Consider the following 60,479-nt stretch of genomic DNA (forward strand, 5'->3'; position numbering starts at 1 on the left):
TCATATGTCATTTATTTTTTGGTGGACCAAGATACATTGGTATAAGTACTAATATGGGACAGATGGGGGGGTTTACTACATTTCCCTGTAGTACTAGTAGAATGTTTCTTGCCCAGGATGAATTCTGAGGCCTATGTAAATATTTAATGCTTCTGCTTTAGAAACTCAGTGTAATGGAAATGCGGAAAATGGTAACTCTTTTTTCCCATTCTAACAACAGGGGACAATCCCCTCAAATGAAAGAAATATAAATGATATCAGCTTTACTGAAACAGAAATTGAAAATCCCGGGTATATATATTATGCACGTCCAGGCCCCAGGGACTGACAACAAGAACTTCTGCTAAATACCAAGCTTATCTGCCTGGAACAACTGGGTGATCGACACAGAGCAGTAAAGCACTGCACAACTATTACTCCACAACTATTTTTTTAAATGCCAAATCCATATTTTTTTTTCCAAAGGAAAGCTTAAAGAACCCACATCTCTAAACTCCAAGCCCTAAAGCAAGTAGTAAAACACGAATAATGGCACTGCAGAAAAAGAAGGAAAAAAGGCAGAACAGACTACAATGATTTCCACCTTTTCACCGCTGCATTTTCAGCTGCGACTTCTTACAGGAGACCAAACGCAGACAGAAACAGACTCTGCAAGTCGATACTGCTCCAGGACAGGATCTGATCCTCGTCCACGCTCAGAGTTTTGACGTGATTTTACTAGTCTTCCAGTCGGGTAAAGCCATTTATAGAGCTCATCATCGTTTTCGTATTTTATTGTAGGAGCAAAACGAGCCCGGCGCTTCGCAGCCCGCCTCGAACCAGCGGGGGACACGCGCGAATCCTGTCACGGGGCTGGGCGGTGCCCTGACTGGAAAACTACCGGTCCCAGGAGGCACTGCTCCCCGGTCGGGGGGGGCGCGAACCCTTCCTCGCGCAGTGCACGCTGGGATCTGGAGTTTCGGTCGCCCTCGGCTGCCGCGGCGGCGCGCAGGGATCCTCTGCCAGCCGGCGCCCAGGAGCGCGGGCAGGGCCGCCCTCCCGTCACGTGGCCCGGGGCGGGCGGCGCTTGCGCAGCGCGGAAGTGCATCGCTGGGCGGAGGTTACTAGGTAACGGTGTGTATCCGTCCGCTGGGGTCCGCCTCCCGCACCCTTTGCGGAGTGGCGGCCAAGATGGCGGCGGTGGCCGTTGAGGCAGGGCTGTGAGTCTCTCCGCCAGCGCTGTTCTACGGCGTTGAGCAAAGCGAGGGCGCTGCTTTTCTCCGTTGTCGGAAGGCGAAACGCTTGGCCGGGCAGCCCGGATCCCGCGGGTAGTGAACGGCGGCGGAGGAGAAACCAGGCCTGGGTGACCTCCCCTCCGCCGCGGGGTGAGCCGCTCTCTTCTCCTCGCGCGGCGGGCAGCACCCTCCTCCCACCCTCCCCCGCCCTTCTCTCGCTGGCAGCGGAGCGCGGGGAGAGAGAGGCGGGGGCCGCCGCTGGTGGGGCAGGGCCGCCTGGCGCGGCCTTTATGTCCCTGTGGGCCCGCGTGGGTGGGCACCAGGCCGCCGAGGAGAGGGGATTAGGTTCGCTGGCCGGTGCGGTGGGGAGGAAGGGTCCGGGGCGGCGCGGGAGCTGAGGCCGGCAGGCTCAGCGAGGCCTTGCGGTGCAGTCGGTTGGGCGGGTCGCTCCCCGCCGCCCCGGGAAGGGTGCGTTACCCGCTCTCCAAGGAGACGCCCGCGGGGCAGTGGCAACGGCCGCGCTTTTGCCTGAGACGCTTAGAGCAGAGCCCGCCTACCACCCCACCCCCACCCCCCCCCCGCCTCGGTGCCCCGGGTTTTGGCGCCGTGAAGGAGCGGGCTTTCCGCGCGCCTTCTCACCGCCCCCGGCCCGCGAGAACTGCGCCTGCTTCACGCAGCGGCTCGGAGGTCAGAGCCGCCGGGAGATCACTCCATCTACCGACCCCCTTGGCGGCGACGAGGCGCGCCGGGCCTGGGCTCGGCACCCTGCCGTGGGAGTGGACCAGGTGGGGACGGCAGCCTGCGGGGCGCCGGGAAGGGCTGAGGTGCGCGGCTCGGCCCCGACTCACAGGCTGGTAGTGCTGGGCATCCCTCTCATGGTCCGGGTGTTTGAGTTTGCAAGTTCTAGTGCGTTGCTCGTGTGAGGGCTGTCCGGTGCAACAAGAGAGGACTTGCTCCGTTGTCTGCTCCTGATTGATGATACTGTATGGTTTGTAATATTCTGTCGGCATTTAATGAGTTAATGCCAAATTAATGCTCAGTGAGGAGCGCATGTCTTAAAAAGCTGAACTTGAAGAAATGTTTCATCCCATTTTCAGTCTTTATGGCTTTGTGATGGCTTTTTACAACTTTTTGTTTTCCACTTAATTTCTCATTTTCAGAAGTTTCTGTGCACAGGATTAAGTGCTCTTCACAGCTCTTGCAGTTCACATGAGTGCTATAGGAAGAGAATGTCAAAACAACTGTAGAAAAAAAAGCTGTCTAAAATATGCGTGTCTCTGGTTTGTTAGCATGTTTTGTAGTGATACTTCTGAGCAATTTGCATATTGCTGTTACGTGTACAAAATATGCTTTGACTACAATCTTACATGTTTTGACTATTATCTTACATGTTATCTTAAGTTATTATTTCTGTAGAAAATATACTTGAAAGTCTTTTTTTTTTCTTCCCAAGTCGCTAATAAATGTTATAAGGCAGTATGCACATGCTGAAATAGAGCTTTTATGCAGATTCTATAATGTGCAAGAAGCTGAGATTGGTAATGGGTTGCTGGATGCAGAAATAGAATAATAGGAGGATACCAAAGCTTTTATAAGATTTCTTCTGGAAATAGCTGGAAATCAAAAAGTAAGAAAAAATACAAATTAACGAAGTGTCCGTGGGGAGGTGAAAAACACAGCTTCATATGGGAGAGTTTCATCTCTAAGAAAAAAGCTGGCTGAACCTCTTTGTGTTTTTTAACTGAGTTGAAGAGATAAAATATCAGCATAGCTTTGTGATCTTAAGCTCACTTGAATAGAACTCATTTGGAAATATCAAAGACTATAATACGAATGTTTAGAAACTTGCTGTCTGGGAAGGGCACAGTTCTGTTAGAACACTTTAAAATCTGCTTGCTGGTAGTAATCAGGGTTTTATTTTTGAACTGTATTTATTAGGGTGCATTAGTGCCTAGTGTCCTTGTTTGAGAATATTATTCAGAATATTCTATCTGTGGCAGTGAATTTACTTCAGAAGTAATCAGACACTCTTACAGCAAAGATCGTTGAAGATAGCTTTTATGAAAGTTTAAAATGAAATAAGTGTGAATAGTTATTTGTATTACATAAAGATGAATACTGTCAATTCATGTTTTTACAGTGGAAGGTAGGGAAAAACTCCTTTTGCTACAGTTTTGGTAGGGTTATATATATTATATATATTATATATATTATATATTATATAACGTGGCGATGAGGAAACGGCTTACTGAATTGGGCTGTAAACCCAGATGGCCTCTAATCTTGTTCAGATGAACTCATTAAGCTTACTGGCATAGGTCAGGGTAGAGTGCCAGTTGAAATGTTGGGTCTTGCACATCTACAAAGCTGAACAGTTTATCTGTAATTGAAGAAAGTTCTTAAAAAACATAGCTGATTTCTAAAATAAGCTAAACTGATAACTATGCATTTGTTTTGAATGCTTGTCAACCTGCAGTTGGCAGGAGGGCTTCCCTGTGAATTTTTCATAGGATGCTTGTGCTTCTACTTGAAAACAAAGAAAATGTGAAAGGGCATTTTGTTCTTATTTTCTAATTAAATCTGACAGTTCACCAGGGTGAAAACTGCACAGAAGGTGTGGTTTTACAGTTGATCTGTCTGGGTTTTGCTCCTCCTTATGACATGGCTTTTATTTGCCTTCCTTGAGCCTGCACGTAGTTCTTATATAGTCATAAGGTTAGCCAGATCGGGGAGCTTATACAGTTGAGAGCTTACCTGTTTTTCTTTTAATTTCTGTTTTGTTTGTTGGCTAGCTAGTTTATAGATGGTACCCTCTGATTGCATGGCCTAGTGGACACTTGCGTTGGAATGAAGAAAGGAGTATGAATGAATGTGCAAGGACAGTAGGGCACAGATCTGACAGTTCCCAGAGTAGCAGACACTTAATTATACCTGTGTTATGATTCTGATTGTGAGATGCAGAAGCTGAATTACTCCTAACTGTTAGCATGACTTTGGTTGGTACACTGCCAAGTGGAGATGTGGTTATGGTATAATGAGCATACCTGGTAGATCCCGTTTCCATAATGGTATTGTAATAGGCTGTGTTTGCATAAAAATACTGCTTTGTGCAAGTGCACCTACTGAGAGGGCCGTACTGTGTGATTTTGATTGAATACTATACCTAAGCAAGATAGGTGTACTAGTACAGCTTTTAAACTTAGTTCAGGATTAATCTTTTTTTTTTTTTTTTTTCTGGAACTGATTATAAAAACCCCCCACTTCTTAATCTTGAGGTTTAGGTGATTTCTTCACCTGCACTGTGTGAAATCTTGGTGTGAAAATTAATAGTAGATGGGTTGCAGTAAAATGTTTATAAATAAATGGTCCTTTTTGGATTTTTTTTTTCCAGTTAAAGCTAAAGCTAGGATCATGTCCTAACATAGTAGTTAAAACTAGTTGGAAAAAGTAATTCTCTGCAAGACTGTTTTTCTTCTCCATCTGTAATGGAACTTCATAGCTGTTATAAAGAACAAGTTTGTAGGTTTGTGCAGTGGAACTGTGCCAGCAGCACTTAAGCTACATAGTTTTTATTGCAGCCTGAGAGTATATACAGTTATGTATTCTTCACTTTTTTGAACAGGCTAATCTAATTTTATTGCTATGAAGGAATACTTTGTTTCTGATCTTTCAGTTCTAACAACTTTTTTATTACTAATGTCAAAACTAGAAGTGAAATGAAAACTTTTAACATACATTGCTTTATACTGCACAGAATGACACTATTAGAGATCAGCAAACCTCTAGGAAACCCAAATTATTTATTTTGGTTTTGCTAGAAACTATAATGTAAGTGGCACGGCATTCACTGCTTAAACCTGTGGTCAAGAAAGTAAAAATCCTTTTATTGGTATCTGTTTTCTGTGTATTGTATCAAGTGTCCCCTTCAATGCTCTGTTGTCAACATCTTAGTATTGAAATAAATGCAGAAGTTTGACATACTAGGTCTCTATAGTATCGAATAGATATCACCCTGGACCTGAAAGTGCAGGCTTTATGAATCACAAAGCGGTCTTCCCAAGCATTGTATAGTGTGTTTTAAAGTGAGGAAAATTGAGTGACTCAAAAAAAAAAAAATTAAAAAATCTTTACTTTCTAAGAGCAGGGATTAAACAAAGAGAGGTGAAAAAAAACCCAAACCCACAACTACTTCTTGTTTAATTTTTAATGCCAGTATCTGTTCTTCTCACTGTTACATTTTTAGTAACACAGTTTAATAAACAGGTTTTAGTTTCCTAAAACAGCCTTGTGTTTGTATTTTATAATGTATGTAGTTGTCATCTCAGATGATGAATCTTAAAAATAAGCTACATAAATTGATTTTAATGCAGCACATTTCTTTAACTATTTCTTTTAGGTTCTTTTTACTGACTGCTTGTCATGGCAACAGGAGGTGGTCCCTTTGAAGAAGGCATGAATGATCAGGACTTGCCTAGCTGGAGCAATGAGAGCCTTGATGACCGGCTGAACAACACGGTATAATTAATCTTATCTTTCAGTTGCCATTTTATGCTGTACATTAAAATTACCAGGTAGATTCTGTTAGTGGCAGGTAACAATGCAAAACTCTGTCTTGTCAGTACAGCTTTACAGGTAAGTAGCCACAAAACAAATATAATTGGGGTAGATGTAAGCAAGCAATGTGTGTAATTCAGAGGTTGTGAAGTCTGTAGATGTATTTATGGGAAGTGTTTTGGGTAAATAAAGTAGCTAGACACAAAAGCATTGTAGCTGTCATGGAAGTGAAAACTCTTAATTTTAGAAGTTCTAAACTGCTGAAGAGTCTTCAGCAAAGAAGAAAAATACAATTTTAGATTCATTTGAAATTAATTTAATGCATTGTAGGATGAAATAGGTTTAAAATTTTCTGACAAGCTATTTATAATTTATGCAGTGGAGAAAATTATATTTTGTAATGTGACATTTGCTCTGGAAAAGTTAGTGCATATTTTGATACTGCTTTTTATTTTTACTTCTAAAATGGAAGTAAACTCTCTTTCACTGAATTAAAACATTTACTTTATGTGGATAACAAATACAGCCTTTTTCTTCCCTCTCCTTCTCCTTCAGGACTGGGGAAGTCAACAGAAGAAAGCAAACAGATCTTCAGAAAAAAACAAGAAAAAGCTTGGTGGGGAAGCTGAAACAAGGCTTACTAATGATATATCTCCAGAATCCTCACCTGGAATGGAACGACGGAAGACCAGAACTCCTCATAGTTTTCCTCATGCTCGATACATGACCCAGATGTCTGTTCCAGAGCAGGCTGAACTGGAAAGGCTTAAACAAAGAATAAACTTCAGTGATCTGGATCAGGTTTGTGTGAATACTAGCCCCCACTATAAATGTGACTACAAAATTTATTCAGCTATCTCTTAATAATTTGAGAGACAAATAAAGAAAGCTTTCATAAGTAATTAAGGTAAAAAAAACCCTTACAGACACCATGGGAGCCAAATTGAAATTCTGGTTTTGAACTTGAGAAAATTATGGGAAGTTCAGGACCACGACTTTCCTATGCTTGAGAGTGTGATAGCTGTCTTCACTTTCTTACTCTCAATCATTAACAAATTCCTGTGTCCTCAGATCAGTATTTCTTACTCATCAGACTTGTCTGCCACTCAAAAATATCGGTTAGCTTATTTTCAATGTCTGTTCTTGAAGTGCCAGTTTGTGATTCTGAATGTTGTTGTCCTTGTGGAGTGAGCAGAAGAGTAGCATTAAAAACTGCTTCTCAGTAGAGTGTAGAGAAATGTATGGTATGAATTCTTGAGCCATAACTGCTTCTTCGGGAATATGGCATATTCATCGTTCCCTTGTCCAAAACAATTAAAAGTTTGAGGGATTAATTCTTTGGTAACAAGGCATAAATTTGTGCTAACAGTTTCAGAATAGAGGCTTGTTAATCTTTGCCAAAATTTGTTGTTAACTTGTTTGTGTTGTGAAGATTCTTTCAAATGCAATTCATTGCTTTGACTTAGTATACAAAATCTGGGCATAACTTCCTTGCCAAATGCATGTTATGGCAACACATTGCTGTTCGGAAAGTTCTCAAGAAAGGCAGAAGTTATTAGGTATCACATTCTGTAAGTTAATATGTTGCTCTTACTATTGTTATTTTCTCAAATGTACCTAGAGAAGTAGGATGCCTTTCGCTATAGTAAAGGTGGAGGCCACAGCAAGGATAAGGAACTAAGCTCTCAGGAACTGCAAAATCCTTTTGCTTCTCAGCTGTTCTGGGAGGGTGGGCTTGCTTTCTCAAAACTATATGGCAAAAATCACTGGCACTGTCTTTAGCTAGCTTTTGGCTAGTCAGTGGCTAATAAAGTAACTTTAAAATCAGTCTAATAATACTGCAGAACCAGTAATCCAAGCAGTGAAACTAATCGGTGTTGAGAATATACTGGAGGAAAAAAATAAAGCAATTGTTCTTTTTTGTTTGTTTATAGAGAAGCATTGGAAGTGATTCTCAAGGCAGGGCAACGGCTGCTAATAACAAACGTCAACTTAATGAAAACAAAAAACCATTCAACTTCCTGTCACTGCAGATAAACACTAACAAAAGCAGAGATCCTGCCTCAGGTTCCCAGAAAAAGGAAAGTGGGGTATCAGTGCAATGTAAAGAGTTGCTCGGAGCTGCTCTGAGCAAGGATTTCTTGCAAAATTGTCAAGTCTCTGCTCAAGAAGATGGAAGGGGAGAACCAGCTATGGATAGTAGCCAGGTATTTACATAGCCTATAAAGTCTACAGATTATTGACTCTTAGAAGGGTTTTAATTACCTTGTTATATTTCGGTGCCTGTTTCTAAATTTCCAAAAAGCATAACTGTTAAGTCTTTATTGGAAATGCTTACCTTCACACTGTTCTAAAACTCAACTTGAGGAAAATGAGAAACCAAGCTTAATGATGTATTATTCTTTAGAAATCTGCTTATTGGTAACAGAAGCAATATTAATTTTCATTTTAGAGGTTGGTCTACACAATTCCAGAAAATATTCTCACAGTTGAATATTTTCATATGTTGATGAGATCAATTCTGTTTTAGCCTATGTTGACGAAAAGCCCTGTGCTTCAGCCTTGCAACTTCATGCATGCGTAAATCTATCCTTACAAATGTTGTTGACTTTTAACCACTTGCAGAGGTGTGCTTATAGGATTGAAAGTACTAGTACGTCACCCCTTTAATTACTACTTTGCTGTTGCTATCACCGTGTCTTGTACATTAAATACGTTAAAGCTGTAGCTAAATGCATTCAGTAATTTCAGTGTCTTTACAGATTGTGAGCAGACTAGTTCAAATTCGCGACTATATTGCTAAGGCCAGCTCCATGCGGGATGATCTTGTAGAGAAAAATGAAAGATCGGCCAATGTTGAGCGTTTATCACATCTTATAGATCACCTTAAAGAGCAGGAGAAATCCTATCTGAAATTTTTGCAAAAGATGCTTGTAAGTTTGAGAACATAATATGTTTGTTTCTGCACTGTAAGCTTTTTTAGGAGTTGACCATTGATGTTTTGATGGTGCTACTGGGGGTGTTGGTTTTGATATGTAGTACCTTCCATAATTAATTCTTACTGCCCCCTTATATAGCTTTTGATTTATGCCAATGAAATATTTCAGGCTAGAGAAAATGAGGAGGATGATGTTCGGACTATAGATTCAGCTGTGGGATCTGGTTCTGTAGGTGAGAGCACATCGCTAAACATTGATGTGCAGTCTGAGGCTTCAGATACCACGGTAAGCTGCCTTTTAGTAATTAAGGTGCTAGAATTGAAGACTTTGTTTTGGTTTTGTCGTGATTGTTGTGATAGTGTCATAATCTGCAGTTCAATTAAAAAATAGTAAATCCCCAAACACTCTGTTCAGGAGGTGTTCATGCATGTGTGGGTAATTTTTTTTTTAACATGGGGAAAAAATTAATGATTCTGTCACAACAACAATGTATCTTGATTAGTTTTTAAAAATATTTAGTCTTTCTTCAAAGTAGAACGAAGGGTTAAATGTTTACTTTGGCAGAGCATGCACTGGATTGATGCAGGAAGGAATAGTTTTCTATATAATTTTTCATCTATAAGTTTGTTTCTGTTAGTGGGGAAAACTTGCTGGTGTTGGATGAGGAGAGTGTTAGAAATGAGTCTTTAGTGGACCATTGCCCAAGCATCTTTCTAGAAATACAAGTATTGACCTAACACAGAAGTTTCTGTCCTTTCTGGAGAGATGAGCACCTTTTAGAAAATGTGTTCAGAATTTAGTTCTGAGATACACCGACAATCTTTCTTTCTATTTATAAAAGCTTTTATATTAACGTGGTAAACAATTCTTGTAGTAGATATAAGTTGTAAAACACAAAAGCATTTTAATAACATCTTCCAATACTACTATACTGAGGAAAAGTACTAGAGAGCTGGTACTCTTTTAGCCAGTGAGTACTCCAAATGTTCTACAGATGAGAATTTACGTGCTTGGAAGCAAAACAGCAATTAAAACTTTAAGAATTTTTTGTAATTATTTTTAGCTTTATAAGAACGCCTTCTATACATGCAAAGAAATAAAATGATAGACATGGAAGATGTACTTTTAACTTAAAAAAAAAATAAATTGAAAAATGCAGAAAAAGACCAGTACAGTTTTCAAGAAGTATGCCTGTAAACTTGCATTTTTCTTCACCTTTGCAAAATGAGTTTTAGTTTTGTGTTTGGCTCTTCATTTTGCATCTAATTTCTCTTTACATGCAGCTTGAATATGTTACATGGAGAATGAATACTCCTAGTCTTACAAGGTTGATAGCTATATGGAACCTTATTGTTACGAAAATTCTAAGAATGACTAAAAAGTCTTTGCTCTTTAGTAGATTTTGTTTGATACTAATTTTCATTAGTTGACAGGATACAAGTGGGTAGGTTTGTAACTTAAAAATGCATGCTAAGTTGAAGCACGTGTTCAAAATCTAACATACTAAACTATTTAATAAAGGAGGTATCTTTTAGTTTGAGCATTCGGCCCCGCATTGAGGACAAACTAGGGCATTCAGCTTCACAGGAACAGGTTACAGACATTGATGTTACAGCAAGCCTTAAAGGGAAAAGTGACAGAGCTGCTCTGAATGACAGGGAAATCTGGCCTTGTAGGATTAATAGCCAAGAACATGGATTGCCTTCAAAGGTACACTTCAAAATATTATTTTAGCCTAAAATAGGGTTTATACATGCTGATCTTTTTTTTTCCCCTGTCTTTTTTTCCTCTTGTTAACTGCTTCAAATGTATTTGTTACTTAGAGTGAAAGTTCCCATTTGGCCTGCTTATCTGTATCCAGCTGTCTTTTCATTGAATGACTCTTCTTTGCCTAGAGTGTTTTTTTCTTCAGAGATGTTTGACAGCTTTCTCTTCTGAAGTGTCAACATTGACAGAGAAAATATTACGTGTAGCCCTGCATAGCAGGTGTTCTGATTTTATCTAGGTGATCCTTCCAGTTTTGCTCTTCTCTTTCTGGGAAAACCTATTGTAAATGTGACTTTTCAGACACTTGTCATGTTTACACCAATAGTCTGCCGATGCAAATTTAAGCTAGTACCATATACAGAAAATAAATTAGAGAATAGTAGCCTTAACTTGTTCCACAAATGTTTTTGTGTAGCTCTTTATATAAATATTTGGTTGAAAGGGGGAAGACTAAGGGGCTTGGAGTATAAAACTTCTTTTGTTATCTGTTCCCAGCTTTTCTATGGCTTTGTCTCTTACTCTGTTTAAAAAAAAAAAAGTCTAAGTTAGATTTTTTTTTCCCCCGTAAAATAAAAGGCTTAAATGTTTTGTCAAGCTTATTAGTCTAAATGTAGAACTAAGCTTGACAAATTTGTTATGTGATTTTAATGAACTCAAGCAAATCTGGTGCTTTAGATAAAGCTTGGATTATTTAATAGGTGAGTGAGACTGAGATGCCTGCCCTTTTTCCCTTTCTTCCCCTTGTTCCTTCCTGTATTGATTTCATTGTGTACTCTATTTTGCCTCTACTCTGCTTCTTATATATAAAAGATGAAAATTTAACAGGAATGATCAGTGCCAGTTGCAGTGCATGTTTTAGTGACACTTCTTTGAATAGTTTAGAATTCTGAATGTGTTTTCCTTTCTCTGCTGGAAAGTTGAGCATTCTGTGGTACCCAGAACTGGTTAATAAGATGCCTGCTTCTATTCTGACATTTTGTGTGGAATTTTTGGACTGAGAGAATTTTGTACTTCAGGAACTCAGCACTATGTGGAGGGAAGATGATCCTTTTAAGTTAGTAATGTTCTTCTTAAATACTTGTCAACTCCTAACAAAAAGGAGGCAATTTTTTCCATGGTTTCATCTGCATAGTGCGATAATCCAACTTCAAATAGTATCAGGATCTTAACTATGGATGTCTCATTAAAATACTTAATTTGTTGACAATCCTTGAATAAAGGTTTTGAGGCAAATCTTCGGCTTTTAATTAGGATAGGATGAGGAAAACAATTTTAATATATTGTAACTGCCCAACATGCTTTCATTTCTTCAGCTCTATTTCCATATGTTTGAAAATATAGTATAGAGGGGGTTCTATGCATGGTTTTTGTTTTGAAATTGATTTACCTAAATCTGGTCTATTCTAGTATCAATGGCATAAATATAGCATACAAAACTAAACACATTAGAGAAGAATAACTGCCCAAAACATTCTGCTGAAAATTTAGAGATTTTAGGCCAGTAAATCAATCTAGATCTTGTATTGTATATAGCCCCAAGATACTATGTCTTATCTTGCTTAGGTTTACCAGTCTTATAGCTTAATGCCCTCTTATGATTCAAAAGACAGAGGGATGCTTGGGTTAGTCTTTGGGACATGTTAGGGCAGATGACTGGATTTCTAAAGAAAACTTAACCACCAGGAGTGGTAAGCATGTCTTGGTGGGACAGGCTTCTCCCTATTGGGTGTCTAAAATATTTAGACTGAAAAGGACTACCGGAAAGGTGAAGTCATTTAATTTTCACCTTTTTACACTAAATAAGCTGTTTGATTCTATTAAAGTCCTGCTTATTTTGACACTTCTGTCACTAGTAATTAACAAATAAATTGTCATGATTACAGTAATGTTCTTCCATATCTTGCAGGCCAGAGATCCTCAACAGGAAGCTAAAGAGGAGTTAGAGAACTTGAAGAAGCAGCATGATTTATTGAAAAGGATGCTACAACAGCAGGAGCAATTGAAGGCTCTTCAAGGAAGACAGGCAGCTCTTCTTGCTTTGCAGCATAAAGCAGAGCAAGCAATTGCTGTCATGGATGATTCTGGTATGTGGAATGACTGTATCTTTGATAGCATGTTAGCATGCCTATTGCATGATTAAAGCTGGAATTGTGGAATACACATTAAAAAGTCTTTTTTTGATAATGCACTTTTTTAAAGTCTTCTACTGCAGACTGCAAGTCTTCTACTTCTGAAAAGAGTTGACAATGTAACATTGTAAAATGATGTGTCAGTTAAAGACCACACACCTGATATCTGTGGTTTACTTGTCAAATCCTGAAAGTGTGGGTTTATCTCCTAAGAACTGGTCTACCATGTCAGATTAGGAGTCTACCTCTCGTGTCCATCAGGGTACCAGACCTTTGAAGGAAAGAATCAGAGTGGGAGCTGCAGAGTGTTCTCTCCCTTTCTGCATCCTTCTGGCTATAGGCAGTTGGTAGTTTTAAGTTTTTGTTTGCTTTTTTATGGGGTTGTTTTTTGGTGGCTGGTTACTTGACGATTTAATAGCCATTGGTAGACTAATGGTTTATCCAATAAAAGTAAGGAGGAAGTTGCGAAAGCGGTTATGTAAGTAAATATGAAACTAGAACTCTGGAATTCTATTGCATGTGAATTGGGGGCATGGCTTTGATGATAAAGCACCACCATTATGTTATAACCTTCAGTTTAAAAGCATTCTTCTAATTCATTTTCATATATTCCCAACTTTACAAAAATTTTCAAAAATTATCTTTGGGACAGAGACTTCTTTTTGATATTTGCTTAAAGGTTGTCAGCAGAGTTGTTTTCTTAAGAGTTCAATCTTAAAAGGGAGACAGTTGTCCTTGCACTGTTGACATGTGAATTATCTTTTGTTGGAAACTTGTCCTGCACCCCACCCTTCCCTAAATCCTGTTTAGTTTTCTTTGGAAATGGGGTACAGTTATATGTGCAGTTGTAGGGAATAACATTTTAGCACTGAGCAAGTTCAGATTCGGTTTGCGTTACTGTTCCATGACTCTTCCCCATAAGAATTGCCGTTAGGCTCCATTAGAGGGTATATGGGTTAGCAGTTCTTACTACAGTTAGTTTTTGTATTTAAAACAGTTTAATTTGTAGAAATATAAGCATTGGTTTCTACATTTTACAAAATGTCTCTCTTCAGGGTTCCTTGCTTTGATAAGCTCCTTTTTCTGCTTTTTTGCCTATCCTTGATTTGGTAGACTGTAGGAAAGAAGGTGAAACTAGTTAAGAAACCTCTAGATTTTAGTATAGGAAGAGAAGCAGAGAAGTTGGTAGGTAGAGAGCTTTTAGAAAGCTACCACAGGACCAAGAGAAACAAGTGCCTTTGAAAGGTGTTTCCTTCTTTCTTAAATGGTGTTCAGTAATTGTTTTTCTCCTGTCTGCTCTGCAGGAGTAGAGCTGTGTTGGAATCTGCTTTCTCTTTGTTCCTCAAATATACAAAACTCCATCTTGATGAGGTGCAGGTAGATGAAGTGGGTAGAAAATAGGATTACGTATGATAAATTAGAACTTCATTTTTTTAATTCTTTGGTGGTGTTTTTATTTGCTTCGTATTTCCACTTAGGTCACTCTTAATAACAGTTTCTTACTGCTGTTTGTGTTGACTGACTTAAAGATGTGGTATGTGCCAGAACTGTAGGGTAGAAAATGTAAAGATTCAAATTCAACATAGGGCAAAATAAATGTTTTTAAACTTGAAAATAGTAAAACAGGTAACAAAGTCATGATCTATGGGGAAAATAAATAATATTTGTGCTTGATTTTACTTCTGAAGTGTTGGTTCCTATTTGGGGAAAAAGAGTTATTTGGATTTCTCAACTGCCAGTTTCATATCTTAGTACTGTTTGAATCTGAGCTTTCAGGGAGCGGAAAAAAGCTTTCTTTTTAACATACTCCTCTCAAAGCTTTTTGAAGAACAAGCCCCCAGGAATCTATTTGCAGCTGTGAAGATTACAACTTAAAGCAAGATGAAAGCTTGGTGTCCTGTAATTTATTACTTTAAGGAAGTAAAATTACATGCACTGTTCGTAGTTTGGCTATACTAAGTAATAACAATTTTGTTTCTAACAAGCAAAATGTTTCCATCAACCCCAGTCAACTTGGTTGTTTTCATTTTGCTCTGACCTTTTTAGCAAAACGCAGAACAGACTTATAAAGTCCTTTTTTATGGTTCTTCCCAAAGGAGCTGTGAGTTGGCTTGTTAGTATTTCTGTAATGGAAGTAATCTTTCATGAGTGAAGTTGGTGGGAAGGACACAACATTAAAAATAATTGCTGTTTTTTAAGAGGTGCAGCATATCGATGTTCTTGTTAAACCAAACATTTTCATGAAATAGCTTTTATTTCATAATTGTGGAAAAGTATTTATATTTTTTTCCTCCTTCTGCATGCCCAGTTGTAACAGAGACTACAGGTAGTGTTTCAGGAGTAAGCCTTACATCAGAACTGAATGAAGAATTGAATGACTTAATTCAGCGCTTTCACAACCAACTTCATGATTCTCAGGTCAGTCCTTGGATTGTGCTGTATAAGTTTTGCCATTGTCCGTTTTTCTTATTCTTTTGAAAAGTGGAGTTACATGTTCGTCTTGCTTATTTGTGTGCATTTGCTAGTGGAGTAATTAGGGTTCCCCCAAACTTGAAAGCTCAGCATCTTTGTGTTCTTAAGAGTTACTAGCTGACTGATCCATGCTTTCTGTCTCACAGTTCTCCATGAAAGTCCACAGAAGTAGTTTCTATATTGCAGTATAATTATATATTAACTCAGTATATAATTGGGGTATCATGAGAGTGTTTTCAGTATCAATTTCCCTTTATAAGGTTGTTTGTTCTTGTGTTGAGCCTAGCAAGCCTATAAGAGGGCTTTTTGTTTCTTACAATTTATTTGGCTTTTTTCATAGTACTCTGAATAAAATGAAATTAATCTTTTTAGACACAGTCTGTGCCAGACAATAGGAGGCAAGCAGAAAGTCTTTCACTTACCAAAGAGATTTCACAAAGCAGAAACTCTTCAATGTCCGAACACCTGTCAGATGAGAAGGCGCAGCTTTTTAACAAGATGCGAATGTTGCAGGGTAAAAAGCAAAAAATGGACAAACTGTTAGGAGAACTTCATACGCTTCGTGACCAACATCTAAATAACTCCTCCTGTAAGTAAATATAGGTAGAATTGAATCTTTTCAAGAATACAACTTTTTTAATGTACATGCAACTGGTTAATGAAATGCAGGTGATAAAGCTGTGCTGGGGCAATATTATGTAAACGTTTTTTTAATTCTGTATAAGTTTGTGGCTTAATGGAGAGCTCTACAAGTAATGATGATGAATGTTTTTGCTAGTAGCGCTTTGGTTTATAACATTATTAAAGTTGACTAATGTGAGGATGTGACGACAGGATTTTTTTCTTCAAGGTTTGTCTGTGACACATCTGACTTGCAAAGCGTACCACATGAACTTGAGCATTCTGTATTTTTATCACAGTACATCTGTATTTACATACTCAGCACTTCATATGTTAGTAGCTTTATGGCATTATGGGGTTTGCTTGTCCACTGTCAAAAGACTTTATCATGCACTAGTCACAGGGACTTGGATCATAGGCCATAACAGAGGAACTTAACTGTCTGAGTGGATTAGAGCTTTGGCTTGTTCCTTAGATGGCTTTTTCTTCTCCTTAAAGTCTTGACGTGGGCCTACTTGCTGCTCTCGCTTTCTGTTTCTTGAGATACATTTGTACCCGTGAAGTTTGTCCTACAGCTGGAAACTTCTGAGGGGTGATCACAGCGTATTCTGGTTAATGTTAAGAAATGAGGCACTTGAAGCATGTTCCTAGAGAAGGGCAGACTAATTAATAGTTGTATTATTATACCCCTGTCTTTCTACATGTGCTTAATGCATATGATATGAACATCTTTGGATATGATTTCATGTAGCTGGAAAAAGCAAACATCAAATCTCAAATCTACATTCTACAGCATATGGACAAAAGAGCTTAGCAGAGGAAAAAAATTGATAGGATTTTTCTTTTTATCATGTTGAATTTCAAAAAAAGCAATTCAGCTGTAAATAAACCCTTAAAAGAGCTTTTTGGGCAGATTCACAGCATGAAACCTTCCACTTCTGAAGTTTAATAAAGCTAAAAGGAACTGACTGAAGTCTTGTTTACAAAAGCTACTTGCTACTCTCTGACTATTGGCATCGCATGCCATGGAACTTAAGACAAAAGCTTTTGTTCATCTAAGAAAAGAAGTTATTAACTGCTGGTTTGTATTGGTAATATTTTCTGTAGTTATATTTTAATATAATTCAGTTAAGCAGGTTCCTTTTTGCAAGTTGTTCTTATGAGCTATATTTCTTCTCTGTAGTTTTTCCTGCTTCAGGTTCTCCTCAAAGGAGTATTGATCAAAGAAGTACAACTTCAGCTGCTTCTGGTCCTGTAGGCCTAGTAACTGTTGTCAATGGTGAATCAAATAGCCTGGCATCTGCTCCCTATCCTCCTGATTCCCTGGTTTCTCAGAATGAGAGTGAAGAGGATGACAATCTAAATCCAACAGAAAAGCTTCAGTAAAAGTTCTTTAATTTTTTTCATAATGTGCTTTAGTGATTTTGAGTGTTACTTTTTTAATAAGTTCTGTGTTAAGAAACCATTTCATATTTTAACTTATTTAATTTAGTATTATAGACCACTTAATAAATGGTCCAAGACAGTTAAATGAGTTCAGATCTTCGAGCAGAAGGTTCTTACAGCTAGGAAAATGACAATAAACTTTAAGAACTATAAATGATATATACACTTTTCAACTCTACATGAATTTGATTAATATGACAAAACACATAGCATATTCTTTTTTTTTCTCCTCAGGAAGCTAAATGAAGTTCGTAAGAGGCTGAATGAGTTACGCGAGTTAGTTCACTACTATGAGCAAACATCTGATATGATGACAGATGCTGTGAACGAAAACACTAAGGAAGAGGAAGAAACAGAAGAATCGGAAACTGATTCTGAACATGAGGATCCACAGCCTGTTACAAATATTAGGTTGTCATATTTTTTTGTTATCCTAAATCTTTGTAGCGAAGTTGTTACAGGTTTCCTGAAGCAATACATTATTTCAGTCAACCAGAAGTAACTTAATTCTGTGATTATATTAACTTTACATAATTTTTAATTTGAAGTAGCTTTCTTATACAGATGATTAATAATAATCTTGTCCTTGGTAACTTAGTTACATAACAAATGTAGATTAGATTGGACATTTAGAAAATCACTATAAGAGACTTCAAAATCTGTAATTCCTTTGTGTTTAAGCACTGAATTATGAGTATGGAATTCCACTAGAAGGTTAAGGGGCCTAAACTGAATAACTGGAATAAAACCAAACTTCAGTTTAGAGAGGTATTCAGAGCTATCGTCTAACAGGGCAACAAGGATCTTCACTGTGCAGAAATGAATACTGATTTAGCTATGAATCATGTAAAGCTTTTATAATGTAGACATATACCTTGAAAGCCTCTTGTATTGTTGTAGATATAGCAGGTGATAATTCATAGCTGCTTCTGATTGCTTAAAAAAATTTTTAAAATCTGTTGGAGAGATGGATATTGAGAAATTCCAAATGTCTGGACTGATTTTTATATGGGGTTGATTTTTATTTTCTTTTAAAAAGGGTCAGGACACATTTCCGTAAAAGCCAGTTAATAAAATGACTGAAGTAAAATTCCATCGACATCAGTTCTTAAAAAGTTAATATGAGTAATGCATTTTACCCTAGAAATCCTCAAGGAATCAGTAGTTGGAGTGAAGTAAATAGCAACTCAAATGTACAGTGTGGAACTAATAACAGAGATGGAAGACATCTTAATACAGACTGTGAAATAAATAACCGATCTGCTGCTAATATAAGGACTCTAAAAATGGCTTCTACTCTAGGTATGTTCTAAAATATTCTAATAGTTTTAAGTCTTAGTGCAAATAATTCTGATAGCCGCACAGAATTTGAGAGAACCTTGTTTGAGCAAAATGTTCAAGAGTCTAATCATTAAGCTGAGCTTTTTCTAATGTCCAGTAATTACAGTGGACTTCAGAAGTTCAATAATGTGTCATTGGTACTGTTTTGTTTCCTCCTTTCCCTGCCTCCAGACTGTCATAATAGGGAGGATGACAAAGATACCGACCTACCCCAGGGTGAAGATGATGAAGTGGAAGAAGACAGAGTCAGTGAAGATTCCATATCTAGTCGCAGAAGCAGCCTGGCTGATGCTGCTGGAGATGCTGAATTTGAGCAGAAGATCAATAGGCTTATAGCTGCAAAACAGAAACTTAGACAGTTACAAAACCTTGCTGCTATGGTGCAGGTATTTTATGAATATAAATCTGTGCACAAAAATGTAGCATTCATTATTTAATATAATGTATAACTTCTAATAGGCAAAACACTCTGCTTAGTGTAACATTTAAAATGCTCATTTTTAGGCTGGGAAAAAGAGATACTGTTTGATTTTTCTGAAGTCAAGGGTGATGCTGCTGGAGTTCAAATCTGGAATTTTCTTGGGGGATGCTAACCTAAAAGAAGAATGGCCTTAATACTTAACCTTAGCATGGGATTACAAAATATGAACCATAAAGTCTGATATTTTTTTAAATAATATTGATCTACATTTTTAAGGTTATAATGAATATTCATCAATTTTAGTTTTTGAATTGTAGGTTTTACAACACCATTCAATCAGTGAGGAAAAATTGCTTGGTTTTGATTAAAATCTTTAGATGTTGCAGGATGTTCAAGTTGGGGTATTTTGGTTTGGGGGGGTGGTTTTTGGTTTTTTAGAATCTTGAAGGCCAGCTGTGAATTGGCAATGTTTTTAATTTAAATATATCATGCTAATTTAGTGATGTTTATTAAAAACATATTTTCATGAATCTAATGTCCCTACAGAATGCTCACATTTGAGCACCATGTAACGTAATGTCTGCATACTGAATACATATAGGTGTATCAGAAATGTAAAGGCTTTATGTGATAACTCTAAAATCAATCTCAATTAGAAAGGAGATGTTACAATAGCAACAGTATAAACGCTATATTGTCATTTCAAGATTACACTGCTATCAGAAATTTCTCAGCATCTGGATCGGGCTTGTTTTTTATCATCACTATAGAGATGTTAACTGTACAGTGGTATAAATCAGAATTAGAGATGATACATCAGTTTCCTTAATAAATAACCTAATTAATGGCATGTCTTCAATCTTTCCTTCATATTTATAAGGCTTGTATCTGTATGTACTCAGTAATGGTACTGTAGGTCTGTGCAGCTGTGTCATATGTGGTCACTGATGATGATCTCTCCTGTTCAGCGGGTTCTGTGTTAACAACAATCATGTTGGAAAACAAAAGAAGCAGTGGTTACAGCTTTAATATTTTCAATTTAAGTTGAGAACTGAAAATACAAAAACTATGAAAACAAGAAAAGTGGAATAGAGAATCATGTAGAAGACTGTTTCTAAAATATTTTAGATTTAACTTTCAAGAGTAGTTTTGTTTTTAAGATGTTAATTGTAATATTTAATTTTATGACTACAGCAATTAAGCAATCTTGTTCACCTCAGTCTCCTATTCTTCTTTTCGCCTCCCTCTTGTTTCTTGACATGCTTGTGTGTTTCTCTTCACTCAGTCGTAGGCATAAAATACAATTCAAGTGGTTTATGCTTCCAGAATGAGGCAAGTTATCTTGAATTTATAGTGCAAGTTTCAGTAGTGTGAGCTTTGTAACTTCAAATTCTCTCATTAACTTATCTTAAAGTCATGATGCCATGAAGATGATGACTTCTCAGTTTATGATCTGAACTAGAGATAAAGCTATTCAGACTGTTTAGTTTCGAAAAATTAGTTTGACAAACTAAAGTTGTTACATTTTGTGTATCAACTTGAAAATAGCCTAACTGTCTTTCTGACATCCTTTCAGGATGATGATCCAGAACCTCAAGCAACAATTGCAAATGCATCTAATATTGGTGACTTGTTTTTGGGTGAGATAGAAGAGACAAAGCAACAACCAAACAACGTCCGAGCTAGTACCAACAAGTTACAAAAAGATGTAGGACTGAACGAAAAAGCCAGGTATGCCTTTCTCAAAGGATAGTAGAATCATGCTTTAAGCAACTTTTTGCCAAGTAATGTGCGGATAACTTATTTACACAGAGAGAAGTTTTATGAAGCTAAACTTCAGCAGCAGCAATGGGAGCTTAAGCAGTTACAAGAAGAAAGAAGAAAACTGATTGAAATTCAAGAAAAAATTCAAGTGTTACAGAAAGCTTGTCCTGACCTTCAAGTAGGTAGAATGTATTTCTTTTGCTTTCTTAAGCTTTTGAGCAACGAGACATACGATATCTTTCACACCTTTTTTTCACTATAAAAATTGGAAAAAACTTAAAAGTGATAACACTTGTATACTATAAGCAGCTGGACTTCTTAGCCTAGAGAAGAGCTCTGGTTATCTCATTCCACTGTAGGTTCTTGCTCAGTGATTGCTGTATCAAGTTCTAATTTGACTGTGGTTTGTCCTCAAAAGCCTTGATTTAAAGTCTTTAAAGATAGAAAACCTTCTATCTTATTTTGAGCCTGAAATTTGTCTGTCCATACCTGCTAGTCACCGCATCTTCACTCCTTTTAGTAGTCATTTACAGGGTCTGCTATTTTGAAACAATATTGTGTCTTGTAAGTATGATCGACACTTCGTTGTATTCAAACTGAATTGCACAGTGTTGTACTGTTTTTGTATGAAGTGAGCAGTAAATTATCAATACTGTGAATCTACAGCATTGTATAATACTATATTAAATTAAAATAAGTTTTGTTGATTCCTGGCTAAGTTCTGAAATTAATATTTAGCCTTCATTCGAAAATGCCTTTTCACTGACTACTAATTCTTCTATCTCATCAAGCCAGAACTGTGTTGGGTTTTAACAGCAGGTAAGTTTTAGAAAGGCACTCTACTCTATTTTGTCATTTTGCTTTCTCTTTCAGTTGTCAGCTGGCCTGGGTAACTGCCCAGCAAATAGGCAGACTTCACCAGCCACCTCAACTCCAGCCATGAATGAGTGTAACACAGCTGGGAAGCCTTTACTTGAATTTGATGAATCTGTACCAGTAGGCAGTGAGGTATTTCCTACTTGATATTCTGTGACTTAAAGGTTTAAAATAAAAAAAGTTCTATGTAACTTGGACACATTTTTAAGTACTTGGCATGGGGAGTAGAGTAGTAGCCATTTTAACAAACTATGTATAACTTCTTTGTTTCACCTCTGGAAGGAAGTAAATAATGACCTGAACTGGCAAGAGATCTTTCTCCAAATATAATGTGGAAGTTGAATGAATTTTTAATTTGTGCTGTGTACATTTGGTAGTGTATACCGCAGGCAAGTCATCCATGAAGTAAATGACGTCAGTGTTTGAAACGCAGTTTATCTTCTACGCATTTTCCATGTCTTATATTACTTAGTCTTTATGTAAATTATGCTAGCATTTATAGGGGTGGAGGGATATGTGATGAAAAGTATTTGCTGGCTAGAGTAGACATGAGAAACAAGTATCTGAAAAAATAACTTCTTTTATCAACTTTGTGAGTTGCATCAGCATTCTTGTAAATTTTCCTTTAACAGTTTAGGTGAGGCTGCTTGGGCAATGCCTGTACTGTTGTCATTAAAAGCCAAATTTTCCTTCTCCAAGAAGAGAATTTCAGAACTTTGTCATCTTCCAAATGGTCATTATAGGACAACTTGTTTCTGTTCACTAAATAAAAGGTCTGAATTCTTCCTACTAAAAGGAAACTGTCTATAAAATGAATGTGCTGATGCATTTGCTAACACTCTGCAAACAGGTTGGGTTATTAATTATAGAAATATGTCTGGATTTTTGTTGGAAAACTTCTTAGCTGCAGCACCATCAGCTAGTTTAGTTGCTTTCAGGCTTCAGTACATTGTCATCTGCCTGTCTCTCTTAAGTCTGCGTTTCCCAGTGTAGTTCACTTATGCAGTTGTTTTTGTATGTTATGCCATTACATTATGCTGTTTACATCTTTGTAAAAGCACCTTGCCATTTATGCTTTCTCTGTATGTAACTTAAGGTACATAAAGGTCTCTTTCTATATGGACCTTTCCTTTATATGCTGCTCTTTGTAAGTCATGGCTTCCTTAGGTCTTGTTCAAACATACAATGCAACTTAATTTCTGCAGGTTGCAGAAAATCTTTTTGTTGTATTTTCTATTTTATCAAAGAAGTACTCAGCACAATTTTCAGATTTCTCCAGAGGATAGTATTCTGTCATGCTACTTAGAGCTAACTAATAATGCATAAATTATGTGATAAAAACACAGTTTTGAGTGAAACATGCACTGTTTTTCCTAAAAAATTCTGTCCTATAATGCTTAATTACCTTTTTAGATTTTGCAGTATGTGGGATAAATAGCAAATACTGGATGTATTTTGCAGCTTTCTATGGTGTGGCTTCGGTTAGAGTATAATACCAATGCCTGAACAAAAAGGTATCGGTGTACTATCAAATATTGAAATTTTAATGTGCTTTAGTTAAGATTGCATTTATTTTGTTTATATTCTAATGTCTTCCATTTTACTGCAAACAGTTATGGTCTGAGATGAGACGACATGAGATTTTAAGAGAAGAATTGCGACAGAGAAGAAAGCAACTTGAAGCTTTAATGGCTGAACATCAGAGGAGGAGAGAGTTGGCAGAAACAATATCTACTGTTGCTGCATCTGTTAAAAGTGAAGGATCAGAAGCTCAGCATACTCCCCAGCAGAGTAGGACTGAAAAGTAAGAACATGAGTCCCTCTGTGTTAGTGGGCGCTTCTGTTGTTCAGCGAGATGTCAGTCTTGGGGCAGTTTCCTGTTTTCATCTGAGCACTGTATGTGATGATATAACAGAGCAGTAAATTAATTTCTTGACTATCTAAAGTGACTGTTAGTTGGCAACTTGCCAGTTTTAGGGGTCTTGCCAGCATAGTCTCCCCTGCTCCATATATGGTGAAAAAACATCTGAGGAGAGGAGAATGTGTGGAAAATGCTAAATGCTCAGAGTAATTTTTCTTCATCTCCACCTTAATAACAATAATAAAGTAATAATTTTCCAAAACAGTAAGTAATTTTATTTAACTGTCGCAGTATCAGAAGAATACTAGTTTCATTTTGCATTGGTGAGGTAATACTTGAATTCATTTTGGTGCAGCTTTATTAATTGAAGATAGACAGACTTGTAATTTTCAACAGATTGTTTTAATAATGTCATAAACTAAAAAAAAAAAAAAAGAAATCACTCCTCCCTTCCCAAACAACCCCATTTACACCCCCCCCCCCCTTTTTTTTTTCTCCAATGTTCACTAGGACAATGGCTACCTGGGGAGGTTCTACCCAGTGTGCACTAGATGAAGAGGATGGAGATGAAGACGCTTATCTTTCTGATGGGGTTGGTCAGGCAGAAGAAGAGGAAGAAGATGCGTCAAGTTTGAATGACAGTTTCTCTATTTATCCCAATAACAGCATACCAGAGAATGTGCATTTTGTTAAAGAAACCAAGGATAGGTTAGCAGCATTACTTGTTAATCTGATGCTTGTCAGAGTATATTTGAAAGGGGTGGAAGAAGCATTGCAGTAACTACAAGGCATCCTTTTACAGCAAAGTGAAATTTCTTTCTGTTTGCTGGGGAGTTGCATGCAGCTGTCTGAGTCTCTGTAGCTGCAATGTGTATAACTAATTTGATTATGTCTTCTGTTTCTGTCATTGAGGTCTCCATTTGTGTTGCAGTAGCTCCTTATGTTCCCATAATTCAGAGAATTAAACTAACTCTGAATTTTTTGCTTTCAAATTGTTGGCTTTTGCAGCTTTGAAAACTATTTCTTATGAGATTTTTTTAATTAACATGAATTTTTTTAACTCTTGCTTACCTGATTGATTTCCTTAATAAGCTTTGTGTGACTAAATTAAAATGCCATGTTAAAAGTAATGTATATCTCTTCAATTTATTTCATCTGTTTTTGATACCAAAATAATTTTAGTAGATAGTGGCCTCCAAGTCAGGAGCTGGGCCTCTTAATTCTTAGTGTATTATGTCGGTGGCTTCTATTTTCATTTGAGTACTTATTATATATCAGTAATGGATGATACTAAAAACAAGATCCAGAAACATCCTTAGCAATTCTTTTCTGACAGTGGTTGTCAGTTGGGTGGCTGTTATTTTCCATTTGTTTAGGATAATGTTGGCTTGACAAAATTGCATGGGTTATTAGCTGGCACGCTGAAATGGCCTGTGCCAAGTGAGTTGTTGATGTACAACTGCAACATGATTTGAATAATGGAAGTATCATCAGAAGAAGTTGTTCAAAATGTCAGCTTTTGTCCTCATTCTTCCTGGTTTTCCCCACCCAGGTGGAAAAACTGCCGTCCTCTTTCAGCAGATGGGAACTATCGTCCATTGTCTAAGGCCAGGCAGCAGCAAAACATAAGTATGCGACGTCAGGAAAACCTTCGGTGGATGTCCGAACTTTCATATGTGGAAGAAAAGGAACAATGGCAAGAGCAGATCGATCAGTTGAAGAAACAGCATGAATTTAGTGTCAGCATTTGTCAGACTTTGATGCAGGATCAGCAGGTAGATATGAAAAGCAGTTATTTTGCTGTTCTTAATTTGTCTTTTTTTTTTCTTTTTTTTCCCCTCTCTCTCTAAATCTTTTAAGCAGTAACTTCTGGGTTTGGTAAATTGGTCACTGTCATGTGTTTTCTTTCCACAGACCCTCTCTTGTCTTCTACAGACTTTGCTTACAGGCCCTTACAGTATGATGCCCAATAATGTTGCATCTTCACAAGTACATCTTATTATGCATCAATTAAACCAGTGTTACACTCAACTGACTTGGCAGCAGAATAATGTCCAAAGGTGTGTTGGCTGTGTTAGTGTGGAATTTTAAATACTTCAGTAGCAGAGAACATGGCTATGTGAATAAAAGATACAGATAAAAGATTATAGATAATGGTTAAATATGAGACTATTGAACTTCTGGGTTGATTACAAGCTTTTGAAATTGTATACAGCATTTATGGTTGCTTTTTTACCACTGCTTTAATGCCTTTGAGATGGTTTTTTTTGAGTAATCTTTAGTGAAGAGAACCAAAAGTTGTCATCACCTCCAAAAATCTGTTGCGATAGCTTTATTTGGCTTTTTTTATTTAGACTTGCTTTCCTTGAATATGCTTTTATGTCTGTAGTTTTTGCTAGGCTGCCTGGCAAGATTCTGGATTCTAATGGTTATGGAAAGATGATGAAAAAGCTTTTTGTTCTTTCTTAGTGTTGTCAGTCAAAATTTATGTTTGCTTATACTCCATTTGGATGTACTACTTTTACCTTCTGAACAATGATCTTTTTTAAAAAAAGATGTAATAGTCATTTTAATTCATTACATGAAAGTTCAAGCTCTTCATCTCTGTTTTGTATTTACGTTTCTATCTACACTTCCTTTTCAGCCTGCTTATTTTTTTTAGTATCTAGTCAATTTTTTGTTATTCTTGCAAGTAAGTTTAACTTCTGTAAACATGACCACTAGTACAGAGCAGTTGATTTCAAAACTGTTCCTGTCTGTTGCTCAGGATTAAACACAAGTTGTTTTTTTCTTGAGGTTTGGGGTTTTTTTTACTAGCTAAATAGAGCAGTTCTTTATATACATTACATGGGGCAGGTGAAATAATATGAATCTCAAATTACTTGAGTATAAATTTACAGCTTTGCCTTAGCATTCTTTTTTTCCCAAGTTCTTATTTTTCCTTGTTTTCAAGGTTAAAACAAATGTTAAACGATCTTATGCGTCAGCAAGAACAACAACAGTGTCAAGAGAAGCCATCAAGGAAGGAGAGAGGCAGTAGTGCACCACCACCTCCATCTCCTGTTTTCTGTCCGTTCAACTTTCCTCCACAACCTGTGAACCTGTTTAATGTACCAGGATTTACTAATTTTTCTTCCTTTGCTCCAGGTGAGTATTACTACAGGTGTGCAAAGTAATGTGAGTTTTAAAAATTTCCATTCCCTCACTTAATTGAAATCTTAATGTGAACTTGCTGAAACTCTGTGACTTATCCTTTAATATTGAAATGGTCTTAAACAGTACTTGAATGAGTCCATATTATCCTAGCGGAAGTTTGTTAGTGTTTATTGCTGAACAATTGTATATTTTAACTTCAGTATGAAAAGCAAGACTTTCTTAACAGAAGTTGTTTTTAGTTGAAAATACCCACTCCATAATGTTAACATTTTGAATGTTCTTCATCCACCATGTGAAAAGCAACATTTGAAGCTTTTACATACCTTCAGCAATCATTTAATAGTGTTCTAAGTGAACCTTCTAGTTTTAAGGTGGCACTTGATAATTATTTCTCTTTTTCTTAGAACTTCCAGCACTCATTTTTGTTTGAAATGTCTGTAAATGGAGCATGTTACTAATTTTTGTTCCCATCAGAGGTATAGAGTAACTGTTGCCTTGGATACAGTGTTCCAAATGTTATTACCAAATCTACTTTTACTGTTGAATTTGAAATGGAAACAAATGTAGGTATTTTACTGTATCATTAGAAGTTGTTAAAACTTTCTTAATAATATATTTCAGTCTTTTCAGGAGACCAGGAAATAAGCATAGACCTAGATTGTAGCTTTCAGATTCTAAAGTCTGTTTTCTGTTTAAGGATATATTTTAAATTATACAGATCCTACACAGAAGAATAGTTATGTTCAATTTGCCACTATTACAAAGATTCTGAATTGGAATTTTCCTGTCAGTTTGATGATAGTTGAAGTGTTGAAAAAGTCTTCATGCAGACAACTCTGCCTTTTTTGGAACTGATGCTAGTTTTGCATTTAAGATAAAATCCGATTATTGCAGTGCTTTCAGGATGAAAACAATTTTTGCTTACTTCCCCACTGTATTTTTTCTTCATAATTTTATGTTACCACAGAATGTGTCTCACATTTGACTTCTATCACGCAGATAAATGAGGTAGTATCTTCTGACTCTCTTGTTTACTTTGTAGGTATTAACTATAATCCAGTGTTCCCTTCTGGTTTTGGAGATTTTGCACACCATATTTCCCCACACAGCAGTGAGCAGCAGCAGCAGCAACATCCTCTAGATCATGCTTCTGGGAAAACTGAGTATATGGCATTCCCCAAACCTTTTGAAAGCAGTTCCTCTAATGGAGCAGAAAAACAAAGGTATTTAATATCACAGTACAACTCTCCTTTAATCATTTTTCCTCACTCTCTCCTCCCTTTTCTGGGGCTTCTGGGAATTCAGCATTCTTTTAGGGAATTTATCTTCCAGTTAAATAACAGAATTGCAAGATGAGCTTTACTTTTGCAGTTTCCACTTCATTTTTTTTTACTTTTTTCACTAAAGTGTTCTGCTTTTCTGTATATTAACTAGTGTATCATTTCATGAGTATTTTAAGGTCAAATATAGCTTTGGAGTGGTTTTGTGATACATTTTGTAAGTGGAGGAAGATTTCATTTTTGTGTTTTTTGAAACTGAGCTGTTTGAATAACTAGAGGGTATAATTTCAGTGAATGCTTATTTTTTGTGCTACAGTAGATTGTAATGAATGTTGTTTTAAGAAATATTTTATCCTATATAGTACTACTTGACCACAGCAATAGCTGCGTAAGTATATTGAGGTTGAAATCATTGGTAAATGTGAATTTCCATGTCTTCCGTTTTCCATTTGGAAGGCTTCTCACTAGATTTTTCTTTTTTTCAGTGTTCAGTTGATCACTGGGTAACTAGGGCAGATAACTTGCATTATGGATTAAGTTATTTGCCTGATAATACATGCTGTTTCTATCTGAGAGACTAGGTTATGATATATTGTCATCTGTCTTTCTTTCTGACAGACGGAGTCATAGACAACCTGAAGAAGAAATGGAAAAAAGATCAACTTGGCTTAACGATAACCAGGAAGTGAAAAAAGATGATCAGTCTCAGCTGAAAGCAGGTTTTGCAGTTTTGGTACAAAACACTGCTTCTGGTCATAAAAATCAGTCTGATCGGAGCAGAAGAGAGTTTGATGAAGAGTCTTTGGAGAGTTTTAGTAGCATGCCTGATCCGGTAGACCCAACTACTGTGACGAAGACATTTAAATCTAGAAAAGCGTCAGCGCAAGCAAGCTTGGCATCAAAAGATAAAACACCCAAATCAAAGAATAAGAGGAAGAGTTGTTCTCAGCTAAAAGACAGAATTAAAAATAATGGTAGGTTGTGAAGTAATCTTAGATACCATGGCAAACTTAACTTGGATTATAATCATTACATTCCAGAAAATTTACTTGCCATAAATGGTACCTGTAATAATGAAGATAAGTTATTGAAATATGAATTCATTTTACATGATGTAACTACATATGGTTTTTTAGTATTTTGGTAAATAAAAAGCATAACTGATTAGGACATCATAATTTGAATGGAGAGTGGATGCAGTTACACTAGAGATTTGGAATAAGCCACCAGGAGAATCTTCCTCTTCATTATGTTTTCATGTTCAGATTGGGTGACTTGCTGAAAGATGTGCTTCGGTAAAATACTGAATGAGAGGAAGACGGACAGTACTAGCATGTATAGTACTGTTGCAGTCACTGAGGATTTAGTGCTACTGTATGGCTTCAGTGTACAGAGGAAAATTTTTGGCTGAGAAACATCATTGGTGTTTTGCATCTTTGAGATTGCCGTTGAACAAATTTTTACAAGTAATAAAATATTTTGTACGCTATTTTTTTATTTCTTCCTTTTCATTCCCTCCCATAAGGTTATGAAAGTGCAAGCGCTTCTAGTGTCTGTGAGCCCTGCAAGAGCAATAAAAGCAGACATTCTGAAGAGGTTGTTCATGCAAAGGTGTTCAGCAAAAGGAATCGGGAACAATTGGAAAAAATAATTAAATACAGTAGATCTACAGAAATGTCTTCAGGTATTCTTTTCTGAATGTCAGTAATTATTTTGTGAACTTTTCTGAGTAAAGGACCTCCATACTTAGTTGCTAGTGTATTATTTAAAAGCAGTTTGTTATGATAAGATGACAATACTGTATTTTTAAGATGTGGAGTTTGCTTTTTAACTTCTAAGGATGCTGTAAACATAGGAGTGGGTAAAAAGTTGGGTATTGATTGCTTTTGTGTGTTTCCTCTATATTAGGTATCTGATTAAAATAATTTAGAAACAAACCTGTTACTGTAAAACAACCAAAAACCTAACCAACCAAAAACCTCACCCATTTGTTGGTGTTTTTATGGAAAGTAACTGCACAACAGATGAAACTTTTTTTAGCGCTTAAACTACATCCTGTACTGCGTACATGTTTTCTTTCTATTCATGCTTAAAAGAGCTTGATCAAATACCATTCAAAATCAGTCTTATAACATCACACAAACCCTTACATTTTTGCCATCTGCACTGCTTTTCTTGTGTCTAGATCATAAAAATATTCTCTTTTGTGTCTTTTTAGGTTCTGCCAGTACCTTTGTTTTGTTTGAAAAATGCAGATATTAGTCATTGTAGCACGATGTACAGCTTTTCAATGCAGCTGTGTCCACACTAAGAGCTGTTTATTGGTATATGTAATAAACTTTTACTAGTCAAGTTCTCACAATAAGCAGCTTTGTGGTTTGGATGACTAAGCAGTCTTTCTCCTGCTGTTTCGTATAGACCCTGTCTTTATTTCTGGTGCACATTTTTGTGTTATCACTGTTTATCCCCACTTTCCTACAGCGCATGCTAGGAGAATTCTGCAGCAGTCTAACAGAAATGCATGCATTGAAGCGCCAGGTAATGCATTCACTGCTTAGCTTCAACAATGTCCTATTACTTTTTTTTCTCTTGGCTTTCGTCCTATAACTCAGACTGTTTAGCAGATGTTAAAAATTAGTACCATTGCAGCACCTTCTCTATAAACAAGGCAAGAGAAGTTCCTAGTAATTTGCAAGAAATGCAATGATATGAACAACTTTGAATTATAATTGTGGAGAATGTGTTTATCATGTTCTTGGTTAGTCACAATTGCAAGTGGCAAATACACAGGTAGATACTACAACAGAAAACTAATTTCAGTAGGCATTCTTAGTATATTTAAAAGCTACTATTACACTTTATTAATGGGGGAGGGAAGTGGTTTCTAGTGGCTTATTAAAGGTTGAAAAAGCCTGCCTCTATGCTTAGAAATACTGGTAAACTATTTGCAGATAATGAAATTGCTCCGTAACACTTGCTGTACTGCTAATAATTTCATTAACTTGAATACTAACAAATATGCATCTGTTAAACTAAGCTGAGTTTTCCAAATTGAACTTTTTTCCATTCAACACTTGGTGAAATATGTATGTAATAATTTAACTGTTGTGATGCAAGGATAATCCTTAATTTTCAAGGGAATGGTAGACTTATTAGGTAGCATACTGTCTTCTCATACGTATGTAATAGGGCTTAAGCTTAATAGCTTTTATGTGAACCTCGGAAGTGATATTAGGCATGTATGAGGCTGTAGGATATATGCTTCTGTGGGAGGTGTGGGAAGGAGTGGCTTTCTTGAATTCAGTCTAGAGCTTTCTTAATATTGTTGCTTGTGTTGCAAAAGTGTGGACTACTTGTATTACACAAAGTTGAAACCTTTGGCTATCTTGTTTGAAATACCTTAAAACGCCATTTTCAGTGTTGAATACCTATTCTGAAAGCAACATTGTAGTGTGTGCAATATTCTTTTTATTAAAGAATATTTTCTGAAAGTATTGTTCAGAATTGTAAAGACAATTATTCCTGTGAATGCTTTCTGGTTTATTTTGTATATGAAGGATTGCATAAAGTATTATTTCAGAATGTTTAAATCTTTGCTCTTCAGGAAATGAGTAAGCTTTAAGAAAGCAGCTATATAATGGAATCTACGGTGATTGAGATACAATTTGTGTACCTGTAACTTGCATACCTAATAGGCAGTTTTCTTTCAACTGGATGCATGTCAAATACTTAAGGAATTCCTTTTTTTCTACAGAGACTGGTAGTGATCTTTCTATGTTTGAAGCTTTGCGAGACACAATTTATTCTGAAGTGGCAACTCTTATTTCTCAAAATGAGTCTCGTCCCCACTTTCTTATTGAACTTTTCCATGAGCTTCAGCTGCTAAATACAGATTACCTGAGGCAAAGGGCTCTATATGCTCTACAGGTATGCACAAAGTTTTTGATCTTGTGTATGAATCAAGTAAATCTTAAATCCTTTTTTACTGTATAGATTTATTATCTTTTCCAGGATATAGTGACCAGACATTTATCTGAGAACAACGACAAAGGGAAATGCACAAAATCACTGAATCCTGCAGCGTGGATGGCATCAAATTCTGAACTCACTCCTAGCGAAAGCCTTGCTTCTACAGATGATGTAAGTTTTCAAGTTCAGAAGCTAGTTTACTAGAACTTTCCCTATCCTTCCAATTAACATGCATGCTTGTGTACTGAAATACTCATACTAGCAATTGAATTTTTCTAAAATTAATATCAACTTATACAGACTTTTCTAAACAAAGAAATGCAAGAGTATCTTAACGCAAAAGTGATTAAACATGGTAGGATTCTTGATGTTGGAAATGAGTGATGTGTCAGGGAGGAATAGAACATGGAGAGGGGCATAAATAAGAAACTGATACTCAAAAAGAGCCAAAAATCCTCTTGTGAGTAAGGTCAGGGCAAGTACAGATCACAAGATTCCCAAGGAAGTTTTGCTTTTTTGTATTTAAGAAATCGCTGATGTCTCTGCACAGTTTCTTTATGTATTTTGTAGTTTAGTAAGTATTTGAAACAAGCATGGTAGAATCACCTGATGGATTTATATCCTTAAAGTCAGGCAGCCTGGTGACAAGTCTTGATACCACAGCATGTGGCTGAAAACAATCGCTGGCTTGTTGACACATCTGTTCGGTGTTTTTAGGAAACCTTTGGCAAGAACTTCACTACAGAAGCATGTCAAGATTGTGAACAAAATGATGACAATGGGAGTACTATGTCTACGTCTTCAAATTTTGAACCCTTTGCCACTGATGACCTTGGTAAGAGTGATGTGATTTACAGTGTTGTGTTACTCCCTCCCTCCTAAAATGCCTGCAATTGTCTACTCTTACTAGTATACTATTTTTTGATTTTTAGTGTGTAACCACATGTTCTGTAAAAAAACCAAACAACTTATCTAAGTTAGCCAAATGTGAAACGCTTTGAGTTGATCGAAGTGTGTAATAAAATACTGTAACTCAACTACAGTTATATGTAGTTTTCAAACTTGTGGCTTTGAATTCATTTTTATCATTGTTTACTTGTCTATCAATTTAAAACTTTTTATTTAGATTAAAAGGTGTTTTTATTCTAAATATAGGCAACACAGTGATTCACTTAGATCAAGCTTTGGCTAGGATGAGGGAATATGAACGTATGAAAATTGAAGCTGAAAGTACCCTTGACTCTGAGGGATGCTCTAGTAATTTTCAGGGTGCTTCTGCTGCTAAATTAGAAGGTATGCACATATACACATATTTTGCTTAGTTTTAGAAAATAATTATTCTAAATATCAAGAATCATTTAATTGGCTGAGTTGTTTTCCTCTTCATTTACATTGAAAACTTGGCAAAGTTTTAAAGGATCTTTAAGTAAATGCAATTTATTTTAAAAAAAGGAAAATACGTGGTTTTGAAATTGGTATTTCTTCGAGTAATGTTGAATGACTTAAATGTGCATCTGTTTTTTTTAATGAGGTCCAAGTACCAGTGAATGTCTTCCTATGCCACAGTCAAGTGAAGTTTCTGCTGTTCCATGTCCTCGTATAGATACTCAGCAGCTTGACCGGCAGATTAAAGCAATTATGAAAGAGGTCATTCCTTTTCTGAAGGTAAGAACTTTTTTCAATAATGTGTGAATTAAGAGAATAGGAAAAGGACCAGCATAATTGCGTAGAACATTATTATTTAAAACAGATAACTTGCATTTTAGCAACAGTTGCCAATATATGTTAAGTTGCAGACCTTGCTGAGGATGAAGTAAGGATTAAATACTCCAACAGAAAGATTCTGTGGAGTTTTTAATAGGAGAAAGAAATGGTAAGGTTTCTAGATTGCATAGGGCTGGTGGACTTGACATCAAGAATAGAGATTTCTTTGTTTAGAGCTGACCAAATCAGATAGAAATGTTTGAGAATGTACTTCTGAAATATTTGCTGCCTTTCAGCAAAGAGAACTGAGATACTTTTGATTAAAACTGTTACGTACGATGTAACTTGAGATATTTTTGAAGAATAGCTCTGTGAGTTGTTGATTTTTAGCATTATTTTCTCCTGTTTACAAGTATTTTTAAAGTTGTTGAGAGCTTGTAAACTTCTGTGACTACAGAGAAGAAATGTACTACTTCAAAGAAGGAGAAATACTCACAGTTTGTTTGTTGCAAGGTTAAAGAGCAGGGAAGATTGAGTTGTAAGACGCTTAAGTCATGGCTCTGTTCCCTTTTATAGTATGCACAGTATACAAGCTTAGGCTTGTTTAATAAGGTTCTTTGTTGATACTAATTTTAAAAATGGTGTATATTACTGGCATGCCACAGTCTCAGTGCCTGAAGACTTAACGTTTTGTTTGTAATTTTAAGGAAGCTTACAACAGTAGATATCTTAACATAGACTTCAACACACCTGAGTACCCAGCCATACTATATGAAGATTCTTAGTTTGTCCAAACGTTACAAGATGGCATGTACTAATGTATTGGAAAAGTGAGACAAAGCTTTGTATGTCACAGCCAATCAGTCATTAATGAAGTATGGTATCTGCTATAACTGTGTTCCTGTTAGTTTGTTTTGCGAGATGGGTTAGGACCTGTTCAGTGGACAGGTGATTTTTTTTTTTATAAATTAATGTCAGTATTTGAGTTGATGGCTAATTATTATTTTTTAAGTGGTAACTAAGCTCATTCTGTGATACTTGTTTAGGAACACATGGATGAAGTATGCTCTTCGCAATTACTGACATCAGTAAGACGCATGGTCTTGACTCTTACACAACAAAACGATGAAAGTAAAGAATTTGTGAAGTTCTTTCATAAGCAGCTTGGCAGTATACTTCAGGTTAGTAGTTTTTCAGTGTTGTTTTTCAACACTGTTGCAACTTGGATGATGAGCAACAGATAAACCAACTTCCCTGAAGCTGTATTTTACAACTTCAATAGCATAGCAGCTATTCTCCTTCAGCTTTGATACAGCAATGAGGTTTTGCCTTGTTTCCTAAAATTAAAGCTTTACCATGCACGGAACTTCTTTTCCATCACTGCCAGATAATGAGAGGTGTATCTTCTGCCTGTGCCTGTCTTCAAGGAGAGCTCTGGTGATTCTCTTTGTGGACGTTTTGTGTAAATTCCTGAAAGTCAATAGGCTGTTCTTCTCTTTCCTTTTTTTTTTTTCCTACAAGCATAGAATTTAAATCAATAACTTGATAAGTTCTGTGTTATGTGACTGGAGGTTCTACTTAAAATCTGTTTGAGACACTAAACCACATGTAAAAAACAAATACAAGCTATTATATACTTAACTAATTTTGAGTTAATTAGGACTATGACAAATACTTAGTCTTTGAAGTTTGAAAGCCTGTTTCAAAAACTGAAGAATTATTTCTCTTCACAGGATTCACTGGCGAAATTTGCTGGTAGAAAATTAAAAGATTGTGGGGAGGATCTTCTTGTGGAGATCTCTGAAGTGTTATTTAATGAATTAGCCTTTTTTAAACTCATGCAAGACTTGGACAACAACAGTATTTCTGTAAAGCAGAGATGTAAAAGAAAAATAGAAACTACTGAAGTGATACAGTCTTATGCTAAAGAGGTTTGTTTTATTATATTTTTGAAAAATGTAGCTTTTCTGAGTTTCCTGAATATCTGCATTTTCTAAACTACTTTGATTACCTTAGTTCATACATTGTATATGTAGTTTTTTTACAAATCAGTGCTGTGTAGTCACACTATTGCTTGTGTAGAAGCATTAACTAGTTTTCCTCAGTAAGGGAGATATCTTGTATTACAGGTGAGTGTCTGTTAAAGATATCTAATTATGTAGACTTTGTTGTTGGGAATTCAGAGGAAATGTGTTTTAATAGTTTTATGTGCACATACAAAGGAATAGTCAAGTGTTGAAATAGTATTAACATCTGGGGCCATCGAGTAGTTGTTGTGGTTTAACCCCAGTAGGCAGCTAAGCATCACACAGCCACTTGCTCACTCCCCCCACAGTGGGATGGGAGAGGGAATTGGAAGGGTAAAAGTGAGAAAACTCGTGGGTTGAGATAAAGATAGTTTAATAGGTGGAGCAAAAGCTGTGTGTGCAAGCAAAGCAAAACTAATTCACTCACTACTTCCCATCGGCAGGGAAATGTTTAGCCGTCTCCAGGAAAGCAGAGCTCCATCACATGTAACGGTTACTTGGGAAGACAAATACCATAAGTCTGAATGTTCCCCCCTTCTTTCTTCCTCTCCCAGCTTTATATTTGTCAGAATGATGTCATATGGTATGGGATATACCTTTGGTCAGCTGGGGTCAGCTGTCCTGGCTGTGTCCCCTCCCAGCTTCTTGTGCACCCCCAGCCTACTCGCTGGTGGGGCGGTGTGAGGAGCAGAAGAGGCCTTGATGCTGTGTAAGCACTGCGCAGCAATAGCTAAAACATCCCTGCTTTATCAACACTGTTTTCATCATAAGTCCAAAACATAGACCCTTACAAGCTACTATGAAGAAATTTAACTCTATCCCAGATAAATATTTTGACATATGGGGGTCCCAGTTCATCATATCTTCAGTTATGCCTCCAGCTTTCCTTGCAGTAGCTTAGTTAGGCACCATCTTTACCTAACTTGAGTAAGTCCTATGAAGTTATCGAATAGTTGGCTTGTTGGCATATGTAGAAAGTATCACTTTCTAGACTTGGAGTGTGAAGTGATACATAAACTTTTCAGAAATATTTGAGACTGTAGTACATATTCTGCTCTAACAAAGCAAGTTTTGTTTGGTTTTTGCACAATTTACATTATTAAAGATGTTGCATCACCATTTTTAATTTTAGTATTGCAGTTTTTAGGAACATAGCTTTTTTTTTTTTAGTTACATGAACTGTTTACAAAACAAACACTAAAACAGATCAAGTTCATATACTTAAATCAGTCAGGTATCTACCTCAGTGTTTCTTCTTGTATAGTATAGTTATGACTTCAGTGTCCTTTCAGCTTTCTTTTAGAAACACAAATTCCAAAGCAAACCCTTAACACATTCTTATTTTAAAATGTCAGTGAAAGATACTTTGTAAATCTGTCATAAACTATGAAGTCCTATAAGTAGTTTTAAGCATATCATCAGCTGCATTTCAAGATAGTTCAACTTAGATATAACAGTAATGTGGCTAGGGTGAGAGAGACTGTGGAGTGCCTTGTAAAGAGGCCAAAGAAACAGTCTGAATCCAGAAGGATTTGGGCATGACTTCCTATTTTATCTGAAGTTGCTCATCAGGTCTTTGTTACCTAAAGGATTGGTTTATATGCTACTGTGAGAAGGCATGGAGCCCACTTAGATCTGGCATTTGTTCTCCTCTCCTGGAAGACAGAGAATTAGGGTTAAGGTCAATGTTTGCCTTATTGCTGTGGCAGCAGTTCAGATTCAACAGAGCCAGAGATGAGCGCTCAGAACTGGTAGGTCCTGGTTACTTTGTACAGACCTGCACAATTATCTCTGTATGGTCTTCTCACAGCTTTCAAATCTGGGGTCCTGATGCAGGCACATCTGATCTTACTTGATTTTTTGTGGCTGTCTTGAGTCCAGTAAGCTGACTGGTTTTAGATTCCCCAACGAAAAACACAGCTCTCTGTCTTGACCGGAGCCGATATATCTAGTTCTATGTTAAATATGATTCAACCGTAGTCTGGAGAATTAGCCCCTCTAAACATAATCGTTTAAATAAGAAGGGCTACCAGAGGTTTTTGTATTATTTTGCAACTTGCAAATTTTGAAGATACCTGTGTAAACAACTCTTGTAGTATAGAAGTCTCTGTGGCTTACTGCCATTTTGAGATGGCAATTCTTGGTAAGATTGGCATTTCAGGCAGGCTTTCATGAAGTCTTAGGTTTGGTTCAGTGTTTCAAAGTTATTTCAGTTTAGAATTGAAGACAGTTTGTGTTTCTTCTAGGCAAAAAAAGGTCTCCAGGTGGATGTTTGTTCATCTGCTGAAGATGTCGATGAGGACAAAGTATGTTTATGCTTCTCAACTGTCTTTATTCCTCAGATAATTTCACAGATCACTTAGTCTTACTGTTTTTTGTCATATAAATCCAGTATCTGTAATTAACACATTTGCTAGTGTTTATAAATTTATTAAACATTATGGGGTTTATCTCCTTTCTGTTATTTTCAGTGATTTGTTGTTTCAAAGTAACTAAGTAAATTATAATTTCCCTTTTTTAATTCGAGTTGACAGTCTGGGAAATGACTAGCAAAAAATCTGCCTTTATCAGTAAGTCTTTGTTGTTATATGCATTCAGTAAACATGACTTGGATATCAGTTCCTTGGTTGCTCTTGCTTTTATTCCTGTTTCTACTGCAGAGCCGTTACCCATGTAGACTGTTTGATGCATTTCTTATAAACCATTATCTTGTCACCTTTCAAGAAGTGCATTCAGATCAACAGAGAGAGATGCTTTTCTATTTATTGTTGGTGACCTTTATGTAGGGTGAGCTTTGCTCTAGGACCGGCAATTTGAAAGTCTAAAGAGAGCAAAGTTTATGCTGAATGCTGTGCAACTGAAATGGAATAATTTGTGATACTTGCTTAGCAGCTTTAGGGTAGGATTTTGCTTTTCCTTTTAGTATTCATGTTCTGTATTTTAAAGAAAAAAAGAAAAGACCTGTTCTGAAGGTGTTCATTGTGGGATTTGGTCTGAGGCTGTTGCCTGTATTCTCAGCGTAGAGCATTGGCAATGTAGTCGTTTGTTGAAGAATTAAATAACAAGGACAGTAAATAGAGACGGTGCTTAACTATTTTTGGCAATGAACATTTTCTTTTTTAATGGTATGGAATAAGTTGGTTTACTTTCCATCTTGAGGAGAAGGCAGATGTTCTGAATTGAGGCACATTGTATTTGAGGTCCTCAGCATCAAAGTCCGTGTGTGCTCTTGAGTATTAAATGTTAGCACCCAAAATTTCTCCCTTTTCTCTTTAAGTTTGTTCTGGAAACTACTAAAATCATTGTGTTTGGGGAGAGGGGTTCTATATGAAGTTTTGTATTTTCTGCTGGAATGTTCAGCTTTTTCCAACCAAGGGAAATATACAGGTAATATACCAAGTAGAACATTGAATGCTTTCTTAAATAGGCATAGGCATATGTGAAAGGCATGTACGGGTATAGAGTCAGTGCTTTCTTCTAGAGCTTAGGGCTTCTGTCACACTGCTTTGGAAGTAAACGTGGGAAGCTCTATGTCACTTGTTACTGTTGCTGTAGGGTAGAAGAGTCCTTTCCAGATTTGGAGCCAAACTCAGGGCTTTACTTAGGTTCATATAGACTGAGCAGAATTTTCTCACTCACAATATTTAGCAAATCATTCAGCAGAGAAACTGCTGAGTAGCTATTGCTAAAGAAATGAGAAGCTGCAGTTAGGAATATTCCTAATTTTCACTAGAGATCATTTAGGAGAAACAGGGTAGTCGCTAGAAGGTAGTAATGCAGGTGTGTCTGTCTTCTTCTTGATAAAGACAAATCTAATTTAAAGAATTCTTTTTTTAAGCTAGTGTGCTGATCAGTGTGAACCTTTTCAGATGATATACTCAGTTACAATGTCCTTGATAGCTATGTCTGAACTCTGTATGATCTCTTCTAGTAGGTTCTGATGCTCTGTTTCAGGAGTAGCTTTGCAGTGTTCATTTCAAGGCCTTAAGGACTACTTAAACATTAATTTTTAGTCTGTAGATTTTTTTTATTTTTGAGGAAAAAAAGGTGACTCCTTGGTGCAGAAACTGTAACTTAATATTTAGATAAACATGAAATTGCACAGTATTCCTTGTTTTCCTAGGACAAGGATGAGACTGAAACTGTTAAACAAGTACAGGACTCAGAAACGTACGATGGTAATGGAGTTCCTGAAAGTATTAGGTCTGATGCATCTGATCAAGAGGAAGATGAGGAAAGTGAAAGTGGTCCAGTGGCAATAAGTAAGTTATTTTTATGTAGCTCCTTATTCAATGCTTTCACTGTAATTTTGACCAACTACTTTTACAGCAGGATTTGCATGAAGTGTACTGCTGTGTAGCATCTTGTCTCACGGATTTTCTGGTCAGGCCTTTTCCAGTGAAAGCTTTCTAGTACTGTATTTACTAGTATTGTGTCAAGGGTTAAACATTCCAATTAGAGCAGCTTTTTCTCTTTGTAATCAGTACATCTGTAAAAACGTGTGTCAGAATCAGATTCATTGTTTAAGTTACATAACCTGTCTCAGCTAAACTTGAAGTTTCTCAACCTTTAACCTGAATGATGTGAAAACTGCTGAAATTTCATGCAGTTTTTCACTTAAATGTTGATTTATTTTTTAATATGCTTCTACTTAAGCTATATTACGAACAAAGACCACTGTGTTGGTGTGAAGTATCTAAGTTATTAAACAAGTTGGTGTGAAGAATGTAAATACAAGGGAAACCAAGCCATGAGTAGTTGGTGTAAGATGACAAACAGGACCAAAAAATTATTTAAAAATATGCAAGCTTATGTGGAGCATATGGATCTTTGAAAGTTAAGTCATCACTGTATCTTGATTTCAAAGAACATTTTGAAGTAAGAGTTATAACTGATCATTGCAGTAAATTCCCAAAAGGGATTTGGATTTTGCAGCCTGACTTTTACTCTGTCAGGCTCTGTCAATATGTAAATCCAATATGAAGGTGGTTTTACATCGATTTGCCTTCAGGTTTATCAAAAGCAGAAACCCAAGCTCTGACTAACTACGGCAGTGGAGAAGATGAGAATGAAGATGAAGAAATAGAATTTGAGGAAGGACCTGTTGATGTGCAGACATCACTACAAGCCAGCAGTGAAACAACAACTGAATATGAACAGGTATGACCAAAGTTGTAAATGCAGAAAAAACCTAAGCCAGTGCACACATTTTCAGTACATATTTGTATCTACCTCATTTTTTCTTGTTGCACTGTTTTCATACTAATGAAAGTAGAAGAATGATACAAGAAGTTACATGAAAGCAATAGCTGCTACATACAAAATGTGGCATTCACCACCTGAACTTATTATTGATATAGCTGATGCCAAAATGGATGGATGGACACAGACAAAACTGATGTCTAAATCTGCTATCAGAGAGAGAAAATATTAAGCTGCAGTAGAAAAAGATAGCCTTTCAAAAAAGCATTGTGTTTTAAACTATTAACTGGTTCTTCCTCTGTGTTTGCTGACAGCAAGTTCTAATTGGGCTTTCCTTTGCAGAAGCCATTGATTCTTGTATTCTAGCATGTCTTTTTTTTTTTTTTCCCCTCCCCTCTTTATCATGTAGTAATTTTTTCTAGAACAATGGTGAAATGTTATTGTGGCTGCTATTGTCATTTCACTGTTAGTTTCCTGAAAAACATTCGGGTGTGTGTGAGCTAGTTCTGGAGACTTGTCAATTCTTTACATTTCAGTAAATAAGAGTGACTTCTGAATCTTTTTAAACTTTGGTTTACTCAACAGCTGTTAACATTAGGCAAAGATGTAACTGGAACATTTTTCTTTAAAGGCTAAAACAATAGATCTTTTCAGTGGAACCGAAGCATTTACCTGGGAACTACTATAGCGAAAAGAAAATTAAATGTTCAGATAAAACACAAACATCAGTGTTAATATTTTCTTAAAGTGTTGTTGACTAGCTGATGAATAGAGAGTAGAACGTGCTGTCTTTATTTCAAACTAGTGAAAAGGCAAAAACATGAAGCAAGTGTACGGTGTGTTTCTAGTTAGCAAGGAACAATAAATTAGCCGATAAGCTATGAAGCTGATTAGTAGAATTTGTTCTAACTTGTTTTCATCTTTGCCCATAGACTTCAAACCAAGAATTGAGTAAGACAAAAAGCAGTGAGATTTTGTCATCAGAACAAGAATCTGTTAATGTAAAAGGTAAGCCCCCCATGCAGTAACTGAGAGATTAACACTTCTATATGCATTTGCGTATTGTGAGAATTATCTTGAACAGTGCCTGTGACATACGTAATTAAGAGGAAGATGACCAAATTTGCAAAAGAGTTTACTGGGCTGTTTTTTCATGGAGCCATATCAGTTGACCAGATACATCTGTGTTAATATAGACACAGCAAACCATTTAAAGAGGAAACCTGGAATAATCTTATCTAGGTAGATATGGTTTTGATGCTTAACAACAGCATGAATTTCAGTTGATTGTTGCAGCCCTTGGCACACAACTGTAGCAGGGTTAATTTGTCTCTTATGGTATTTTGATGTTTAGATTTGTCTAGTACTGGCTTTTTCTGCTACTACCATTTAGAAGCTAGCAATTGAAATCACTTTATATTTTCAAGATTTCTTTCTGTGAGTAGTGTTGTGTTGTAACTGATTAAGAACTGAGAAATCATTTTCTGTCAAAAGATAGAAACACTACCAGGTGGTATGAATGTTACTTCTAATCTAACTATTGTTAACACCTTCTTTTCCTGTGTTTTTCTGTTGCAAATAACAGTTTTGTTCTTGGTCTTTTTTCATAGACTAAAAGCAGTATTTGAGTAGATCCTGTGTTGCCACAAGACTGTGGCAAAATGTTAAGGAATTTATTGTTCTGTATTATATCTCCTTACACCTAGAATGAATATGCTACAGTAGGTCATATAGTTCTGGAAGTTGTGGGGGTTTTTTATTTCTTTTTTTTAAAATGCTGTAATTAAATCAGAAATTTTTAAGTCAGATACTGTCTTGTGATAAATGCTGATACTTAAGTGTATGAGAGTACAAATAACTGATGTTTTATTTCAATCAGCATTGTGTTGATCTGAGAGACTATAACTTACTTTCATTCCTCATTTGTAGCTTTGGATCATATTTTGTAAAATAATAATAATAATAATAATGGGGATTTTTGTATGCTCAGAATCTTCTACTATCTCCACCTAGTTAAAATGTAGTTTTATGGTTTTAGGTGAACAAGATGTGGCTACAATTTTGCCTCATTACCTCAATGTCATGGAGAATACACCACCTTTAACAGTCAATACCCCAGAATCCTTTATAACAGCCAGTATGAAAACAGAAGAATCAAGCTCATCTTTAACAGTAAATGAAAGCCAAACACTAGATACAATGTGTGTTGGAAACAAATCTGCTGCAAGTTCTGAAAGCTCCATGGCTGGCAGCCCTGATACAGAGTCACCGGTGTTAGTGAATGAATATGTGCGTATGTTTCAGTTAAGATACATCCAAGAGAAATGAGAAGCTTTTTTCTGTTCCAGTGTTATTTCTAGTTTCCAGTCTTGTTCAGTTTTCATCTGCAAATTTGATATGGGCGTTGGGTTTTTTTTTATGTACTTTATTATAATATTCAAAAATCTAGTTTTGGAGTGAAAAGAAAACAAAGTAGCACTATTCTCTTAAATGTCACTATTTTTATTAACAGGAAACTGGTTCTGGAAATGTAAGTCAAAAATCTGATGAAGATGACTTTGTGAAGGTTGAAGACTTGCCCCTTAAACTTGCAGTATATTCAGAGGTATTTTGCTATTGTTTGTGGGGTTGTTGTTTAGAAGTGTGCTCCCTAAATGACTTAATTATCTAGACAGCAATAAGAATTATCCAGAATTTTGAGTTTTGCTTTATCTGTTACAAAGGCAGATTTAATGAAGAAAATGGCAACGGAGGCCCAATCCAACAGTTTATCTGATGAATTACTGGATGGAGGTAGAGCTCAAGATCAAGAATTAGTAGGAGATGCCCAAACTTTGAAAGAACCTGGTAAAGATTATTTTTCTAACTCCTCTACACCTGTTGGGAAAACACTCTGGAATGGCCTAGAATTTAAGTATCTTGTTATCAGTGATTTGAAGTAAGCAGTTATCATGGTGCTGAAAGAATATCCTTTTTTTTGTTATAATGCGTTTGAAAATGATGTATTGATATGAAGGGATTTTGCCTTCCATGTCCCTTCTGTATATTTCTGTTAGATTCTGTGGCTAATAAAATCATAAAATTAACATACGTAAAATGCATGTTGTAACTTCATGGTTTTGAAACTTATTAAAATGGAATAGTATTTTTTCTTGTTACACAAGCTTGGGTTTAATAATAGCAATTAGAATTTACAATATTATCTTTTAATAATGCTCAATATAATTTGCTGACAGACTGCTCAGTGGTTTTGTAATAAAAAGGTTCAAGAGACTTTTCAGAATAGTAAAATGTCTCTTCAGGGAAAAGAAAATTATTTTTCATATGAAGCATACTATGAAGTAGAAAAAACTTCCAGTGTGTATGACAGCAATAACGATTTGTCACTTTCTTGAAACAGTATTTATGCAGCTACAAAATCTTAATAGTAACACAGGTCAAAGAAACTTTTGGTTTTTTAATATAATGTTGATTTTGTGACACAAGTTATGGTATTAGAGGCTTCTGTTCTACCGTTAGGCTTGTAGTTCTCCAGTGGGGAGGGTATAGTAATGGCATATATAAATGCATGAACTGGGTATTCTGATGGTAGTACTTTTCTGCTAGTGTAGCTAGTTCCAATTCCTCAAACAGTATAAGCTGATGAAAATACTCTTTTAATGCAATTGTAGTGACAGCATAGGATTTTTCCAGAATAGAGTGTGAAGGAAGGTGCATCTTTCCTTCCTTTTCGTTCACTGCCCATCACCATTCTGCTTGTCACAGCTGTGCTAGCAGAAGTGTGTCATGTCAGTTTGGTGAATACTGATGCATATGCCTGGTGTGGGAACAGTGGCTAAGAATGCCATGCCACACAAAATTGGTAGCTAGCAACTAAGCCATTCTTCATCTGTGTATGGGGGGATGGCTGTAGCTGTTCAAGTAAGCCATAGGTCAAAATGCTTGTGAAAAAAAGGTGAGGATTAAATATTTCATCAAGGTGCTTTAATCAATACTTACAAGGAGTTGAAATGTGGTCAAGAGCTGCGTTTGATGCATTGTAGCTGTTAGACAATAATGAGTATACTCTTATTTTACAGAAACTTTTGGAGCTCAAAGTGCATGAGAATAACCTGAAGATATCTGCATTTATAAACTCCATGTATACAAATGCATATGGAAGACCAGCACTAATTTCCCAGAATTCTGGAAGTGTATAAAAAATGTAAAATTTTAGACACACTGCCTCTTAGGATAGGTATGCTAACTTCTGCCTGTGGCAGTTTGAACAGCTGGAACTGAATCCTCTTCAGTTTTGCTGCACTGTTCTTTTTCTGTCTTAATCTTTTTTTTATTGCGACTTGTTTAGTAATTTTAAAATTGTAGTTTTAAATAAAGTTTGGACTTGTCTGTAAATTTGTCTTTTGAAAAACTTTCCTCTGGATTACAAAATAGTATGCAGAGTTTGTTGTTGAAAGTTAACTGACTTCAGGTGTTGGCACACTTGTAGCAGTTTGTTTCTCTTCTTCAGAGAAACACTGCCAACTTTTCCTGGGACAACAGACTCTTACCTCACTAAGTTTCTCCATCTTCTACAAAGAGGCTAATAAAGGCAACATATAGGTATGCACTGTGTCTATACCTCCTGTGTATAGCTGGTTTGTTAAAGGTTCATGGCCTGTGAAATTCATTTCTATTGGCATATTTATCTGAGGTAAAGTAAATACTCTGGTTTTGTAGTTAACTAGAGAAACCATCTGTGTTTTTCTGCATTTTGTTTTGCACTTTCAATGTGCAAAGGGATAAACCTGTCTGAAAATTTTAGTATCCTTTCAGATATAACAGTTAAAATTGCTGCAATTGAAAGCCTGTAGACTCTGTTCCTGAAGTATTTGACTTCGTGAGTTTTCATGTAGAAAGGAAGAAATTTAGGAAATTGAAGTTGATGTTTAAAAAAAAACAGTTAAAGTCAGCACCTAATGAAGTCTCTTTTTCAGATCAGAGTTGCTAATAATAAGTTATAAAATTGAGCTAGAAATAGCTTATTCAGCATATCTGCTACATTATAGAGGTCCTGCTTACCTTAAAGATCAGACTTTGAGAAAAGTAGTTAAAAAGCAATGGTCGTCTTAAATTCAGGATTGTCTTCTGTTTGGGGTTAGTGTAATAATACAGCTATATGCTGTGGGAGACAGTCCAGTGACAGTGAAGCCTAAATATGCCTGAAGTTTGAATAAAATGAGTGTGAGATTCTACTGTGATTTCCTTTTTTTTTTTAAGTTTGTTTTGAGTCTCTCCAGGTTTGAGAGTGAATTTTGAAATGGCAGGTTGGATATGAGAGGTATGTTTCTAAAAACAAAAGTGTATTAAAAGGCTTGAAGACAGTTTAGTTACTCTGTGCAGGCTTTTAACTCATGGTGATACTGCATGCAGAAAACACTTTACAGTTTTGAGGACAGAGGAAGTGCATTGTGTTGGAGGCAAACCTGTGAGAATGAAACAAAATGAAAGCTTTTAATCACTAACTTGACACAAGAATCATTTGGTAGACCTAAAAGAGGACATTTTCATAAATTAGAACAAGAATACTTATTCTACTCTGCATATTTGAGACAAATCTAGTTTATATGGTAAATCATTAAACTCTAAGCTCAAGCAATAGCATGAGCATACACCATTCCTGAATTCTTGCCCTGGAATGGTGTGTATGAACAAGGCATTGAAATGGTATTTCTTTAGTCATACTTTCTCTCTACCCTTTCTTCAGAGAATCACAGAATGGTTGAAGTTGGAAGGGACGGCCAGAGCTCATCTTGTCCAAAGCCCCCTGCTCAAGCAGGACTATGCAGAGCTGGTTGCCTAGGAGGCTTCTGATAATCTCCAACGTGGGAGCCTCTACATTATCTCTGGGCAACCTGTGCCAGTGCTTAGTCACGCTTACAGTAAAAAAGTTTTTCCTAACATTCGGAGGTAACCTCCTGTGTTTCAGTTTGTGCCCTTGTAGTCTACTTCCATTATCCATTGCTCAGGTAGTAGAATTGCTGAACAAGTTAAGCTCTATCTTATATTCTGATGCCAGTCCTACTAATACATAGTTCAGCTCAAGTACAATGTGTTTTTCAATGGTGTTAGAGAAGATCTTGCTTAAAATGATTACAGAAGAGTGTGTAAATGAGGCTCATATGAGAAGCAGAGTCTTCTGCTTGCTACAATGCTTGCTTCCTTACCAATCTAAATGAATGTTATATTTTACTTTATGATGTCAGAAGTGTTCATCACTTCAGAGACAGTTCTATAGAGCAATGAGTACAAAGAATTCAGATAATTATTTTTAAGATGAAAGTTAAGAGGCCATAGCTGGTTCTCTTCTGTAACTAACACAATTTAATAACAGCTCTTCCCCTAGAGGGAGGTTGCTGTGTAAGACCTGTCTGTTACTGTTGTGTAGTGAATGATCTAACAAAACAACAGAACCCAGTGGGGTATGGAGTGAAACCAAATCACATTGGAGTTTGACTCACTTTCACTACTGGAAATACCTCCTACTTCTGGGAGGAAGGTAGAGTAGTGGGTTTCTTACAATAGATTGCTACATTGCTTTTGAAACTTTATTTTACTGAGATCATTATATCCCATTGTAACTTGAAATGATTCATGCTCCAAAACTAATTACAGCATTTACAAACAAAGTCTAAGCATTAAGATAACAGAAAACGCATAGTAATTTTGGGTTGCTTTTGCTGCAATGCTAGTATTTTGAACTGTAGTTACCTACTACAGGATTACTGTCTTGCCTAAGAGCAAGGAGTTCAAGGAAAACTTAACCTTTCAATGGTAAACTTTGAAGAACCTAAGTTTAATAGTTTAACTAACTAACTGTCTTATGTCAGAAGAAGCCTTCACCCATTCTGTACAAGTTCACATATTCATACAATAGTAATTATTCAAAGACAGACTGGAACATTTCTTGTCCAAATTTTATATAAGCTTCTCTCTCTTCATTTGTCATGAGAGACACAAGCTCTAGATTTTCACTAACTTCACCATACGAATGAGGCTGACCGGCTACCATTAAGATAGGACCTTGTGTTTCCTGTTCCTCCTCTTGTTCAAAGTTGCTGCCTGCTACTTTCATTCCTGCTCGTCTTGAGTGCTTGGCATCTTCTTCAGACTCACTAGTATCACTGCCTGATTCAGGTAGTTTACTTTTGACAAGAGGAGCCTGGTCTGTGCTAGACGATGACTTGGATTCATGTATCAGAAGAGTCTTGATGATTTCATTTTCAGTGACAGTTTCTTTAACACTTTCCTCAGTTTCTTCACAAGCATGTACTCCTAATACACATTACAAAGTGTTAGAGGTATCAATAGTTTACAGTTACTACAGGCATCCTACATAAATTATTTTTTGTAGCCTGGATCTTTTTTACCCACACTTTATAATTGTCTTGGAAGTGCAGGCATTTGGAAGAGCTTTCCACTTCAAAGATTACCACTAATGTTACTGCACAGTCAGAGACAAAAATTTCAAGACCTGGTACCTGACCTCTGGCTTTGGGAATACTACCTACGTCAGTCTAAAGACTAGTTTTTAGAAACTAAGATCTAATAGCCACTAGTGTAGAATTGAAGCATTACTCTATATTATAAACCAAGCTCACTACATTTTCAATGGGAAAGCTATATTAAATACAGCAGCCTTACTGCATTTAAAGTATTCACCAATACTTAAAACTTACCAACACTATTGTTGGTGGCTGTTGTTGCTCCTTCCACAGTGCTCTGTGACATCCAGATAGGTTGCTCTTTAGTTGCTTTTTCTCTTGTTTTCTTCTTGGGCTCAGAGTGTTGGACATCAATAACTAAGTTTTGGGTGTACATATTGCTGAAAGAGGAACTTCTGTTGGCCCATTTTTCAGGTCGGCTGCAGGATTCCAGCACACTTGAACCCATTTTCTGATCAAAGCTGAATGAAATGTCAGCCATTTTGGAGAGGTTAAATTCAGGGAAGAAGCCCCCCAGTTCCCATTCAAAAAAGACAAAAAAAGCATGTTTTGTCAGCAGACTAGCTTTAACAAGTGCTGTATATTGAAACAATTTGCATTCCCCATCACCTCATCTCAGAGGCAAGTGATTCTGAACCATTGATTTTTTGCACGGTCTCTTCAGTAGCGCATCTCTGGATGAAGCACAATGACAGAGAAACGTTACTTTCTCACAGAAAGGGCCATGAACATTAGCTGAAGGAGAAGTCTGGAAAATTAATTGGTTCTTAAAATAAAAAAGGTAGCAAAAATAAAACTATAAATGCATAACAATAATTTAGAATGCCTTAGATATTACAGGCTTCTTTATTAAGCAGCTGACAGTACTGAACAAAGCAGAATGGAATAGAAACTAGGCTGCAAGTTCAGTATTTCAAAGATTTTGCAACTGGAAAGTTGTTGGGGGTTTTTATATTGATCAGAAGTTCTAAGGTTATGTTTATACCTTTCTGATAATTCTGGTATTTCTGTTGGCTGAGGCTCCAGCAAGTCATATGGCAGAACAATGTCTTCGGTCTCACGCAGTAGCACAAAGATAGGTTCAATCTGCTCATTGAATTTTGCTAGCAAGGTTCGAGCGTCACGCTTAGGAAGTGCTGAGGCATCTTCCTCTACTTCAGTGTTGCAGTAAGTGCAGCGGAAAGTCTCTGCAATGTTATCCAGATTGGAAATTCTCATGTTCATAGGATGCAAAAGATAAGCAGTACCTTACTAAGAAATCCACAGCCTGGATAATTACTGAAGTGTTCTGACTTTGCTAAACTTTATCCATTCATTCACATTTAACTAGGGGAACTCAAGTTATAAAGGCAAGCCAATTATTTTTTTTTTTTTTTAGAAAGACTGATATTCACACACTTGCTATGCAAAAGATAAATGTCTATATTGGGGGGGAAGTTAAGTTGACTAGATATGGAGTATTATCAGTAAGGTTTGTTTTTTTCCTTCTCTGATCACATCTTTTTTCTTAGTTCATAATGTAAGGAAAAAAGACATTTGCAAGCATAAATAGCATCTGATTTTAGTTGTTCAGAGTTCTGAAGTTCAAAAAGACTCATTTAGAGTCAAAGCATATGCTAAAAATCTGTATTTATGTCTTAAGCAAAAAAAAATAATTAAAGTGTATTAAAATGTATCACCAGCCTCAATGTTTGCATTTCAGTAACTTGACAATGTCCCTCCATTTAGAACAAAGGGGTGATTTTTGTTAACTGTCAGTACGCTAACTTCACCTTTGACATTTCAGGTTAGTCACATAGAGTAAACCTCATTCTCCCTGGCTCTGGCATCCTTTGCAGGTACCATGACCCAATGTTAACACAGTAGCTGGGCTTAGAGTAATGTACTGCAATATGGTGCCATTTTAACCCATTTTGAAAGAGTACTCTGTATTTAGTTATTTTGATTTTAGAGAAGAGAAACCTGCAGCTCTGATGCCACTTCTGCTATGGATGTGTCATGTTGCCCTGGGAGGAGCCTGACCTTCCCTGTTTCCAGCACAGGAACAACAGAATGCCTCTCCTCTGCTGCTGAGCTGCAGTATACTTATCACGGTAGGTGGCTGCAAACAGCTTTATCCATCTTGTCCAACTCTTCCATCAGAAGAATTGAACACACAAATGGATTAACTAACAAATTCAAAACAGAGTAAAAGGAGTACTGTATTCTCATTTCCATATGAGGAAGTGGGACTCGTAAGACTTGGATGAGTAATCTTAAGCCAGGTTAAGCATCTTGTTCCTAGCAAAACTGAGGCCTGAATCTGATTCCCAACCCCAGCTCTTACATTCAAGATTATTCTTCCTCTTGCTTGGCCTGTTCTACAGAAACAGCTTTTACTCTTACCCTCACCTCCCAGCTTCTCCTGCCCCAGGCCCTTGTCCACCAGCAAATAAGTGTATCCTAACAAATATGCTTTTATTGCAAAGTTCACATAGGAGCCAATTTTGTGCTATCGGCATTATTCTTTAAGATAAGAGCAAATAAGTAATATAAGCAACATACCTGTAAATACATCAAAGAGCTGATTGACTTCCAGGTCCGTGTAAGTGCTGGAGCAAGATGGACATTTAAAAGAGGACCTGGTAGTTGAATCCCGCTCATCTGCTTCTATTTTCCGGCGCACATGATCCAGTTTATATTTTATCACATCCACCAGCACCTTGTAATTGATGTAATAGTAATTGTGCCTTGTGCTCTTCCCATTAGGCCCTGTTTCAACTCGCATACGCAGCTTCACAAACTTGTCTGCCTTGAGCGTGTTGAGGATAGTACGCAGTTGTTTACGTTCATACTTGAGCAACTGTAACAAGTCATCCTCTTTAACACAGGGGTAGCGGATCAGTATATCGAGGGCCAGGGAATACTCTATTCCATAGAAACCACGCACTATATATTTGGCCAAGCGCTTTAGGGCTGCTGGAACCTCTGTGATAACATTTTGCTCTTCCATCAGGAGCTGAACCGCCTTCAGAAAGAGAAGTGCTGTACAACAAACAGAAGGGAGGTGAGCTGTAGTGAACCTTTCTTAGAGCTCACAGGCAGGTATAAAGCAGGTCATTTGCTGTGCTGCACTTCTGCAAGAGTCTTCACTGAATAGATTAATGTAAAATCCTTAACCTGCACCTGGGGATGGGGAAGGTATCGACAGATACCAAAGATTACCTAATCTTCAGGTACAATGATAACACCTTAAATATTCATGTCCTCTTGTGTAAAAACCCACAGAAGATATCTAGGAAATGGGTTGTGGGAAGTACATAATAATCCTCTTCACAGAAGACAGCACACTTAACTTGCATGTCTAGGTCTGCCTGAAGCATCTGTTTTCATTCACAGCCAGCCAAGTTAAGATCTGAAGTGAACGCCACATACCTTCAAAAGTAAAGCTCAGGACACAAACTGGGCAAGAAACCTTTAACTTAATTCAGCACAGTATGTGAAATAGATGAGACTCTATCTCCCTTTGTGGCAAAGCCACCTTTTAGCTTTCTCTTTGTGATTTTTGTGCTGGCTGCTGTGGTCAAACGATGTCCTAGCAAAGCTGCGGCACAGGATGCTCCATCTTGACTGGTACTGTCCTCACTCAGCCCAGGGTGTCTGGGGCTGTGCCTGCTTGTTCCACCACACTAAATCACCAGGGAACATTTGTAGCAGAACGTTTTCCTTCTTAGTACTCTTGCCCCCTGTAGAAATAGGGCTTCTGGCAATAACCAATTCCTAATCCCATTAACTAGAATGTAACTAATTTTAATCAGTCCAACTGGCTTAACTGTTTATTTGTAAGGAGTGGAGTGAGAAGGAAAAAAAAATTGAGGTGTGTTTCAGTAAAGCCACATCCCAATTCCTTTCTTTGAGGAATGTTAAAATCCTACAGTAATATTTGATACCGCAGCATCTAGCCAGATTGCTTTGCTGAAAACCATGCAACATGCAGCCAAATAGTGCTGGTGTAGTCACTGGATCAGAAGGTGGGCAGGTGGTGGGGTGGCATGTTATGGCATGGTACATTGCCAGCAGACACTGGCATCCACTGCTGAGGGGCACCTTGCTCAAGCCCAGGTAATTGCATATTGCTACATAGAGCTTCCAGGTGATCTTCATAAGAAATCCTAGTTAAACAAACAAAACCTATCTGCAGTAGCCTAGTAGTTGAGCCATGATTAAATTTGTATCTCACAGGGGCAGCACTACCTTCTGGTTAACCTAAACCAAATGTAAACCTGCTGGTCTGAGGCTGGAAACCCCAAAAGCAATAGCACCACACTGACCTCAATTTCCCACAGGAAGAGTGGGGGAACACTGGAATAGGCTGCACAGGGAGGAGGTCGAGTCTCCATACTTCAACTGAGCAAGAGTCTGAGCAGCCTGACCTTGCTTTGAGATTAGTTGTGCCATGAGCAAGGGTTGGACCAGACAACCTCCAGAGGTCCTGTCCAACCTAAATTCTTCTGTTCCAAGAGAGTTAAATTTAACCATAGTAAGGAAAGAAGCTTTGGGAATGTCAGTCAGTTCCTTGACAGTCCTCCTCAGACTGTAAGAAGAGCATTTTATGATTTTTCACAAAAGCATTGAGGAAGAAGCAATTTCTTAAAATTCTTACTATAGTTTTACTTTCTCACTTCTCCTTTGCCCTCATCCTCAACAGAAGCTTAACTTAACAGTGCTCCTGACTGTCATGTGTTAGCAGGGCAGCATAGCTCATCGCGTGACTAGACAGACAATATTCCCTTCCCCAGGCAGGAAAGCACAGGACCTTGAGCTTGTGTTCAACCAAGCCTCTCAGAAGCTAAATCCTGTTCTTGCTTTCAGTCAAGCCCTAGCAAGGGTATGACACACCATCTGTGTACATGCGTGCAGATGTGTCTGTGGTGGGACAGGGATGTACTCTAATCAAGAGTCAAGAACTCCATCTGCTGAAAAGAGACACTTAAAATCTTTTTGATCGCAATCCCATCTCCACCTCTTTCCTTGATGGATGAGCTACCTTAAGTTGCCAGTGCATTTTCTGCCAGATAAAACCAGATGCAGACCTGTTGAATAACAAGTTAGTGAGCACAGTGGCTATCCTTGGGCCACTCAACCATGTTCATGCCCCAGCTGTGCTCAGCAGGCAATTTTCCTTTCCCCATTTGCAGCAAGGGCTCTTTGCTCTGAGAGCTGAGTAGGCTTTCCTTTGAAGTTAGGATAAAGGTATGCAGAGGAGTTGATCTATATATTGCAAATAGCCAAGAAGCTTCAGACAGCAGAGAAGTGTGCAGATGTGCAGAACAGCTTAGATTTACTGCTCTTGACCCAAGGCTATGCACTGGATTCCCACATCTACTCTCCAGTGTTTTAACCCCAGAGGCACTTGAGCACAAAACACAAGATTTCTGGAGCACAGACAAACATCAGAGTTCTTCCACAGAAAAATACACTAACGTGCTATAGACTCATCATTCTTCCTCTTTCTGGCCTCACAAATTTGGAATTTGTTTCTGTGCAGTGGCTTATACTCAGCAGGAAGGAAGGACGGACAGTGTCCTCAGCCAGCCCCAGAGATCAGGAGCATGGCTTTGAGTCTCCTCAGGCTCTGGAGAGCACTGAGCCTTGTCCTTCTACACTGTGGGCAAGTAGCCCACAGAATGGAGGCACTGTAGCCTCCAGTACAGGCCCAAAGGAAAGCAGCCATCACGTATTTCTCTAACCCAGTCCAGCTCCACTGAGGAGTGCTAAGTGCAGCCCCAGCATCCGTATGGGATACAGTATCAGTATTGGTCTGGGCTAGCATCACAGAAAGGGCTGAGCTGCTTTTTCTGTGGATTACTTTTGTATGAATGCCAGTTGGATTGTGGCACTATTAAAAAAAGAATGAAAACACTTCTGCATCTAGTCCTTGGCTAATGGAGGCAGAACCCTGACACTTAAAGGACTTGTATTAGGAGTAGGTCTCATGACTGTTTTTTCTTACCTTAAGTCAAATACAGCATGAAATAATTTCAAAGGGAATGTGATAAGTAGATAACATCATTAAGGAAGAAGTAGGACCTGAACGGTAAGCTTGAGGTTTGCTGACCTATCAATTTTCTGGATGACTCCTTATCCCCAACTTGCATTGCATACTTGCACTTCTAAAGCAAGCAGTACTCTGAAGTGCTAGGAAGTCAGGGCTGTGCTGAAGTGCTTCCGAGCGCCTTGATGTTAAAAGTTCCTCAGGTCCAGAATCTTACAACTGTGTAAACTATTCAGGGAAAGAAAAAAAACCAAACACAAACCAAAACCCCACAACCAAAAACCACCCTCAAAAAACCCACCACACCCACACAACAGAACCCCCCATACATACACACATAGTGTAAATATCATTAGTATATACTGGGAGAAGAGTGAAAAGCTTTTCAGCAACAAACCCATAGAACCCACTGTCCATTTGCATTGGAAATTTAGGTATGCAAACCTTTGATTCAATGTAAAAGGAAATGGCTTTTTTTTACAAAAATAATCACAGTCTAGCTTCTACCTTTAGCTGCTTTTAAGGTACTTATTTTTATGAGAGTGGGAGCTACCTTCTTGTTACACTGATTATTTTTACTTAGTAACTTAGATGCCCGAGAGGCTCTTCTGCTTATAGTTAATATGGAGCCATTATAATCATCATCAAGGAGAGAGGAATGCAACACTTTGTTTTCCCCATAAGCAGGAACTACCTTTAGGATCCTCTTTTTGCTTTGGGAAACCTACACAGAGTTGCTTGTTGTGTTGGCAGGCAACTATCAAAAGCAGAATTTCAAGTTAACAGGCATCATATAGAGCAAGTTCTGCAAGGTTTCTCTGAAGCTAGTTGCTTAATTAACATTTTACTTGAGCTGCCTGAGAAGGCAAACTGCTCAACTCACACTTTAAAAGACACTAAACCAGAAAGATTTATTGAAATAGCCTTTTGTCAGACTTCATATAACTTGCAAATAAGTTAAAAACCTTATCGTTACCGCTGTTGTATAGGCAGAAAACTTCAGGCTGAAATTGTAGAAGAATCCCTCCTTTCCTAAGAGCTCAAAGTAACTGCAAAACAAGCTTAAGTATTTCCCAGCCTTTTCCTAGACCTATCTGTGATAAGCCCTAATTACCACGCAGCTGGAGCAAGACAGTCCCCAAATCACATTTCATTAGCAACTGGGTGAATTCAACCTTATATACATTGCATCATGATAAAGTTCTAAATCTTATTGCTCAATGAAATCCACCTACAACAGGCAAGGACTGAAAATGTAAGTGATTGCAATCTTTGATTAGCATTTCCATTAGCATGACTTTAGAAGACTAGAAGTACCATAATAATTAACTTTATTTTGTTGTTGCAAACCAGATTTTTAGTATAGGTGATTTACATAACTTGTGTTTAGAAGCTTTCATAACCAAACAAACCTGGAAACTTGAGTACCTTGCAAAGAAAAAAGCTGGAATTAATGTTTACTAGTTTTTGCATTTTTACTTATTAATCTTTTTAGGTGGTTTATGTCTTCAAAAGGAAACAAAAAGCAATTTTTCACTGTAGTCCTCTAGAAGATAAAGTTATGAATACCATTATTTCCTTTTATGTGTTAGACATTTGTGTTTAAAAACAATGTTGAAATTAGGTTGCCGGACACTGTACAGTCCAGGGTTAAAATGCTGAATTCTATTAGGATTGCAATCATAATACTCCATCTCAAATCCCTGTGTCTTTCATGTGTTTTTTTTATATATACACAGTGCATGCTGGTGTTTTGTCATGATGTGACTTAGGTCTTCTTGGTACGTGTTGCAACATGTATTGTGCTTTTGTTACTGCTGTTTGTTGCTAGAACTCTGACTCTCCCTCTGACTTACCTGGCACATGGGTCCATAGAGAGCCCCAAAGGTGTGACAGTTAGTCTGCATAGGACAGGTTGTGGGACTGGCATCTGTCAACATCACTACAGAAGCTAATGCCTCTGAGAAATATTCAATACCAAAAAAGAAACCTCTTATTTTAGTAGCTGTAGTAAGAATTTAGATTTCAAAATACTTCAAAGGTTTGAGACTGCCGTTTAGAAACTGCAGGAACAGATGACTATAAAAAAAAAAATCCCCGAGATTAGCTCTGCTCCTGATTGTGATTTATAGTAGCAGGGATTGGTTTCATGCCTTATGCTGGGAAAAACCCTGTTACTGATCTTTTTTCCATTAAATCAATTTCCATTAAATAAGAAACTATTTGGCAGATACCCACAACTGAGAAGTATAATTGGCATAAACCTTCAACTGCAAATTTAAAATGTTCACACAGGTAAAATTAAGCAGATATACCTCATTCTATACAGTGGTTCTTGAGTATGCTCCTTTAGCGTCGTGTTACACTAGAAAATGCAAAAGAGCAGGACTACTTGCTGATACCTGTTGGGTTTAGTCTGTGGGAAATGTTTACAATGAATAATACCCATGGGTTTCCTCGCCGAGTGATCTGAACAGGGAAAGTGTCATGTAATCTCAGCGCTGTTATTCATATGACAGTCCTCAGCCTGCATGTGGAGGTGTGGAACCAGATCACAAGAAAACACAAAACAGCTTTCTAAATTAAGGGGAGTGATGGTCTAGCTGGTATCACCACTTTCAGAAACAGGAAATCACAAGCACCTGTGCAAGCTGCGGCTGACGACACCAGGGTTGTTTGGTAAAGACAGTTAACCTCCACGTAGCAGAGGTAGATCTCCATGTAGCAAAGGTACTGCTCAGCCACGTGTCTGCCTGTTTGGTGGCTGGGAGGCAATTCTGTAAGGCCTTATGCTGTGCTGCCTTTGTCCTACATGCTCAGAGCGGGAGCAAAAATCAAAAGCCAAAAAAAAAAGGAAGAAGAAAGTGTGGTTTGAGCAGGTATTTCTGACTGCAGGTAGCCCTGGCACTGAGAGCTGTGGGAAGCAGCATTCGTGCCGGTATGTCGTCGTGATATTGTGCAACAGAGATGTTATTGAAAGCAGGAGCTTGAGTTGGGGATAGGCAAAGCCGCCTGGCTACATTTCAAACCCATTTGGGTGGCTGGGATATTTATCTCTAATGGTATGGGCATGCACTGCATGTGCAGGCTACTTGATGAAAGGGAGGCAGATCATCAACTGAGCTGTCTCAGGTGGGAGAAATAAATCTAGAGTCTGATCAGAGGTTGAAGGAGAAAATTAGTGGGTTACTGCTTTGGGGGGCAAAGGTATAATCAAGATCTCACAGAGCAAATGCAGTGTTTTACCTGTTGGTAGAGCTGAGGTTGGTGTAGATGGCCTGGGGGGAGGTTGTGATGTGCACCTTGGGCAAATGGGAGCAGTTATAAGTTGCTTTATTGTCCTCTTCAGGCCCAACACCTGCTGTTCTGCCTTCCCTCGGACAGGCACGTGGACAATGGGACAATGCTGTATCTTGCATTCTCCACACCAACGGATACCCAGCCCTCAGTTTAAAAAATAAAATCTCTAGCTGTCTAGCTCATACATTCAAGCACTGCAAAGTAAGAAAACACCAGGATCACAGCAAATGCCCATATGTAACCTGCTCCCCTGTACATGCAAGGCTCTTAATCGTACAATCACATCTCCCCTCTTTTTCCCCATGGCCCTTTCACAAAGTCTCTGTCTCAGCCAACACGTGGGGTGTTAATGTTCAGCACTCAGTGCGGGGCTCTGAGACCTGCTTATTTTGTGAACCATCCAAACCTTGCATTGAGATGATTCGTTTTCTTATCAGTTTTCCTATGTTGCTCTCCCTGCATTACATAATTCCATGATCCTTTAAAGCATGGTGGTATTGAACTAAATCAACTTTGTTTGAGGGCTTCAGACCTCTTTTCAGATTAGTTTATGCTATAATCTTCCTGATATCTAGAAAGATAGAGGACATCGTGCCTGTGTTACTTACAGAGCTCTGAGGTACAGAATTTGAAACCAAGATTGCCAGATAATTTTGAGAACCTGAACTGAGGTGTAAAACAATAGGGTATGTTTTACAGTACTTTATGGGATTGCAGCATAGCTCCCTCCATCTTGATTGCAGTTGTGATTAGTACTTCCAAAACACAACTATTGGTGTCACAGGGTACTCACCAAACAACACAGCCTGCTGGGTTGCTTGTGCAGCACCTGGCAGAAATGGGGAGAGAATTCAGTTGTCCCAGTAGGTACTTAGACCTGCCTGGTCTGTAACAACATCCTTTTTCTTGCAAGGCATTGTCTTATTCACTGTCTTGAAAGCTGGAACAAAGCAGAAGCCATTCTCCTTTATTACACCATCCTCATTCATTGCAAGAACACAGCCTGTCCTGTGCAGTGAGTGAAACAAGGGATCTCTGTAGAAGGAATTTTGGAATCATACAAAGAGACTGTATCCCATCAAAAAAGGAAGGGGAATGAGTGGCTGCTATGCTTGTTGGCTTCTGGATGCTTCATAGCCTTAGTATACTTTTAATGTAACTTATCTTGCTTTTAAATCTAAAGAATGGTTGCTTGGGATAATATGTACTTTTAATTTCCATGTTTTTTTCTTAGAGGATCAGTTTAGATCTACTGTGTCTCAGCATAATTTGAAAAAATGTGGTAACAGCAGTTACTAACCACATAGGCTGCTGCGGGTGGCGAGGCACATTTTAGTTGGGGTTTCAGATGACAGCAAAGGAATGCTTAATTTAGGCAGTAATGGGGTCAGCAGAGCAGTATACTGCAGTTGCTAGATCTTCATAGCCTGCCACTCTTGGCTGTCTTCCTATTCTGTTTTACTTCTCTTTCCTCTGACATCTCCTGACACCCTGGCTCCTGCCCAGTCACTTCTACTTCTTTCTCCCACCTGGTTCATGCAGAAGGCATACCTTCTGCAGCTGGACGTGGCTATCTTAACAGAACGATTTACAAGTCTCAGGGGATGGTGCATGTATACCTCTTGCACGAATGCAGATGTAGCATTTTAGGAACTAAGTTGATGCAAATTATATGTAACTACTCAAAGGTCTAAATACTGGTGTCATTCAGATGGTGGGTGTAGCCTGAGAACAGGCCATGTCTAATCCAAACACCTCCAGGTACCCGAATTAAAGTTCAGCTTTAAAAACAAGTTGCCATTTCAACACTTTGCTACAACCCAGTGCTCGTGATCTATTTTTTTTTTTTTCACTGTAGACAAAAAAATATTTTTTTTGTTTAGCTTTCTCAAAAAGCCAAATCATTTTCATTGAAATATAAAGAGGGAAAAGTCTAGGGATGAATTTTTTTCTACATTGGGTATCTGCTTAATAGAGAAAGCTTAGCAAGATTAAAAGAAAGACAAGACTAATAGTGGAAAACCTTAAGCAAGCCTCATGACTGGAGTTACCTTAAATACAGAATACCCAACAGAGGCAGCCTCACTGCTGGGATTCTTCTATTGCTCATGCATAACCCTTGAGCTAGGAGAACAAACTTTGCAAAACAATTAGACTTAGAGAGGTTGTCCCATATACAATCAATATAATTCGGAGCTGATTCACTGTAGGTCAGAAAGTGTCCCGAGTACAGTGCTTCTTGGGATGTAAACAGACTAACTCCTTTGTAATTATTGTCCTCTCTTCTAAGTAGCAGAGTGTGGGAGCAGACTGAGCTACAAAAGACCTTTAAAATCTTTGATACCGCAAGTTACGATGTTCTGAAAAACTGGTAGGGAACAACTGCATGGTCTGCTTCCTTCTTGGTCCCAGTATTTGGCCAGTTGGTATGTTGTCTTTCTAGACTCTCTTAACCATCAAAAGCAGCTTCTTATAAAATGTATAAATATCTGGAGACTTCTTCCCAAGGCAAATTGTGGTTTCTGCCACCGCTTTGATTGAGCATTCTTCTTTCTGGCTCATCTTGTTCTTCTGGTGCAAAGGATGAGAGGTTTTGCTGCTCGGAGAGCTTGGGTGTGCCTTTCTCACCAACACTTCTGGTCCTCCAAAAGCAGAAGAGAGCCCATCTGATGATCCATGGCATAAGCAGGTCATTTGCCTGCTGTTGCCACTAAGGTGAAATCCAAGCTTTTGAGTTTTTTGTTCGCATTTCTCTCTTTCTCCTTCCACCTGCTGCCCAAAGAGCTGGCTGTGTAAAGGTGGGATAGGTGTTTGTGCTGGGAGGGAGGAGTATTTTTTTGTTAGGTTGTGGTGCCTGCCTAAAGCTCTCAACTGCTCCCTGTCAGTCCACAGTCCATCATGCCTGCTCACACCAGCTC

General features: G+C 37.5%; 2 protein-coding genes across 2 annotated transcripts; one reads left to right on the forward strand and one right to left on the reverse strand.

Annotated features, from left to right (window-relative positions):
• Positions 1-5,628: 5,628 nt before the first annotated feature.
• Positions 5,629-45,205, forward strand: PCM1 (pericentriolar material 1). Its single transcript, XM_059818125.1, has 38 exons — positions 5,629-5,729; positions 6,324-6,569; positions 7,703-7,975; positions 8,531-8,701; positions 8,876-8,992; positions 12,381-12,558; positions 14,912-15,021; positions 15,448-15,664; positions 16,895-17,078; positions 17,377-17,553; positions 18,287-18,444; positions 18,655-18,869; positions 20,481-20,635; positions 20,717-20,846; positions 21,542-21,676; positions 23,158-23,348; positions 23,916-24,113; positions 24,958-25,180; positions 25,320-25,465; positions 26,359-26,552; positions 27,604-27,784; positions 28,460-28,815; positions 29,367-29,525; positions 31,596-31,768; positions 31,853-31,981; positions 32,528-32,645; positions 32,966-33,103; positions 33,342-33,475; positions 34,561-34,695; positions 35,248-35,445; positions 37,788-37,847; positions 39,665-39,803; positions 40,553-40,701; positions 41,676-41,751; positions 42,782-43,032; positions 43,256-43,348; positions 43,467-43,590; positions 44,823-45,205. Exons 1-38 carry the CDS (start codon positions 5,634-5,636, stop codon positions 44,846-44,848), a joined length of 6,153 nt encoding a protein of 2,050 aa, XP_059674108.1. The 5' UTR covers positions 5,629-5,633; the 3' UTR covers positions 44,849-45,205.
• Positions 45,206-47,645: 2,440 nt separating this feature from the next.
• On the reverse strand, positions 47,646-51,219 carry LOC104252862 (general transcription factor IIE subunit 1-like). The gene is made up of 4 exons (XM_009819257.2): positions 50,772-51,219; positions 49,213-49,414; positions 48,462-48,688; positions 47,646-48,057 (listed from the first exon to the last, which is right to left on the reverse strand). The coding sequence occupies exons 1-4, from the start codon at positions 51,217-51,219 to the stop codon at positions 47,663-47,665; spliced, it is 1,272 nt and encodes a 423-aa protein (XP_009817559.2). The 3' UTR covers positions 47,646-47,662.
• Positions 51,220-60,479: the final 9,260 nt, after the last annotated feature.

The sequence above is a fragment of the Gavia stellata genome, chromosome 5 (genome assembly GCF_030936135.1).
Source record: "Gavia stellata isolate bGavSte3 chromosome 5, bGavSte3.hap2, whole genome shotgun sequence".
Lineage (NCBI taxonomy): Eukaryota > Metazoa > Chordata > Aves > Gaviiformes > Gaviidae > Gavia > Gavia stellata.

Coding starts and splice junctions, on each gene's coding strand:
- PCM1 (XM_059818125.1), top strand. CDS start 5,634: ATGGCAACAGGAGGTGGTCCCTTTGAAGAAGGCATGAATGATCAGGAC. Junction 8,993..12,380: donor CTGAGGCTTCAGATACCACG/GTAAGCTGCCTT, acceptor CATATCTTGCAG/GCCAGAGATCCTCAACAGGA. Junction 43,349..43,466: donor AACTTGCAGTATATTCAGAG/GTATTTTGCTAT, acceptor TCTGTTACAAAG/GCAGATTTAATGAAGAAAAT.
- LOC104252862 (XM_009819257.2), bottom strand. CDS start 51,219: ATGGAAGAGCAAAATGTTATCACAGAGGTTCCAGCAGCCCTAAAGCGC. Junction 48,689..49,212: donor ATACCAGAATTATCAGAAAG/GTATAAACATAA, acceptor CATTTCATTCAG/CTTTGATCAGAAAATGGGTT. Junction 48,058..48,461: donor AGCCACCAACAATAGTGTTG/GTAAGTTTTAAG, acceptor AATGTGTATTAG/GAGTACATGCTTGTGAAGAA.